The sequence below is a fragment of the Buteo buteo genome, chromosome 17 (assembly GCF_964188355.1).
Source record: "Buteo buteo chromosome 17, bButBut1.hap1.1, whole genome shotgun sequence".
NCBI lineage: Eukaryota > Metazoa > Chordata > Aves > Accipitriformes > Accipitridae > Buteo > Buteo buteo.
In genome coordinates, this window is record NC_134187.1 from 9,742,289 (window position 1) to 9,814,377 (window position 72,089).

Consider the following 72,089-nt stretch of genomic DNA (forward strand, 5'->3'; position numbering starts at 1 on the left):
GTTCTTTCAAAGAACTAAAGAGAGTTCATTATTTCCCTAAAAAAATGCAACTATTGAAGCATAAAAAGTTCCTAAACATAGCCACTTTTTTCTACAGTAGATTCACACAGAAGCTAGGGGGTTTGGGTTCCAGGCCTGCAACACACAACTGTACAGTTGTTTTTCTACTAGTATATGAAAGGACTTCTAATGTCTTTGATACCATTATACAAGAATGACAGAGATTCTCCTTGTGCAACCTCAACCAATAACTGCAGTTGTGCCTTTTCTGGCCAGTGCCATGTCACATTCCCTTGTGTGATTTCTGGTATGTGCCATTGCATCGGCAGGTGCATTTTTTTCACTTACCATCAAGTGGTCACCAGTTTTAATATGCAACTTGAAAAACTGAATACATAAACAGCCTTTCTGCTAACATACTTGTCTTATTATGGGAGATGACAGACAGCACAATATGGAAGATTGAGATTCAGAAACATGAATTTGGTAGAAAAAAAGAATTTTTCTTAGCTGATTGCAATCTGATTCATATCATAGCTTTTTTTTTTTCTTTCCTAGCTTGCTATCTTGTCCTGATCTGTTTTTCTTCCTTGTCTTTCCATTTATATACTGCTGTCTTGAAGACATTCTGGAGAACAAGGACACAAATGCAGCTCATCAGGTTGAATACAGTGTAAAAATATATTTTTTTTTTCCTCCAATCTTTTGAACTTTTAAACTTTCTTTTCTTATGGGGAAAAAAAAAAATCCTCCCCCTGGCTCTGTTCCTGAAGTCTGTGGAACATATTAGTAGCAAAGAACATAACCTTCCCTTGTACTCTGTGAATAAGACTACTGAGCTGAAGTGGGCGCAGTAGTTTACCACACTAATCAATTTTCAGTAAGTGTGAAGGCAAAGGGGGCATTTGTAAATATGCTGGCAGAACATAACCTTTCCACAAAGACACCCATCAGTGAAATAGAGCACAGATCCAGAACATGTCAAGGAGATGAGCTGTGGAGCAAATAATGCCATCTGTACTGCTCATGATGTTCTTGGACCAAAGTATCAGAAAGATGTAAATGAATGCCACATTTATGTTCCCAGAATACAGCCATGACTGATAATAAGCTACCAATATCAGTGGGATTTTTTTTTAATACAGTGGAAAATAAACAGTTTTGGATGAGAAACTTTCATGTGCGTTACCAGAAAATGAATAGTAGTCTGCAGAATCACTCAACATATAACCTTTCATTATGCAACATATCACCAATGGAAAAGAAAATAAATGTTTATAGATTACTTCAGTAAATTCCTTTATTTAGAAATTTGTTGTATTCACCATTTGCATATGAAGATTTTTCAGGAAATATGTTATGAGAGGCCAATTTTAATATCATCAGGAGGATTTGGGATATCTGACAAGTATCTCTCAGATATTCCAATTGCTGAAAGAACCCAATTCCAGATTTTCAGAAGCAAAGCCACTACAACTTAAAGCATGTCCATTGCACAATTTATTCTGGATTAAGGGTATGGAAGATTAATTGGCATGACTGTGAGCACACTTGTTGCATTGATAGGGAAAACCTAACAAAGTCTGCCTGGATCTCCATCCCACGGCCACTCAAGGCATGAGGTTCACTTTGAATTTCTATGGTGATATAATTTGAAGCATTATAATAAAATAGAACATTACTAATTTCAGAAGATGATAATTTACTTAGAAGCTACTCAGTACTTCAGTGTTTTCATTTCAAAATACATTGTCCATTTTTTTGACCTCTATAAAGGCATTGAGATAAACTTAATGCAGACCATGTTACTCATACATAGTCATAGCCACCTCCTACTTAAATTATTAGGAATCTTTCTATTGACCTGGAAGTGAAAAAGGTTAGCCCTGTAGTCCAGGCAATTATTATCCTGAACAATTACCAGAATAAATCCTAGTAGTCATTGCTTCAAAATTAAATTAATCAATTGTTTCTGATAATCTCAGAATTGGAACTCTCCATTTTTTTCCATAGATTCAGCAATACCATAAAATAAAGTTTCTTTGCCTTGATTTTACTGGGGATCAACAAAGTTCTATGTAAATGAACGTTTTCCACTGAATTTTATGTCTCTTTTTTAAAAGCTGATCCAGACTCTTATTATTGAGAAGAGCTAGAAAAGAAGAGTGAAGTCAAAGGGGAGAAATAAGACAAAGACCAAATAATTAAAATAGGCAGTCCAGGATTTTTCACATGAATGTGCCCATCTATAAATGTACTCATCATCACCAGACAGACACTATATGAAGCATATTTTTAAGTATCTGCACTGTTGGGTTTAGTCTGTTACAATTGTTTACTTTGCTGTTCATAATGTGCTTCTCCAAATTATCTTCCTCCTTCTGTTTCTCCTTGTTCTTCCCTCCTTAAACTTCTTCATCTTAAAAATGGTGGGAAAAAGTAAGGATCCCCAGGAAAGTAGCAAAAAAAAAAAGAGATATTTCTGCAAATAAATTTCTCCATATATATCTGTATGAAGTACCTTTTTAATAAGCATTCATAAGCATCAAAATCTGAAATGAATGGTTATAGATCAGCAAACAAAGGAGATGTTAACACAGCTAAACTTAAAAACAAAGGAATTCAGCAAAATATTTGCATATAACATTTCCAGTTCTAATATGGACTAAATCTTTGGTCTAATACTTATACTTCTGTGGGACACAAAAAAATATTTCATGCTTTACAGACCCAACAGATAGCTTCTGACTGGAAAAAGACTTCAGTAAAAGGGACAACTTTCTTAGTAAACTTGTACTCCAACTTGCAATATGAAGGACTCGCCATCAAGAAAAAGAAAATGTGCATTCAGTATATAAAAGCTTTCAAAAGCAAGAGGTGAAGTTCAAAGACATTTCAGCTCAGGGTTTTTTATTTCATAAAAACATGAAAACATGGGAATTCCTTAAAAACCCTGCCACCAAATTAGATGAAAATTAATAATTTGATTTAAAATCTTTTTTATAGTGGTGTGCCTAAAATCTTAAAAATTAAGGAAGACAACTTACTGCTTACTGGAAATAATCAAGTACATTTTCAATTAAGAACACAGTCATACAAAAAATAACAAGGCTAATTTTGGTTTTGCAGATTACCCACAAGGAAAGTTTTCACAGCATTTGTGAAAACTAGAATAAAGGTCTCTGTGATGTAGACAGCACTCTCATATTCTTTTAAAATTAGATCATGGAAACCTGCTCAGGCAGGAGGAATATTGGTTGAGGCAGAAGAACCAAAGAGCAAAGATGTCCATTCACATGTCTGCACCTTTGTGAAGGCTGCTTGTATCTGCTGTGGAAGACACAGGCGCTGGCTGTTGGAGATTTTTTTCCCAGCCCCATTCCATTTAGAGAGAAATCAGAAGAAACCCAGTAGTAATTATTCTGAGTCTTGCTAAGTACTTTTTCAAACTAATAAGTACTTTAACAACACAATGAAATGAAGCAGCAGTGGGTATGTCTGTATCTATGCTCTTTGCATCGCTGGGGAAAAGCTACCCAGGGTGGTCTGCCTGGATGTACAAGCCACTGTTATTGACCCTGAGCCTGCTTATTTCTCAACCTTGACTGCAGTGACAGCTAAAATGAGTAGGCTATGTCGATGCCTAACTAGTAGACAACTGAAACTAGAAAAATTCAGTCCCAGCTTGTGCCTACAGCTCACCAATGCAGCATTCTTCCTGTTGGTATATCCACCCAATTCAATTCTGTTTTGATAAGCTCAAGGTATAAAAGGTATTATTAACAAGCAAAGATTCCTGTTCTGTTTGTTTTTTCTGGATACTGTGAAACAAGTATACATTATCTCAATGAATAGTGTTTTCAAGGGTGCTGATTCATTAGCATTCAATAGTGATGCTATGGAATTACAAACAGAGATCACAGAAATACAGAAAAATAAAAAAAGTGTCTGGAACATTAACTACGGAAGGAAATTCTTCTTCTTTTTTGGTTTTAAAAGATTGATGTCTTGTCCTGACAATTCTGATTACAGTCTTCTACCAACAGGCACTAATTAATCATAGTGTCTTTTAAAGGAATCACTCATTTCAGAGTCAGATGTGTAGATGATGAGGCCAAAAGATACTTTTTTGGTCACCTAGAAGAAGCTTCTCACAGAAGTCAGACTTTATTTCCATCTGAATTCTTGATATGGATTAAAAGCTATATCTCATCAGGAAGATAGCTTTTAGAAAACAAAACCCAATCCTGATTTTAAATTTGCCACTGATGAAGAATCCCTTGGTAAACTGCATCAAAGGCAAACAATTCTTGTTTCAAAGACCTGTTCATGTTTCCAGTCTTAGTTTGTCTAACTTCAAGTCCTAGATGAAGATTCAAGTTATATTTTGCTCATTAGAATGAAGAATGCACTACTGCAGCTTGCTCACCAAACAGACATTGACTCCCTAATCTCCTCTTTGATAAACTAAGTACATGGAACTAATTTAGTGCTTCAGTATAACATGTTTTCCAGTTCATTAATCATTCTCATAGCTCTTCTCTAAATCTGTTCCCATTTTAGAACACTCTTCACTGGATATCAGAAATGATCCTAATATAGAGGGGTCAGTGCAGAACCCAACCATACAGTAATTTAATCTCTCTATAACTTCTCATACCCTCTTGTGAATTCATGTAGTGGTCTCATTAACCTTTTTGCCACAGTGTTATCTTTAGCAGCTCATTTTCATCAGATTAACTCCCATGACCTATAAGTCTTTTTCACACTCCCTGCTCCCAAGAATATATTTCCAATCCTGTGTGTATAGCTGACATTTTTTTTTTCTACCCCTGTGACTATGTATTGGACAACACTGGGAAATAACTTGCCTGTGCCACAGTTCCAAGCAATCAAGGTGTCTGCATTTTAGTAACCCATTTTCTTCATTATTTACCTCTTCCCCTACATCTTTCTCAATCACGAGCTTTAGCAGTACAATTCTGTATTTTCCAAATTGTGATAATGCATGTGTAGTGAAAAATGGATCCTACTTGGGCTTTCCTGAGAGGATGGCTGCTTCCTAATAATCCCCATTTACGACTTGTGGTGGTTTGACCTTGGCTGGTGACAGGTGCCCACCAAGCCATGCTCACTCCCCCTCCTCAGCAGGACAGAGGGAGAAAATAAGATTAAAAACTCGTGAGTTGACATAAAGGCAGTTTAATGAAAGAAAGCAAAAGCTGTGTGTGGAAGCAAAGCAAAAAAAAAAAAGATTTATTTTCTACTTCCCATCAGCAGACAATGTTCAGCCACCTCCTGGGAAGCAGGACCTTGGTACATATAGTGTTGCTTCAGAAGACAAAAGGCTTAATAATGAATGCTCCCTACCTCCTTTCTCTTAGCTTTTATTGCTGAGCGTGACATCATATGATATAGAATACCCCTTTGGTCAGTTTGGGTCAGCCTGTCCCAGCTGTGGACCCTCCAACCTCTCGCCCACCCCCAGCCTATTGGCCTTTGCTGAGGGATGCTGGAGAGACAGCCTTGATGCTGTGGGACCACTGCTCTGCAGCAGCCAAAACACTGGTGTGTTATCAACACCTTTCTGGCTACAAATACAAAGCACAGGACTGTGAGGGCTGCTATGGGGAAAGTTAACTCCAGCCCAGCCAGACTCAATACACAACTGTATTTTGAAGGTCATGAATTACTTTTTTTTTCCATACTTATTAATCCATTGAATGATTTTGCACCATTCTTCCTACTTAATGAAATATTGTTCTGTACCAAATCAAATGCCTTGGAGATGTCTAACTATATTAAATAGATTTATCAATCAAACTTGTAATCTTATAAAAATGTAGCAAGTTAGATTAACAAATCCTATTAGCATACACTGATGTTGATTGGCAATAATTAAAGTAACCTCTTTTAACTCTTTATTAATTTGAACTGCATCAACCATTTCACTATTGTTCCTGAGATCAATGTCAGGCAAACAGGCTCATAATTATCAGTTGTCCTCTGTAACTTTCCCAAACATTGGTTCATTTATTTTCTTCCAAAGCTCTTTTGGTTTTTTTTCAGGCTAAGGTTTCCAAGACTAGTAGAAAACAAGTAAAAGTATTCCAGAGAGAGATCCAGCCAGCTCTTTCAAAACCCTTCAGTGGGAACAGTTAAATCCAGCTGAATAAAAAGTATGTAACTTATGTCTTGTATACATCAGCTTTCCTGTTGAAAAACAAAATATGTTGGTACAGAATAATATATTAATATGGTATGATATGAATGAGCCATCCCACTTTTTCCCAGAGAGAGCAGAAATATTTATATAACTCATCATAACCAATGTCCTGCGTTCAGCCAGGATTATATGTCAAGGGAGAAAAAGAAGCACATTTTTGTCTTAATCTGTGTGAGGATCTAGCAGTAAGAATTGTTTTCCACCTCAGCCTAACAAGGATGGAAAGATGAGAAAAGTTTTTGACTCTGTGTCTACCTTACATGTCCATATAGTGGTATATTTCCCATTAAAGTCAATGAGAATTACAAAAACATATGTGGGGGTGACTATGTCAGTAAGTAAAGAAATTGTCATTTGACTGTGCATAAATTTCAGAACATAGGTGATTCAGCTTGCATTAGTTATCCAGCCTGCAACTCAGGATACTTGCACTTATTTTCTGAAAGAAACAGAAAATTATTAGCTGGCACAAATCCTTCTCCATTAGGGCTGGAGCTAGGCTATCTATTCTCGCTTACTGCTTCTGAGTCACTATCAGATTCTGTTACTGCAGAAGAATTTTAATGATTGTTTATTTGCTCTTGAGTTATAGACACCACTAGTAGCATTACTTTCTGCAAGTTTTCTAATTGCTGAAAGCTTTGGGTATTTGTATGTTGATTAATAGAACTGAATTGGCAGCTATATGTTCTGCAATCTAGTCCTAATATATGTTCACTCTAGGTTTACTAGAAGGGTGTAATCCGCCAAATGTGCATTTACCTTCCCAATTCCCACAATACCATGCCGATAAGCATGGGGATAAGCACTGCCAGATTGCCTGACAACACCACGTATCCGTTCCACTTAGATTGGGGCTACAACTATTCTTGGCAATACCATGAACCTGTCTCAGCTGCCCAGTCTACAGAAGGGATATAAAACTATTTCTCTTTTGGCTACAGACACTTTCTTTTCAGCTCAAGCTGCAGAGACTTCTGGTTTTAAGTTCAAAACGTTCCTGGGCTAAATCTCAAACGACAACTAAAATGGCAGCTGTCACCCTGTTACCATGCCAGCAGAGTCTGAGGCAGTGATTCTCGCACTAACAACGGGGGAGAACAACATGATTAAGCCACACCGAGCTTCCACTGACATCAAGTCCTCCTTAGTAGAAGTATGGACCATCGGTGTCTGCCACCACCTCTGCCTCTGAGCACGGACACTGCCCATCACCTCTTCCAACAAGGGATAATTTCTACACTGGGGAAGGGATCAGTATATATCTAGACAAGGTGACGGGTTGTATCTGAGAACTAATGAATTAAGGCAGGTGCACGTTGGTATAAAACATGCAGCATGTTCCAGGGCTTTGCCATGTATCTATGCTTTGTCTAATAAATGTAGCAAAATTGTGAGTTATTCTGCAAGGAAACCCTCTGACCCCATAGAACTGAGCCAAAAAGCAATTTGTGTTTAAAGGTAGCCTCGATTGCTGTGAGAGGGACCAGTGAATTTATTCCAGTTTTGTAAATGGACTTATCTTACTCAGAGCATGTAGGAAACCACCCATCACCATGCTTGAAACAGGCCTTATAGTAACAGAACATGTGGTAGGAAGCAGAGCATTTTTTTAGCTCTGTCCCCACAGTTGCAGCAAAACTAAACTTAAATCTGTCCTACAAGGTGCTTCTTCCAGCTTGCTCTTCAAACCTCCAAAGATAAAGATATTGGACACATTGCACTAACATAATGCCATATGCAAATTCACAACTATGTCAAATTACAATCTGAGGGGGGGACTTTCTTCCTGTGTTGATAAGGATTCCAGTTGAAATACAATCAGAAAAATAAATATAATTCAATATAACCTTGAAAGCTGACACCCAAGTAGTTACTTAGCAAATTGAAATAAATTATATGAAAAAAGAAAGAAGAAAATCAACAGAAAAAAACTCTAAAGATATCCTATATCTCAGTCATAGAAATGTAGTCTCGTTTAAGTCATTCACCAAGGACTACCACTCAGCTACTGTCCCCATTTCAGAGATCAGAAAATTGCTGCAGAGCAGTTATTTGCACTAAGCTTTAGAGAAAAGAAATTTCAAGCAATGTTTTTCTGGCTTCTATTCCTGTGCTTTGGCAAAATCTTTCTAATCTACTTCATCTGCATTATCAATATAAAGATATTACATCATCCTTATATGCGGTATGTTATTACTGGCAGGTAAAGTAAAAACTGTATACATATGGTCATTTTATATCAGTAACATCAATGATATTTATATGATGTCATCAATAATATAAAAGATTAACTTAAACTATGATTATGTATGTCTGCTTAACAAAGGTGTCTGTTCACTACAAGAACATTTTAAGTATCTTTACAATTATGTGAACCAAAACAAGGAAATGCTGTGCAGTTCCTTTTTGCTTTGGTTTTTTTATTCTTCTGTTCAGTCACTGCTATTCCACTGCCTTCTTTGTAGGGACAGGCTGAAATAGATGGAATTTATCAGGAATCACATAAAAAAAAAAAGAAATGTGCTCACCAGCCCAGAAGGAAATCTGTGGCTAAGGCCCCTCCCTTATAGACAGTCCAGAAACTAGTTCAGCCAATTCTTACTGTCATGTCAGAGGAAAAGTGTCCTCCTCTGAAACACTGATAAGGAACTACACAGAACTGAACAGATAACAGCCTTGTTATTATACTATATCATGTTCAAAATAACCCCCAAATATTTAAATTCATAAGCCTCCACAATAAGGCTGCACAAGTTGCATGTGAGATACATCAGTTGATGACATGAGATAAGCAGAAACATATAAATAGGTATTGTGCAAATTGAGAGTGGGGAGAGACAGAGCGAGTACAACACAAAGAGACTTTTCAACACTATCAAGAACCTCACCCTAAACCCCTTCTCCGCATAACAGTGGCATCAGGGGAGCAGATGACAAAGCGCTAATGGAATAAGGAGACATGGCACAAACCTCAGGAAGCTGGGGCAGGAATCTGCATTATAGTCAGGTTATTGTGACAGTTCATATGAAACACCAAGGTATGTGCCAGACTTTATCAAGTGAAAGGTAATCATTCAAACTGGCATAAAAGGCAAACCTCCTTTGTTTTTATTTTTTCAGGAACCTATCACACATGTGTGTGTCTGTGCATATACACACACACACACAGACAGGTACACACAGTCATATTATATTGTAACCAACCTAAGCAGAGATTTGCATAATGCACCATGCATACATCAAATTCTAGTCAGGTGCAGGAAAAGAAAGGAAAGGAAGATGTAGATTCTACAAATAAAAAAAAGTTCATGATGTCACATCAAAAAAAAAGACCTGAAGAAAACTCAAGCAATACTAAACATTTTAAAGATGACTGAAGTGTTACTGTATGCTTTGACCAACATACAATATGACTGGTTTTCTTGACCTCCACCATGAAACAAATATATGACAGTGATTCACAGCTCTATGTGCATCATGCCTCTAGGGACATGTAGGGGAAGACATGGTCTTTAAGGGGATGGAGATGGAATGAGTGCCAGAATAAACAAGCCCCCCAAAGTGGGGAAACTGAGGCAGTAATTTCGAACTGTTTGACTACAGTGGTGATACAAAAAAGATTTAGCCCTGTAAAACAGACTTGGGCTTCAGCTAGGTCACCACACTGGTTACATGATAGTAAGTCAAACTGCCTTAAATTGATACCATGCTATAAGCCAAACTATTTAAAAAAAACTTGTTTTGGAAGCCATTTTAAAATTGGCTAAAATACAACCTTTTCCTAGACTTGAAAGTTATTTTGGAAGACAGAAGATGAAGTGTACTGTAGCCCACTTCTGGCTGCTGGTAACTTCCTTTCTTGCACAGAAACAGATTATTTTGACCAATATACATACATACACTCATGAATAATTCCTGCATAATTCAGATTTCCAACAAAAAAAACCAGTGAAAACAGTGGTGTATCAAGCACAATGATGGGCACAAAATTAAATATCTTGAGAATCAGAATGTAAATTGTGATTAACTTTTGTAAAAGACGGGGCTAAGGCAACGTAGTCTTAAAGCTTAAGATGTAAGCAGAACAAAACCTGGCCATTTGCTCATGGTGATGTGCTTGCCATCAAATATAATAAAGACTTTCAAGCACCAAGCCCTCACCAAATTACAATGTCAGCTTGCATTGGTATCATCATCATGTGTTCTTGTCAGGTTGGGTTTCATCTAACACAGGTATCTGGAAAGACAGCAGAAACCCTGATCCTTGAAGTGACTTTCTATCTTCCATTGAGTATAGAGGGATGCTTGAAGAGCATGCTTGAACTAGATATCAAAATGTTTTATTGATCAAAATGAGTGTGATGAATCTCACATATGTGTCTGGCCCAAATTAGACTCTTCACTTCCTTCTGAGGTCAAAAATTAGTTTTAATATGAACAGTGCTTTATTTTTCTTTCCTTTTCTGCCACTACACAAAATAGAGATTATCAAAACATTTCATAAGTTCCTGAGTACGAAAGGGCTCAGTGGTGCACAGATGGCCAAGAGTAGAATGTAGGTTTTCTCTTTCAGTCTTCACTTGATACAGTGGCTGTGATTAGATGTCTAACACAATTAGCATCAACAACAAAAAGGTAAGAACTCAGGATGGAAAAGGTAAAGTACAGGTTTAATTCTACTTCGAGAAGCTGGATGTTTTTAAACTGGCTGGTCCTGATGAAATTCACCTGAGAGTACTTAGAGAACTGGCTGAAGTGATCTCAGAGCCCTTAGCAATTATTTTGAGAATGGAGTGAGGACAGGTAAAGTTTCAGAAAACAGAAAAAGGCACTCATAGTTCTTGTCTTCAAAAAACTGAAAAGAAGTGTAGATCAGTCAATCTAATTTCAATTACCAAGAAAAAAAAAATACTGGTTCAAATATTCAAACATCTGGACGGTAACAAGGGGATATGAATCAGCCAATGTGGATTTCTCAAGAACAAATCATGTCAAGGCAACCTAGTTTTCTCCTATGACATGGTGACAGACCTGTGTATTGAAAAGAAAAATATCTTTACTGTAGTAAAGCTCTTGACAGTGTCTTTTATGACATTTTTCTATGCAATCGAGGGTCTTCCTGAAACCGCCATAAGGTAGGACACAACTGATTGGGATACTACGCATAAAGAGGAACTGTTCAGCTGGAAGGATGTAACAGTAAGGTCCACTGGGGACTGATTTGAAGTCTAGGTCTATGGAATGCATCCAATAATAAAAACTGCATGATGGAGTAGGGAATATACTTGCTATATTTGCAGATGATTTAAAGCTGGGAGAGGCTGGAAAACCAAGTGGATGATGAGGTTAGAATTCAAACTGATTATTACAAATAGGAGAAATGGTCTGAAGTGACTGGAATGCAATTTAATAAGGGCAAAAAATCAAAAGTTCTCCACTTAGGTAAGAGTAACCATCTGCACAATTACAGGATGAGGAATAACACTTCTGAAAAAGGATGCATGGGTTATAGTGCATCATAAATTGAGCATGAGTCAGCAATGCTAAGCTATTTCAAAGACAAAAGAGAAGTTTTATCCTGGAAGGTATAAACAAGAGAATCATATAGAAGACAAACAAAATAAACTTCCTGTTTATTTCACTCAAGTGCTTTGTCTAGATTTAGGATATCTTCAGGAAAGATGCTGACCAACTAAAGAGACAAGAATAACCAAAGAGTTATAAAACACGACCTTTGAGGACAAACTAAATGAGTCAGGTTGTTTAGTGTAGATAAGCGGCATTTGAAAAGCATTTGATGGTCTTCAAGTACTTTAACAGATTACTGCATGGAGGACAGGAGCAAATGCAAATAGGAAAGGAACAAATCAACTAGCCTAAAATGCAGCAATGGAGATCTAAGTTAGATATTAGAGGAAAGAATGGTAAATATTGTTAAACACTTGAATAAATTGCCTAGAGAAAATATGGACTTTTCAGTATTGGAGATTTTTAAGAATCGGTAAGCTGAACATCTGTCAGGCATGGTTTAGGAAGAGTTGAACATGCCTTGGGGCAAGAGTATGTACTGGATAACCACTCAAGATCTCTTCCAGAGATGTGATTTCTCTACGTTTTTTAATGTTTTACTCCTGTGATAACACAGACATGTGGAACACAAGAAGGGAATTTTTCTAGTAATATGTATGGCAGATCTAGTTTACTTATATGAATGTAGTACCTTTGGAAAATATTTATTGACGTGACTGTCTACACTTCTTTGTCTTTTACAGCATCTCCAAAACAGTCTCCATTTAAGTCAAGAAAGAGTGCACTGGAATTCCTGAAATGAAGTGACAAAACTTGCCACAAGCACATGTAAAAGAGAAAACAACACCATGGAAGACCTGGAAGAGTGCTCTAAATTGCCTTAACGCGTGGACATAGACAAATATCTCAAATCAAACTGGTAGCATGCATGCATGCATTTGCCAGTAGCTGTCAGTATCTCAAAAAAAAAAAAGAGGAAGGGGGAAGTAACAGCTCTAGTTGCTCTTGACATGATTTCATTTAACTCACTAGGTCTCTGACCTTTCAGCATTGGTGTAAATAGAACTGGAAATGTAACACTGAGGGGGAAAAATTCATGCAAACAATAACCTTTAAAACCACCAAGTGACTATTTTTTTTTTAAAGGAGAGAGATCTGATGATCCAATTATACAAGCCATTAGGAAAACAATGCTGAAATTTTGTGGCTAATGGGATTTTAAGTTATATTGACAATGAAAACTAATTATACTTTCAAAACTTTTTTTCTCTATCTGCAGTTGCATTATTTTAATGAACTGGCACGCTAAACTTCAAGTAGCCAAATGAATGTTAATTATGGAAATAGTTGAGTTAACAAGAGAACCCCTCTCTTTTCATGACCTCATAATTTCACAAGTCTGAATAGAAGCATAAAGTCATTCATTTTGCCTCTAAATTGTTTGATGTTGTAAATATAGCAATCTTCAAACTCTTCAGAACTCCTACTTTAGAAAAAAATTAGATTAATTTTCTTAAGAAGTACAGTGGAACCAGAACTCAACCACAGGATGAAAGCAATTCCAAGACTTGGGAATATTTAGATAATGACCCAATTCTTCCAGGTCAGAACCAATTCTAGTTTAACACACTAAAACTTTTCTGCTTTAATTGATTTTTCCACTATCTATTTATCTTTCTAATTGGATAGTAAGGTACAAGGTAATAAAAAAATCTGAAAAATCCAACCAGTTCATGTAAGCAATTTCAGTAAGTGAAAGGGCCGATGGGAAATTTTACAAGGTTACTGAATAATTAATAGAAGTCACAAATTTAAAACAAGTTTTTGTCACTTGCTAGTGTCATCAAGCTAATGGCAGAATAAATCTGTGATTCCCTAAAAGATACTCACAGAATCATAGAATGGTTTGGGTAGGAAGGGACCTTAAAGATCATCTAGTTCCAACCCCCCCTGCCATGGGCAGGGACACCTTCCACTAGACCAGGTTGCTCAAAGCCCCATCCAACCTGGCCTTGGACACTGCCAGGGATGGGGCAGCCACAACTTCTCTGGGCAACCTGTTCCAGTGCCTCACCACCCTCACAGTGAAGAAATTTACATTTAATCTGAATTTACCCTCTTTCAGTTTAAAGCTAACAACCCTTGTCCTATCACTACACGCCCTTGTAAAAAGTCCCTCTCCAGCTTTCTTGTAGCCCCTCTTTAGGTACTGGATGGCTGCTATAAGGTCTCCCCAGAACCTTCTCTTCTCCAGGCTGAACCACCCCAAGTGTCTCAGCCTGTCTTCGTAGGAGAGGTGCTCCAGCCCTCTGATCATCTTCATGGCCCTCCTCTGGACTCGCTCCAACAGACCCATGTCCTTCTTATGCTGGGGGCCCCAGAGCTGAACGCAGTACTCCAGGTGGGGTCTCACAAGAGCAGAGTAGAGGGGGAGAATCGCCTCCCTCCACCTGCTGGTCACAATTCCTTTGATGCAGCCCAGGATACAGTTGGCTTTCTGAGCTGCAAGTGCACATCGCCAGGTCATGTTGAGCTCCTCATCAACCAACACCCCCAAGTCTTTCTCCACAGTATTGCTCTCAATCCATTCTCCACCAGCCTGTATGTGGGCTTGGGATGGCCCCGATCCATGTGCAAGACCTTGCACTTGGCCTTGTTGAACTTCATGAGGTTCACACAGGCCCACCTCTGAAGCCTGTCAAGGTCCCTCTAGATGGCATCCCTTCCCTCCAGCGTGTCAACCGCACCACACAGCTTTGTGTCGTTGGCAAACTTGCTGAAGGTGCACTCAACCCCACTCTCCATATCGCTGACAAAGATGTTAAACAGCACCAGTCCCACTACTGACCCCTGAGGAATGCCACTCGTCACTGGTCTCCACTTGGATATCAGGCTGTTGACCACAGCACTTTGAGTGTGACCATCCAGCCAATTCCTTATCCACCAAGTGGTCCATCCGTCAAATCCACGTCTCCAATTTGAGACAAGGATGTTGTGCGGGACAGTGTCAAATGCTTTGCAGAAGTCCAGGTAGATGACGTCAGTTGCTCTTTCCTTATCCACCAATGCTGTAACCCCATTGTAGAAGGCCACCAAATTCGTCAGGCACGATTTGTCCTTAGTGAAGCCATGTTGGCTGTCACCAATCACCTCCTTATTTTCCATGTGCCCTAGCATAGTTTCCAGGAGGATCTGCTCCATGATCTTGCTGGGCACAGAGGTAAGACTGACTGGCCTGTAGTTCCTCAGCTCTTCCTTTTTTCCTTTTTTAAAAATGGGTGTTATGTTTCCCCTTCTCCAGTCACTGGACTACCACAACTTCTCAAATATGATGGATAGTGCCTTAGCCACTTCATCTGCCCATTCCCTTGGGACCCGTGGATGCATCTCATCAGGTTCCATGGACTTGTGCACCTTCAGGTTTCTTAGATGGTCTTGAACCTGATCTTCTCCTACAGTGCGCGGTTCTTCATTCTCCCGGTCCCTCCTTTTGTCTTCTGTGACTTGGGCGGTGTGGCTGGCACACTTGCCGGTGAAGACTGAGGCAAGAAAGTCGTTGAGTACCTAAGCCTTCTCCATGTCCTGGATAACCAGGTCTCCCGTTTCCTTCCAAAAAGGGCCCACATTTTTTCCCTAATCTTCCTTTCATCACCGACATACCTATAGAAGCTTTTCTTGTTGCCCTTGACATCCCTGGCCAGATTTATTCTATCAGCTTTCTTAACCCGATCCCTGGCTGCTCGAACAATTTCTCTGTATTCCTCCCACACTACCTGTCCCTGCTTCCACCCTCTGTAGGCTTCCTTTCTTTGTATGACTTTGTGCAGGAGCACCTTACTTATCCATGCAGGCCTCCTGGCATTTTTGCCTGACTTCCTCTTTGCTGGGATGCATCACTCCTGAGCTTGGACAAGGTGATCCTTGAATATTAACCAGCTTTCTTGGACCCTTCTTCCCTCCAGGGCTTTATTCCATGGTACTCCACCAAGCAGATCCCTGAAGAGGCCAAAGTCTGCTCTCCTCAAGTCCAGGGTAGCGAGCTTGCTGTGCGCCCTCCTCGCTGCCCTAAGGGTCTTGCACTCCACCATTTCACGGTCACTGCAGCCAAGGCTGCCCTTGAGCTTCACATTCCCCACCAGCCCCTCCTTGTTGGTGAGAACAAGGTCCAGCATAGCACCTCTCTTTGTTGGCTCCTCTACCACTTGGAGAAGAAAGTTATCATCATGAACGCATTCCAGGAACCTCCTGGATTGCTTATGCCCTGCTGTGTTGTCCCTCCAACAGATATCAGGGTGGTTGAAGTCTCCCATGAGGCCCAGGGCTTGTGAACATGAGGCTGCTCCTCTCTGTCTATAGAGGGCTTCACCCGCTCGGTCTTCCTGGCCAGGTGGCCTGTAGCAGACCCCCACTATAATGTCACCTGTCCCTGCCCTCCCTTTAATCCTGACCCATAAGCTCTCATTTGGCTCCTCATCCATCCCCAGGCTCCATGCGCTCCACCTGATCATTGACATAGAGGGTGACACCCCCTCCTTGTCTCCCCTGCCTGTCCTTCCTAAAGAGCCTGTATCCTTCCATTCCAACACTCAGTCATAGGAGCCATCCCACCACGTCTCTGTGATGCTAATGAGATCATAGCCATGCAGGCATGCAACAGGCAATTTTAGGTTTTATTGAGTTGAATATGCAGAGAATAAAAGAATCATAGAATAGTAGAAGTGTCTGATGGGAAGGAACCTTCAGAGTGATCTGGTCCAACCTTCTGTTGAAAGCAGGCCTTAGCCTGCTTTATCGAGGGCTCTGTCAAGCCAAGTCTTGAATATTTCAGCAAGAGAGATTCCATCACTTTTCTGGGCAAACTACTCCAATATTAAATTTTTCCCATGATGAAGAATTTGCTTCTTACCCCCTTACAGAATTTCCCCTAAAGCAACTTGTGCCCGTTGCTTCCTGTCCTGTCACCGTGTATCCTTGTGAAGTGAGTGCCTCCAACTTCCACATAACTACATTTCAGGTATTGGGAGACTATGGTTAGATTCCTCTGGGGCCTCCTATTCGCTGTGCTGAACCCTATTCCTTCAGACTTTCTTCATATGTCAGGTTCACCAGCCCTCTAATCCTCTTGCTGACCCTTTAGTAGATCTGCTTTAATTTTTTGGAGTCTCTCTTGAACTGGGGAAACTCCAACTAGACATGATAGGTCAGGTATGGCCTAACAAGTGCCAAATGGGATAATCACATCCCTTGATCTTCAGGATATACTCTTGCTAATGCAGCCCAGGACACAGTTTGCCTTCATAGTTGCAAGGGAATGTGTCATGGGAGCATTACAACCTCGCCTTGATCAAGCGCTCAGTACCTGAATATAATGAGCTGCAGAGAGCAGGGCAGTGCAAACAAGACCTGAATGTGATGAGGCTCGATACAGGCATGGATCAGCAAGTGACAGGAGAATAATACAATATCTGAAACTGCTGGAAAGGTATACCATGATATCAACATGGGCTGACTTGATGGGCAGCCTGTGCCAACATCTGGCTATAGACACACACACACACACACAAACCCTCCCTTCCAGGCAACAGAGATCATGGAGAAACTTTTTTATGAGGACGTCTGACACCTCATAGAAGCAGGGGATGCCAGGTGGGACCATTACAGATCAGTGCTGAAACACCTGCCAGTCAGTCTCCCACCTGTACTGCTGCTCCTGCCTCAGGTGCCGGACTTCCATTTCTTTATATATAGGTTATGTCAGGAAGGAGATGGGTTTAAGTGGTCTGACTGCTCTTTTCTTAACCTAACAATGTGCAAGAATCTAAAAATCTTGCCAATTTGCCTTCAGCAGTTGTATCACACATGAGTGAAAGAAGAGGTGTAGGCTTCCCTTCAGTGAAATTGCAATTCATTTCTTTTGCCAAACAAAAACTTTCCTCTTAAAATGTGCCTAGGTTTGCAACAGTAACAGATAGCTTACAGTCTACTGTTTGGCATATGATCTTGGCTGTGAAATTAGTCATTTGGCTTCAAAAATATTTTTAGGGCTAAATTTATTTGGAGGCAAAATAGTCATGAGTAAACATAGATTACAGAACAGTATCCATGCATTAGAAAAAAATATGTTTCCACCTCGGCCATAGAGCTTTTCTATGAATGTGGACAAATTATTCATAGTTTTGTATGGCTGTTCTCCCCATCACCCTTGAGCTGTTTACTATACTGAAGAGCTTTGGAGCTGGCATTATCTTTTAACAAAAGTAAGAGACAGTGCTGCTGCAGTGATCATAACTTGGTTCTGAAATATGGATGACAAAGTGTAAATGGACCCAGATCTCTCACAGAGGTCAGAAAATATTTTTCCTTATTTTTAAGAAAAGTATACAGAGAAACAAGTACTCTGCCAACCCACTGATACTGAAAAAATTATAGGCTCATAGATAATTTATGTTGGAAGTGTCTTCCAGAGGTCATCTGATCCAACTCTCCCTCTTTCCTTATTGCACCTTTTGTGGCAAACTTCTCTCCTGTGTTAATAGACAAGTTCTTCACTGTACCATTTAATTTTTGCTCTTGTTCTGAAAGTTGCGACTTAGAAGATCTAAAAATGAATGAGGACTTATTAGATCCCTGTGCCCAAGCCTGTTTGCAATGTGCTTCCTCCAGTAGCTGTTAAGATGCTAAAGATGGTTTGCCTTTGACATGAGAAAAGGCACTTCTAACAGTGTCTGGAGAGAACTCCACTTGCAGAGCCAGATTTTGAGACACTTGGTAGATCACATGCATTTTAGATTTTTGTACTAATCAATCAGCCTCCAATATTTACCATAATCATCTTGCATGCTAAATACTGTTGTCCCCATGTGCAGATAAGACACCCCATTTATGATGCGAGAAAGAGACAGCCAGGAGAACACACAAAAAGTGAGGCTTCCTGAAAGTGGAGGGATTTGCTGAAATAAGGACTTGCCACCTGCAACAACCCAAGGGAAGACTAAGAAGAAAACCAAACCGAACTATACGTAACAGATATTAGTCATGTCTCGTAATGCACAACTGGAAGGTGGTCAGGAATTATGGTGATCAGGACAGGATCTGAAGCAGTATTGAGGGTAATGGGAACAAAGCCCAAACACACTCAGAAAAGCTGGTAAACAGCTCGCTTGAAATAGAATAAAAGCCAGAGGACTGACTAAACATCCAAGATTAACAGGGCAACCTGTCTGCTGTCCGTGCTTGGGAAGGCTTCACTGAATGCTGATGTGCTGATGTACTAAATCTAGGACTAATCAGATTTTTCTGAAAGTGGGGTTTCCCGGTGTAGTAGGAAAGGAGATATGTGTCTTCAACAACGTCTGCAATTCATCACAAAGAAATGCCTTGTTATTGATATGTTTTATATATAGATTGCTCACTGGATGCAACACATCAGGGATCCTCCTTTCTGCCAGACTCTACCTCCCTCCCATTTCTTATTAGCAGACAAATAAAATACATACTAAAATATTTTTTTTCTAGTTGAAACACATATTTAAATTATCCTTATTATCCTTTGCTTTACACATACAAAGACTTATTTCTTCATTCCAGCCTAGAATATTGACCTAGCTTTCATAGCAAGAGCTACTTAAAATTCGTACATTTTGATGGAAAAAAATAGGTGACAGTTGCTTTTAATATTCTTTTTAAGAGCATCTATAACAACAGCTAGAGAATCAAGGTAATTCTGTTAGCCAAGAGAAGTAGATCGAGTTGCTTATTTCAGTCTCATCAGTTTCATCTTCGATTTTAGTAAGATCTTTTGAAATGGTTGATTTTCCCTGGAGACCTTGCAGTAACTCAACTTGGTCTAGGTGTCCTCAATTCCTACTGAAATCCAAAGAATCCAAACATCTTCTAGAAAGTTTCAGTGCTCAAGACTCCAAACAGATATTTTTTGCATTATGTATTTACTGAGATCCAGACCCTAGACTCCTTGCACAAGAGCATAGTCCAGGAAAAGCATAACATGAGCAAAGCATGCAAGATCTGAGATGTAAGCAATATTGTCTTTTTCCAACAGCAAAGCCAATTTCAATTTCCATTTTATGCTAAAAAGTCAAATCAATTTAATATTGCCTTAAAAATTAATTTTTTCCAGGACACTTAAAAACCTCATTAAGAAAATTTAAAGGAAACAAACAAACAAAACCAAACAAGCCCAGAATTTCTAAATCTGCCTGCAGTTTTACATCAAGCAGCATGACAGGATATATAAGTTTAGTGCTACTAACATCAACTCAGTTGCTCCCAATTTGTGTTAATTTAACTGCACAGTGAATTTAAGCCCCACTGCCCAGCCAATGGCAGAACGAACCCTTAACAGAAATGCGTGTGACTGTAGAAGAGGACAATATCTGTCCAGAGCAGCAATAAGCACTGATCAAGTTGAAGCTGCAAGGGGAGAAAAGATTAGCAAGGGGGGAAATTTTCTACCAATTAGTTTCCATGCTTTGTGCCTGCCTTTACACATGAAAAATAGAAGCAGCTTTGCCCCCAAAGAGCAGAATTTAACAAAGAGGGCAGATGTATTTATTCTTTCACCTGTTACAGTATCCTGCCAACAGATTAAAGAGGTCTGTAGCTGGCTTTTTTCAGCACATCCATCGACAGGCAATAGCTGTGCTTCCACATTCAGGAACGCTGCTGCTTGTGCAGAACCTGTCTTTGGCAGCTCAACCCAACCCCTCGGGAAAGCAATCCAAATCATGTTTTTTAGTAACCTGTGTCAGTTTCCCAAAACAGCATTGCAGAGAACACAGTGCAGATGCAGGCGTGAGCCAGAAAAGAAAGGGTCAGGAGTGGCTACCCTGGCATTGCCAGAGCAACCCCTGCCTGCATCTCTCCTTCCAGCTACTCCTCCTCAGGTTTTCCTGTGCTACAGAACAATAACACCAATGTCATCAGGAGCATAAGAAAGGGATGTATAAGTAGTGTTGTGTAATAAATAACAACTTACTTCACTACTCTTTTTCTTCCGAACTTTCTTTTAACTCTCTTCTGAAGATCGAGACCTGATCTGTGTTTCCATAAAATATTATTAACCTTAGACCATGTATGTAAAAACTCATAAGCAGTTATCAGTAACTCCAGCAAGCTTTCAAAGAAAGTAGCTTTTAGTCTCCTAGTGAAACTCATTTCTATTCCCAAAACACAGGAGGACATAGAGTATTCAGAAGAACACTATTAGCAGACAAATTTAAAGATGCTGTTCAAGCAATAGTCAGTATTTATTGCTACTACATAGCTATCCTCAAATGAAGGACTTCAGCACAATCACTGCAGGTCAGTGCCCCTCTTCCCTTACCTCTGCCTAGTCGCGTTTGAACAGCACCTCTGGTCGGTGTTTAAAGCTTGGCAGTTAATTTACAGAAAACATTCTGTGGCCACTTAAGGCCACAGGACCACCTCCCTCTAAAACTCCTGTATTTGACCTTCACTCCAAAGCCTGGTCAATATCTGAATCTTTCATGGTATCAACAGCACAGACAGTTACTCTGGCGGCAGGCGCAGTTACACAAGCTCAGCCCAGGGATCACTGGGTTTTCAGGGATGATGGGTTGCGATGGCTCTCTCTTTCTCCTCAATAACTCCTTCTTCCTCTAACCTAATGGAGACCCAGTTTGGTGCTGTTAGGGGAACTATTCCTTGCTCCTGGAGAATGTCACTGGACTGTTTCACCACAAGGTGACATGAAGATCTTGTCTCCTTTTCCACCACTGGGGCAGAGGATGCAGGTGGGGACTTGGCTTATCTACAGTCACTTCTTCTTCCCAGTGCTGAAGCAGAGAGACTGTGCCATAGCTTGAACTCCACGGAAAGAGGTATAAAGCAGAAGGTAGAGAAGGAGGCATAGAGGATTTGCACAGCAGAAAGAAGGTCCTGCTTCAGTAGGATGGGACATAACAGAGTATGATCAGAACACGAGTGGCGTTCGACACTAGCCCTGGTAGATCTCAGTACTTCCAGATCTTTAGGCTGAAAGTCCTCATCTCCCGTACAAGAAACACAGACTACCCCAGGGAATACCACAACTCCCTCCTCTCTGCTGCTTCCTCCTTCTCCAGGCTAAAAAACAGCCTAACGTTCACGGAAAATGTACGTGGGTTTCATATACATGTTCAATTTGTGGCATATATATAATACTCCACGTATAAAACGCAGCTTTTCCCCAAAAATAAACCACGAAGAGTTATCGTTTTGTTTGTCGATACAAAGAACTAAAAGTCTGCGTGTAGGCGAGGCTGGTTTCTTGCCGAAAGAGGAGGGCAGGCTGCCCGCAGCCCCGGGGGGAGGCAGAGCCCGGCGCTGGGCGGCAGGGATGGGAACCAGGGATGGGAATTCGGAATCCTGCGACGCCATCTAGCCCCAGGAAAGAAAACTCCGGACAACGGCTGCTGAAGGACACCCGCTAGTGCTAAATGTGAAGTTCATAAATAATTTCTGACCCTGGATGAAACTTAGCTTTTGGCTTATTGTATGACATTTTAATCTTTTTTTTTTTCCCTATGCCATAAATGCAGCTGAGCGATATATAAGCTCCTGTGAGAGCTATCTGCTACAGGAAATAACCGACATATGCTATTTTCATTATTTCTCATCCAAACTGAAACTTGAGAGAACCTGAAATAATGAAATAAATTAAAAGCCAGGGCGTGTACATTTTTGTGGGTGTTTTGGTAGAAAACTGAGAACTTCAATAACAGAAGAAAGGAAAATTTTTAAAAATCTAATAATGAAAGAAAGTTCTTGCCAGTTTTGCTAGTGCGGAATTTTCTTATAAGGGGAAAAAATCTATAGTGTATTATATTATTTCTTTTTTATTTCTAGAAATGTCAAATGAATTCCTTAGCTATTCCATACAAAGTTCAATTCACTTGTACCAGTTTGAAGTTTATCTAAATTAAATATCTGGGTTTGGATACAAGTGAGTTTAAATCCACCAGGGAAAAAAGAAAGGCTTTCAAAAGTCTAGATAGCTTCTTCATGATGATGTTCAGTTTAGTCAATTCAAAATGTGATCACAGGTCTTCTAAAATGTAAGTTTTCAAAGACAGCATTGCTGATATTGTTCCACTGGTTTTCCTTCACAGTCCATATTCTGTAATTTTTTGAGGATTTCTAGTTATGTTCATAGCAAGTAAGAATTAATTTTAATATGAAGTAAGGGCACATCTACCTTTGAAATTTATCACAGTATGAATCATCCTCTCCATTGATTATGAGGGAGCCTACATAACTAGATCAGCTTCCACTGTGTACATCTTGGCTTTATTAGGAGAGACCTGTTTCTTTAAAGAGTGTACTTGAGCCTCAAGATTACTGGAGGTATTTTATTTTTTCCATTTCTATGAGAAAAAAAAATCCATAATTAATTTTTTTTAGCTTCAGGCATGTTTTCCACACAAAGGATAACCTAAATCCAAACGCTAGATGCATACCATAGCAGTGTTACAAAGTGGTACTCAGCCAGCTCTAAGAGCCAGCTCGGGAGTCAGAAACCATCTAGATCCACTAAAAAGGGTTCTTTGAGAGTCTAATACACACTGTTCCCCAGCTAATTACGCAGCTAATTCAGAGCTTGTGTATCACCACAAAGCACTGTACTGTGACACAAAGACATACTCTAACTCTTAAGTTAATGGATAAAAGCTTCTCCTCCAAAAAAAATACCTGTGTTGCTGCTAAATGAGAAGTTGACAATAACCACACCCACATGATTTTTAAATAGCACATTTCTAGTTTTTTCATAATAATACTAAAAACACGCTGGTGCACAAGTGGCCCAGCACTTTTTAAAAAGACTGGTCAGAAGGGGAGAAAACGTTAGGAAGTCTTGCAGCCACAAAGAAAGCCAAACGTGTCAACAGAGGATCAAGATTTCCTTGATGGTCTACAAGCCCATACCAACTGGAGACTGTGCTAACCCACAAGAGCTTTTCACAAATGGAGCTTCCCTGGGCATGAATTCTGATCCAGGAACCCACCACGGATCAACAGCACCATGGTGTTCCACAACTACCCAAATATGTTTGTAAGCTTTTTTCCCACAGTGCACATACTATCCTAGTTGAGGACCTTTATCACATACATCTAGCAATCCACAGGTTACTTCTCCCTTTTTGTGATACAATCATTACTAAATAATTTCAGTTAATTAAAAGATAATGATCAAATTTACTCACAGGCAATCTTTATTTGATGGTCAACTTCTCTCCCTTTCAAGCTAGAAGCTGTTAAGATGTGTGTGTGTATGCACGCATATACGTGTGCATGTTTGTTTGCATTGACTTGCAGAGCAAACCCATGGTCAAAACAAGTCATATAAATCTTCTCATATAATGTGCTATATTCCTGTGCCTTTGCTTCCATCCAGCAAAAGAGGGATTTTATTATAAATCATCGTATATGTACCAGTTAAGAGGTGCAACTTAACCTTCTTAATATTTTTTGCTATTGTTACTTACAATGATGTCAAATAATTACATTGAAATAGGGTAATAGTTTTCCACCAAAAGTTATCAATTTTAAATAGAAAGTCTTTATACTATCACTTATTAATTAGAAGTGCTGCATTCACACATACTACCACTGTACCCTTAACTGTGTATATAATGTTATGTTGGATAGGAAAGGAAGGAGGAGCTCTATTTTGCATATATTCAATGTCTAATTAGGTTTCATATTTGGGCTTTTGACCCTGCTTTCAGCTGGGAGCCTGAATTAGCAATTGAATTTCTGTTGGGCTAGTGACCCTATTTGCAGTGTCACAGCCTGAGCGAGGAGAAACAGTTCTTTGGGAACCCTTGGCTCGCAGTTAACATGTTCTCCTTGTACTCACTACGACTCCCTGGGAGACTCAATTAGGGTAGGATCAAGTTCATCTTTCTTGCACCAAACTCGCTCCTAAATTTCAGAGGCCTAATAAGTTTCTTAATATCAGTGAGGAGAAGTAGGTGATTGTAAAGGCTTTCCAGGGAGAGAAGTCATCTATGAATTCAGTACCTAACGCAAGTGGCAGATCCTCCCTCTGGAGTCCTTCAGAAGCATCTCCTCTGTCTACTGACCACACAAGCAATTTAGACATTTACCTTAGGAAGACTTACTGGTAAGGCACATAAAACTTATTAGCAAGTCAGCTGCCTATATGTGGTGGGCTTGAGCCTAGCTTTGTTATCATCATATTTTAACTCGTATCTCTATAAGCTACCAGCATATACATTTCACCCATTTTTACATACTTAGTCATTGAAGAAACAGGCATAAATAGGTGGAAAAGAAAGAAGAGATAAGATGAGGCCTGAATTTAAATGACTGTCATGTATGAAAAATCGAACTTACATTCCCAGTGGCATCACCTCTGAATTTTGCCCTTAGAATTTACATTTTATCATCCTCATCAAGATCCAAAAAATGCTTCCTTTCTCTTCCCTTCCAAAACAACTCTAAACCTTGCAGCATAAAATATAGTATAGCCACCCAGGCACCAAGCATAATAAAATCTAGGAACAATAACTCAAATATGTGTCTCCTTGTCTGAGTCACTTTAGAGACATCCAGAAACATAAATATATGTTTTCTCTGAAAGGTAACAGTTTTCTTCCTTTTAATCTGAAATAAAATTCTGTCCCCATCTCCCAGGGAACTAAAGGTGACGATAAGAGCTTGACAATGTTCAGGAGATGTGCTTTTCACATTAACATTGCCAACAGCTGCACCATAAATACTGGGTACACGGAAAGTGCATTCAATCATTATAGGAGGTGCAATTTAAAATCTGAAATTCACTCAAATAAATCAGTAGAAAAGAGTTAAGGGATCAAAGTCTCCAAAACCTAAAATGCACTGCCTCTGTGTTCCAGCTTTATTTGCAAGGAATTCTAAAATCTACTGGAACAAAATATTCCCCTTAATGTTCTGTAAACCGCTTACGAACTATCAAGCTTTGTTCCGTTCATCTTTCCTTTTTCTGTGCTACCCCCTTGCCAGACGTCAAGGAGCTCATGCCAGATGTCTGCAAATTCATGGCTTATGAAGGGCAGGATTGGATGAGTGAAGGAAAATCATCCACAAAGACAAATATATTACCCTCCCCCAACCTTCTCTCCTTTATCATCACCAACACACAGTTAAACATGTTTCACACAGAGAACTGGGAGCCAATATGAGCATCTTGTAATTATTTGAGATATAGCACATGCTGTCAGACCTCCTGCATTCAGCCCTGAAGGTCCTCCGTTCTGTTCCTGAGGATATTTGATATGATGGCATTGACTGCATGCTCTCTGCTAGGTTTGCTCTGCACATTAGAGACCCTGAAGAAGGGGCTACAAGGATGCTGATAGTAGCCCTTGCCAAAGACACACTGCCAGTGAAACAATGCTTGTGCTCTGCTGGCATACACAGAAAGTGCCCAATAATCTGGAGGGGTGTGTGGTGGTGCATTTGCCCCCCCCTCCTGGGCTGCTCTACGATCTCAGGAAGTCCTGTCAGCCCTTGGCCATTGTGTAATGAGTTGGGTGGTTAAGCATCCCTTGACCATACCAGGAACTCTTGCATGGCTAAGGTGGGGAGCGGCACTGACTGTACCAAGTATTCCTGTTGCCTGGCTGAGGCAAGGAATGAGAGCGGGAGTAGTTAGTCATCCCTTGACAGCCTTAGAACATCCCTTTCCTGGATCATAACTCAAGTGGAATGGTACCAGTGTTACTGGAATTCCAGTAATTTGCTGATGACTAAAGCCAATCATCTCGTGAACCTATAAGCAGCGGTCCTAAGTGAGAGCCTTTGAGCTCTCCTGGACCGCAGCGGGCTGCGATCAGCCCTCTGAGGGGGACACCTCTCAGAGCTCACGAACTCCCCAGTTTGCGAAAATCAGAGGAATGCCATTGAAAGCTGACGATGGGACCTGGGCTGATACCCTTCACTCCTTGAGGCTCAACGCGTTGTCCGTTGAGAAAATGCCAAGACATTTGACATGAATATTTCACTGAACTTGAGGGGAATTTTTAACCGGTATACCTTTGTTTATATATATATATCTTAGTGATACTGATTTCATAATAATTTCATAATTTCATAAGAACTTCATAATTCCATACGTGCGTGAATTGACCCGGACATCCACTAGCAAGTATAGTATAGATATTGCCCTTTCGAATCTCTAATAAAGTCACTGTTGCAACTGTAGTAATTTCTACTGAATTGCTTTGCAAATGTTAAAATGATCAAGTTCTGCTAAATCTTGTGATTCACCTCAAACTGTGAATGAACTGCAGACTGCTGCTACACACATAATCCCTTCAGACATAAACCATTGCCCAAGTCTGGGACTAGGAGCGGATCCAGCTGCACCTAAGCTCCATCAGGAGTTTAGAAAGCAAGAGGGTCTTCTCTGAACCGCGTGACTCATCAGGCGGCTCTTCCTAACCCTTTTGTATTCCTTCCATTAGACATAAACCGTTACCCAAGTCTGGGACTAGGAGTGGATTCAGCCACACCTAAGCTCCATCAGGAGTTTAGAAAGCAAGGGGGTCTCCTCTGAACCTTGTGACTCAACAGGAGCATCTTCCCTACCTTTTTACACCTCCAATCTCTATGCAAATCATGAAAAATCAATTCTAACTTGATTTTCCTTTGTATATTTCTCCCTTATCCTTTTGCGTCTTTGGTCTCTGTATAAATCATTCTAGTTTGATTCTAACTTGATTTTCCTTTGTACGCTTCATCCGTGTATTAAGTAATAGAGTGGACCTTGCCATCAAACTTTGTGAAGTCACTCTTTTATAAACTCCTGTTGAATCAGTTTTGCTAATACTTTTGACGGTGATTCCTTAAGCGGTCCAAACCACTCATTCGTGACGGGGTGTCATGAACTGCAGTAGTGATTTGGGTCAATATTCCTTCTACCCTTACAGCCTCAGATACTTGGTGAAAGAATATATGGAGCAGAGCAAGTATAGGATGCAAAACCTTTCAAAAAACATAGGAGAGTCCTGAGCCAGTTTGTATCCAGGACACACATTTAACAGAGCACAGTGAGCCAGCTGACATTTCTGAAGTAGACCTGGTGACTATTTCATGACCAAATGGGAAATGCCATATTCCTTAGCGGACTGTTAACAAGGAAACAGCCTGAGACAACACTAAAATTATTATTCACTCTCTAAATTTCATAAAAGGAGTTTGATTTGTACCACAGATATTACAACTTCTTCTATCAATTTATCAGTTCTACATATAAGACTTTTTGCTTTAGCATCCCCATTCTTGAATGTCTCATGCAAGATAATTGAGGTAATTTCCTAATATCTTCTTTTAACAAAATTAGCTCCATTAAAAAGTGAAGATAAAAATGGGGGGAACAGAGGAAGATATAGAAACTGCTATAAAACATAACTGATTGATTTATAGTCTCTTTAATAGACTGATCTAATGTGTCTAATATGTCTATGTCTAATTCCAGTCTCATTTGAAAGGAAAAAAAAATGCATTGCCAAAGGATAGCCCATTTTTATAAGCCAGAAATTTCAGGAATAATAACAGTTTCCCCAAACAGATCTTATAGGCTGCCCTTATCAATAACTACCACGGAAAGTTAAAAAAAAAGTACAAGAACCAGGTGAAGTACAGAATAAAACCCCCAACCTCCAGTAGTCCCACAGCATCAGGAAAATCTCTCCTGCAGTCATCGCTCCATTCTCTTCACACTTGTAAAAGACATCATTAAGTTACATATTTACAAATCTAGAACAAGCCCTAGTTCTTCAAAAACCAGTCCCAGGCTTTTAAAGTCACCCTGATGACTCTCCTGGATCACTGCAAACAGGGGTCAGGATTAAAGCAGGATGAAAACATATTACAGATTGCCTCAGAAAGCAGTCCTTGGGGAAGTACATTTGTAAATAAAAGCAAAGTATGAGGAATTTCTAATTCTGAATCTCCCATTCAGTCTTTTCTTTTATTGAAAATAGTGTATCAAAACACACAAACTGCCTCTGCAGCCTGACATTCTCTTTTAGTCTCTCGGTGCTACTGGAAAGGAACAGTCTTTTGATTTATTTTGCCCTTTGGAGCCTATTACTCTTATCCATCTAAAGTACAAGTGTTCCTTCTTTCCAGTATACAGAAATGTATCGTTTCCAAAAAATATGCATTTTTTTAATGACACCCTACTTTTCACAATATTTTCTATTTCTTAAGCAATTCTAAATGAATGAAATGAAAAACAGGCATATTTAGGGTACTTTCAACATAGCATACAAGCTACTGTATTGTAAATGACCATCTTATAAAATGATGCAGTCCTGTTTGATTTCAATTGCAGTTAAAAGTAAAATAAAGCCATTTCCTGGTTGATTTCAGTTGGAATTGGAGATAGTTTTTCAATACGACCCTTGGCAGTGCTTAAAAAAGTGGGGGAAAGAGGAAGATAAGGCCCTGAATGAAATAAATGGATCCAATCTGAACCCAGTTACTTCAGAAGTTGATAGCATATTGGAAAGGCAATGCGCAACCAGAAACCTCAGCCATAAGAAACTTAATGATGGATGAAAATGAAAAATGTCAGGATGCCTATTTATCTATGAGAATTAGAATCCTTTAAACAAGTTATGAGTGAAAAAGCTGTAGCTAAACCGGATTTTAAGCCAATTAGAAATGAATGAAAAATCTAATTTAAATGGACATCATCTTTCACTAATATTAGAAAAACAATACTTTCTGCATTTTATTTGAGGTGATAAATTTATTGTGGCACCTGAACAGGACAGCTATTTCATACTACAAGACAGTTTCTTCTGCTTAACAAATAGCCAAAACTAACCCTCATTTTTGAATTTTATTTCCTGGTAGTGAATCATTCATAATTGTAAATTATTTCCATTACTTTTTCCTATAATGGATGGGTTAAAACAAGCTTTTATTGGCATAATCAACAAAACCAGTTCGAACTTTACTGCATCATTATATAATTATATCTAGGACAATTCTGTCTAATAATCCAAAAATTAAGCTGTTAATCTGCACGATGCACATTAGTTTTAAGGTGCTGGATTCTGCTGTCCTCTATACCTCTGAAAAGTTACGTAGCTTTACATTCATAGCAATGTAACTGAGATCAGATCTGGTCTACTACATCTAACTTCCCAACATGTTTTTGGCCATTATATTGTGCATGGCAGTCTTATGAGTTACATTGCCATCTATTATCCTCTAAGACGCCACAGGTGAGACAAAATTCAGGTTATGAACTCCCTTTTCTCCCTTCCTACACATAACACACAGAGTACAGTAGAGAGAAGCAGAAGAACCTGTAAGGTCAAAGACTTTCTCATCTCCTGGCTTGTCCGCAGAGGTGGGTGCCCCCTTCAAGGGCTGGCAAGAAGATGTATGGTGAGGAAATGTGCATGGGTTTGAACCAGGAGAGGAGGAAACCTTACGGCTTTATACTTTATACTGCAGCCACCATGGACACCGCTGAAGAAACAAGATCTTAAAGTTTTGCTGATCCAAAGGTTGGAGCTCAGTGCAGAACATCAAATAGAGAGGTAAGAGGCAATCTTCTCTCTTATTCTCTCTGCAGATAATAGATGAACTACATGTGGAAGATATCAGACAAGAAGCAGCAACACGATTGCAGAGACATAATTTCCTATCATCTAATGCAGTTCAAGCCTATGGATTTCATGGGGGGTTCTGTGACATAAATGAGAGTAGAGAAATGCCCTTCTGTATCAGAATTAATATGCTGCTTTCCTTGGAAGTTGTTATTGTACATCGCAAGCAAAAATGGTGCCAAATGATGAGCAATGATACTTCTAATCCACAAATAAATAGGGTATTTAGTACTGCTGTGGTCTATGGTATATCATTACACTGAATTGTTTTAAGGTCAAACAGATACTGTAAGATTATTTTAAAAATGGATACATATGAATTGGATCTGACCATAGGTTGGGTTTTTTTCCAAAAAGCTATTATAAGAAACATAATCTTTCTTTCCTCCATTGGCTCTGATCTGATACAATTTTAATATACATAGAAAGGCTTAGATTATGCTATCCTCAGTATCTGTGATATCACTTAACAGAAAAAGAGGTGAATCTGCTTGACAGTAAGGAAATTCATGATTTTTCTTAAATATGCATTCCAAAGCATAGCCATTAAACTGATAAAATTAAAATTTTTAGCTTGAAAAATTTACGCTGTCACCCAAAGCAAAATTTCATATTTCCAACTCTCAGTCACTACCAAACTTTTCCTTAGAAAATTAAAAAGTATGTATTTTCCTTCTGAAAGGAAGTACAAAAGCAAAAGCTTACAAGAATCCTGCCATTTGCGTAATTGTACAAAAATTGCTTTTCCTATCCATAATAGAAGCTTACTTTAGCACTGAATGGAAATCTTCAATTGGAATGCCACAGTGTGTTACTTTAATTCCAGATACGTAGCTCTTCACTATTGTCACTTTGCTAGTATGGCATTTTCTTATTTTCTGCTGAGGACATCTAACCCAGTGCTAGGAGCACTTGCCTGGAATAATTACAAAGACTTCTAGTCCTTGAAGAAACTCTACTGGAGGAAAAAAAGAGACTATAAAAAAAAATCTAAATAAACTGAACATCTCCCAGAAAGTTATTATTCTCTAAAAGTTAGTCATTGTTTCCATACTCCAGATTTTTGGAATAATGTTGCATGAACAGATGTTCCCCTATACAGTCCCTTACTATGCTGAACATTCATAACTTTTTAAGAAGTCCTTCGAAAGATTGCTGCTTATACAACTTTCATTACCAGCATCCAAGTCTCACAGTTTTCAGTACATTCCTCCCCACAAGAAGGGGTGAGCAGGGCTGGTCTGTGGGACGCGGACAACTGCTGGAGGTCCAGGCTACAGAGCACCCCTGAGCTTAGAGGTGCTGCTGGGTGGTAAGGGGGTGCAAGATGGGAAAAGGACAGGCCAAAATCTAGCTTTTCTTGATGGCCTTCGAGACCATAATGGCAGCTCTGACAAATAGTAGGAAAAACTGCATGAAAAACTTTGTTCTTTGGAGCTCTGTGAAGATAACGGAAGGAAGGAAACAGCTCAGGGGTACAGAGACCAAGATCCTCACAGCAGAGAAAGGGGACATTTTTCAACCCATCTAAATGTTCAGGCTCCTATCAGCATTTGAAAACAATAAAAAAAAAATCAAGAGACAAAAAGCAAAAAGCCTGGGAGGTATGAAGAAGGTCCTCTGATATGTTACTCAGATTCATGCTTAGTGCTATGTCATGTACCATAGACTGGCTGCTGGCAACCTCTGAAAAAAAATCCTTCTAATTACTGTTACATGCAGGACCATAATACAGGTGTGTTTAGATGAGCTTATGCAAGCAGGCAAGCAGGCATTCAGCTGATACAAAATTTCTTTATAGAGAATGTCACTGTCTACCAGTTGCAAACTCACAGAATGGAACATACAGAAGCTCCTGCAATGTCTTGCAAGTGGTAGATTAAGTCATGGCTGGATGAAAAGGTACTTGCTTTCCTTGGCAGGTGAAGACCACTGCAGTAACATCTCCACTCCTGAACCTCTTTACTAATTTGAAACTGCTCTAGGACCAGAGTTTGGACATAGTACACTGCACAACCAGGAAAAGGACTATGGAAAAATGGCTCTGCAATTTTCCTTCTTGAGCAGCACTGATACCACCTATGTTACTACTGAGCTGTATTTCTAACCCCATCAGCAGTTTTGAACCATCCTCCTGATCACCAGTTCTGTTGCACTGAGCACTGTAGAATACACTTAGCATATGCAAGGCTAATTAAAACAAAATTCTAATTAGTAACTTTCTGGGTTTGAATCCATACAGCATCATATATTGAGAATTAATTAAAAAATAAAATTAATTATGCATTGGTATTTATCTCGGGTTATCAGCAGACAATCTATGTAAAATATGATATCTGGTTAAAGATAGGTCACCTATTAATTAAGAACATTGTGACCAAACTAACGGATGGAGGGCTTAGTAAATCATAATAATGGCATTAATGAGAGCCATGACTTGCATTTAAAAGATATCAGTGTGTACTTTGAAGAAATAATGGTATTAGAGCAGCATCCATTTACTCTCATCAAGCCCAAGCCTTGTCATAAACACAGGTTATTCTCTTTTGAAGACAATATATTACCTGCTACATTCTCTTCTTGATGTATAAAGATCTACACTCTCAACCTGGCACCTTTCGAGGAGAGACCATGCCCTGTTTTATTTCTCAAGTTCTATTAATTATGTTTATTTGTAGAGGATGGGACAAAAGTATTTAAAGAGCAGTGAGTGCACTCCTGTTCACATTTTTCAGTGTTGAGAATGATGTCAATGTAATCAGCATTCTTAATTATGTCCTTGAAATGCGAGAAGTCTGCAAATCACTTAGATGTTAAAAACAGAAGAAGGAAAAGAAAAAGAGGCAAGGGGTTATTTGAAATAAGAATCCACTCCTTAGAAAGAAACCCTAATTTACAGAAGGTCCTGATTACTGTTGCTTTACCAAGACCTTGCTGAAAACAGAGAAATGATTTATTTGTGGCATGACCTTGACAAAGCTACTCCCTTCTGCAAGGAGAAAATTGAAAAGTAATAGCTGGCAATGACACATTAACACTGAAACTCAAATCCGTGTATTTTGATTCCTGTCATTGTTTTTTATTTTTCTTTTTTTTCTGGAGCAGGAAGAAAATGTCTCTTGAATTTCATTCATTTAAGATTCAAACTTCTCAGATACAGAGCAGTGCTGGAAGATGGTGGGTACAATGAATTTTTCCCACCATCACCACAACCATCCCCTTTGGGAGATGAAGAAGCATTGGCCCAGCTTCCCAAAGGATCACATCTTTAATAATTAGTTACTTGATCCAGCTATCTCTGAAGTCAATGGGAATCTTTCTCTTGATTTCAGTAGAACTGTACTGAGCCCTCAGTATGTTGAGTGTGAGTTTCCCCTGCATAAAGACTGCGGGGTTTGCCATTAGATTGCTATCGTTTGAGGGGCCAGGTTTTGCAAATTGAAGAATTCTCTCAGCTCTTGCTGAAATCAATAGGATTCACAGGAGGTGCTAAGCTGCAAGTTCAACACCCCATCTGTATCCTGCCTTTTGCAGCAGCCATAAAATTATGCTAGGAGACTGGATTATGACAGTCTTGTGCAAGCAGATATGCTTAATGACTCTTTTAGCTAATCTGTGCAATTGCCTCAGTACATAGGACATCGTTGTTCAAAATACTTGCCAGTGTGCACAGCAAATGCTTTAAAAGTTAAAAATCTCTAATTAAATATATGAAACAGGGCTTTGGGGGAAACAAAAAGCCCAGCATACAATTAGCATCCTCTAAAACTCTGAGGTAGAGCAAGATCATCATATTCTGCCCCAAGGTAGCTCACATATTTCTACCATTTTACACATCTCTTATTAATAGGCTAACTGAGTGAGAAATAGAGTAACAGTGGCCAAATCACAGATAAAACTCCAGGAGAATTTCTGACAGATTGCAACATAATTCCACTCTTTTCATTATTTGTTTGTTTGTATTTTAGTTGCCAGACACTTTCACAGATCCATTTTTTATGCAGAAATTTATTATTTGTTCCTTTAATGGTTTCATAAAATATTTACCACGGTCTGTTTAAATAAAGGAATGACATCATGCATAAAAAATGAAAAATAATGTGTCTGTAATAAGCTAGAGGTTACATTTAATGAAACAATGCCCATAAATGAAATTTCATTGTGAGTGCTGATAATGCTCATTTCAGATGAATGCACTTTGTATTTATTAGTTTTAAGCGTGTTCATCCTCAGCTTCTGTAATCAGAATTACAATATCCACTCAGATGAGAAAAGTAATTAAATCATTAAGACATACTTTCTTAGGGCTGGGTGATTCTATGGATATGCAACAGTTGGCTGGCTCATGCCCTAAGCCCCTAGTGCAATAGATTAATTGTTTTCTCATTATTTTCCAGGGGGTATCTATCCTCATAACAATATGCAAGCACAGTCTAAGTAAAGGCTATGTGCCTCATGCACACTCCAGCAACATGTGTGTATAACGTTGGGCTACCGGCACAAAAGGCAGCAGATTCCTTGTATGAATAGCTATAGAGAATTACTTGCCACATCATGCTTGAGGCAAGATGCATGAATGGCAGAGAGATTGCTATTGAACATTGTCAAGGTTTGGTAGACATTGGACTCTGACTGTATTTGTTTAACCTATATTCAGTGGATTAAATACAAAGCTGTATATTTAGAAGTCACTTTACATACACAATCTCAGTAGAACCCACGCCACAGAAGGATAAATTATGAAGCCCGCATTCATATATTCAATTACTCTGTCCTCATGCGTTGCAAGTTTTCCAGAAAATGCCATGGAAAAGTTCAGGAGGTTCACAGTCCTTTAAGGTTTGCACAAATACTATAAATGAGTCTAAGGCCTTCTGCCCAGGATGGACCACTCCTGTTGAGAATATTATCATGTGGTTCCCTCACAGCATCAGCCCTGTGCCACAAGAGAAGAAAGTTTCAATACCCCCCACCTTGTTCCCATCTCCTACATTTCGGTCCCATTCTGTTTGCATTGCCAGTGTACAGATTACGAAAAACAACGCTGTCGAGCTAGGAATCAGATAATGTCACCATCATAGTTGGGTAACAGGAACTGATGGAAGAGTTAAAATCTTTCTAGCATTCCTTATAAATACACTCTTATTTTGGTGCTTCAATCAGTCCTTAGAGGGGGAATTTCCAGAGGTCACCTTCCCACAGTTAACCTCCTAAGTGTTCTTTGTATCCATCCCTGATTCACATATGCACCTGTAAAGTACTGGTGCCTGAAGTCATCTAATTTTAGATGTATACAGTCAAGGTGTATACAATTCATATTCTCTTTATAGTCAATGAAAAGAAATGACACAGAGCTGTGGTTCGTATATGCAGGGAGAAGACATGAATGGCCAAAGCTCAATTAGAGTGGAAACTGGCCAGTGTTGTGTCAGATAACAAGGTGGCCTTTTTTTAAGTACATTAATAGCAAGAGGAGAGCGAAAGAAAACATTGTACGGATACTCATTGAAGATGGTCATCTGACTACTAAGGATGAAGAAAAAGTGAAGGCATTCAATGCATTTTTTGTCTCAGTCTTTAATACTGATAGACCTTGGGCTGCCCGGTCCCCTGAGTTGGAGGGCTATGAGTGTGGGCAGAGGGACTTTCCATTTGTGGGTGCTGAAATTGTAAGGGACCAGCTGTATCAGTGGAATGTTCACAAGTCAATGGGGCCCAACTGGATTCATCCCAGAGTTCTGAAGGAGCTAGTGGATGTTATGGCAGGACACCTCTCAATCATCTACCAAAGGTCTTGGGAGTCTGGGGATGTCCCTGCTGAGTGGAAGCTAGCCAATGTTACTCCAATTTACAAGAAGGGCGTGAGGGAAGACCCTGGAAACTACAGACCTGTTAGTCTAATCTCAGTTCCTGGAAAAATTATGGAGGAGATCATACTGGGTACTATTGAAAGGCATTTAAAGAATAATGCAATCATCAGGCACAGTCATCATGGCTTCACAAAGGGAAACTCCCGTCTAAATAATCTGATATCCTTCGATGATAAGGTCACCCACCTAGTGGATGAAGGGAAGGCGGTGGATGTAGTTTTTCTGGATTTTAGTAAGGCTCTTGATACTGTCCTTCACAGCACCCTTCTGGACAAGTGGTCCAGCTGTGAGATGAGCGGGCTGATGGCACGCTGGCTGAAGGGAAGAGCTCAAAGAGTTGCAGTGAATGGGGCTACTTCTGGCTGGCAACCGGTCACCAGCGGTGTTCCTCTGGGCTCAGTTGTAGGGCCAGTCCTGTTCAATATATTTAGCAATGATCTGGATGCAGGAATCGAATGCATCATTAGCAAGTTTGCTGATGATACCTAACTGGGAGGTGCTGTTGACTCTCTTGAGGGACAAGAGAGAAGCCTTGCAGAGGGATCTGGATAGACTGGAGCATCGGGCTATGATTAGTGGGATGAAATTTAACAAGTCAAAATGCCAGATTTTGCACCTAGGACAGAGTAACGCCGGGCACAAGTATAAATTGGGAGAAGAGTGGCTGGAGAGCAGCCCTGCAGAAAGGGATCTGGGGGTGCTGGCTGACAGCAGGCTCAGTACGAGCCAGCAGTGAGCCCTGGCAGCCAAGAGGGCAAACCCCATCCTGGGGGGCATCAAACACAGCATGACCAGCCGGTCAAAAGAGGGGATGGATGATCGCCCTGTACTCACCATTGGTGCGGCCTCACCTTGAATTAGTGCAAAAAAAGGTGCAGTTCTGGGCCCGACCATTTAAGAATGATGTGAAGGTCCTTGAATGCGTTCAGAGGAGGGCAACAAAGCTGGTGAAAGGACTGGAAGGAGTGTCCTCTAAGGAGAGGCTAAGGACTCTGGGTTTGTCTAGTTTGGAGAAAAGAAGGCTGAGGGGAAGCCTCATTGCTCTCTCCAGCTTCCTGAGGAGGGGACGTGGAGAGGGAGGTGCTGAGCTCTTCTCCCTGGTACCCAGTGATAGGACATGTGGGAATGGTTCAAAGCTGCATCAGGAGAGGTTCAGACTAGACATCAGGAAGCATTTCTTTACCAAGAGGGTGGTCAAACACTGGAACAGGCTTCCTACAGAGGTGGCCGATGCCCCAAGCCTGTCAGTGTTTGAGGCATTTGGGCAATGCCCTTAATAACGTGCTTTAGCTTTTGGTCAGCCCTGGAGTGGTCAGGCAGTTGGACTGGATGATTGTTGTAGGTCCCTTCCAACTGAAATATTCTATTCTATTCTATTCTATTCTATTCTATTCTATTCTATTCTATTCTATTCTATTCCATTCTATTCTATATAACACAGGAAGTGATTCATCTGATCCTAAAGCACATCTCTAAAATGGGTCAATGCTCTATAGATGTCCACCTTATCATATTAATCCTGTTCTCGAGTATTACCATCTTCTCCTAAATGTAAACCTACCCTCTACAGCATAAAAATAATTTTTCCAGAGGTGATTAATTTCTATTGAAAATTTTTGAGATTTATAACGCTAGAGGTGCTTTAAAATTTACTATTCTGTATGACCATGGAGAGTGAAAAAACAAAAAAAGATGGTGTTAGCATGATGTTAAGGTGCCAAAAGTAATAGTAATGCAGACACCATGCACATTCTGTAATTTTTTCTTTTAAGTTCTGCGCTGGAAACTGTTTTCCTGTCCAACAGAATATTTCCACATTTTTAAATATTCCAACTCCATATGAGTACAAGATAAAATTATGTGAGGAAGACAGAGGAAAGAGAAAGAACTAGCAGACACCCACTCAAGCAAGGTAGTAAGACCAATGATTAGGCCTTTATCTTAGATGAACATGCTCCCATCCACACCAGTAGCTTGAACCAAGCATGGTGAAAACTTGAAAGTGCATATTCTTCAGTTGTCCAGGCTATTGGCTATTCTGTGCAGTCAGTCTCTCCTTTTGATGAGAGACTCCCTTCTGAGCCTAAGAAACCATTTTCCAATAAAAGATTAATCAAAATTTTATTTGATTCCCAAAACAGCTCTACTTGCTACGTTTTCCAACTTAAAGCAGTAATAATCTACATACTTCACTAGGGAAAAAAAAAAAAAACCAACAGAAGTTGGAACAGTTACTAGAAACTTTCTTTTGTATTATATTTTGACATTTCAGTGCTGAGGAACTTAAAAGTTAATAGCAGCAGATTACGAAGTATTTTGTTCCTCTGCTAAGAAAAAGAAAGGAGAGGGGGAAGAGCCCTTGCATAATAAGTTGATTTTTAAATGTTCCAGTTAGACTTTGAAGTTCTTCATTCACTGAGTTGAATGTTAGTGAGTAAATTTACATTTTCTGTGAGCTTTGTGTTAAGCTAGGCAAGTAAAAAATGCTTTTTCTAATCATGTATGACTCTCTATTTTTATTTTTCCCTCAAACCAAGAAAAGCACTGATTCCTTATATAAAAGAATCTATGTGTGAAGATCTGAGTTTCAACCTTCAAACATTTTGCTGCAGCTCTGTTCAAAATAAAAAAAATGTAGTTATATATATTTTTAAACAATAGGAAAAGTGTTCTTTCAACACAAACCTGTAACTCAAAAATAGCTGAAGGGATTGTATCTCAACAATTGTATCAACTTCTCAAATATACTATTTTCTCAGATACAGACAAGCATGAAAAACGTCAAGCTCCTAAATGACTGTTTCAGAAAGACATCCAATTTTTTAGGCCCTCATTTACTACATATATGACCAGTGGTTGCTATTAAAGAGCAAGAGTAAGCTGCTGGTCAAAATAATTGCATTATAGAATACACCATACTTATAGCCATCATTTTGACATCTGATAGATACAAGACATTGATTTGACAGTGAAACTATAAATTCAGACCATTAGAACTTCATTTCTGACATTAAAACAAGAAAATCACTTTGTTATGAGGACATAATAAGTCCTGTGATCAATAGGCACCTGAAGGATGTTCTTCCAGAGATGAAGAATAATTTAAAAGCAATTTTGCTAAGATATCTGTATGCTACTTTGTCTTTATTAACTCACATGTTTAAATCTCTTAATATGGAGATTAACCTTAAGCATTTTGTAAGATGCAAGTAGTTTGTTTCTGAGTTTTTAAAAACTGCTAACTAAACAATACCACCTTTTGTCAGGCATAGATATAACTGACTGTTTTGATAATTTTGAAATTTGGCAAGAATATTTTTACATTTTGGGAAAGAGTTAATAACTTATATTGCACAGACAAACACTTTTAAGATTGGCCACTATTTAAAATGCTGTGAAATTCTTCATGATTCATGACAGTGAAAATTCATGATCTTTTGCAATATTTTTGAGCTGCTGTGGTGAAGTTGTTAGCCTTGCAAGGTAAGAAAAGCTGCAACGGGAACAAAGGAACACACAAGAATTGAAATATCTACAAAGGTTGAGCTACAAAAATGTGGTGATCAAAAACAATAACATAAACATGGGTGGATAAAAGGTTAAAAAGGAAAAGAACACAAGCAAAATTGCATGTTGAAGGCTTGCACAATAAAGAACTTATTACAGCAAGAAAGTCAAATTGCTATTAGAAAAACAAACCTGCATTCATCCTTTAGCATGACTGAGGAATTCTGAGAGTGGACAGCCGTGACTGCAAGAATAACAAATAAAGCAGGTTTGGAACTTGTCATTGGAAAAATTTTCTAACACTTTTCCTTTAGAAAAATCAAAATGATGGCTCCCCAGATGCTGCTTTGGGAGGTTCCCCCCCATTTCCCTTTCTCCCAACTGACAAAATGCTTCCATGGCCATAGCTAGAAAACTGAAAAATTCCACTGCAGTTGTCTGAAATGGATTTTTCCATCAATTCTTAACCACAAAAATTTTGGGGACTTGCCTTCTCATCTTGATTAAGGGTTATTTTTTTAACAATTTTTTCAACAGAAATAATTTCCATTTTCTCATCAGTCTTAATAATAAACATCCTGTCGCTTAAAGAATGTTTTTTGTTTCTCATTAATCTCTAAAACATGAAAGTAAGCATTTTCAATAGTTCTTGGATCTTTCTGCTAATATAAGTCCAGACAGAAACAGGGGAAAACTGAAAATACTGAGACTTTAAGCAAAGGAGAAACTGCTATGTTTGGTGTGAAAATACCATTTTAGATAATAATGGTAGGAGTTTCTCCAGAGTTTGTGGGAACTATTTGCTGAGTGTCCGTATAAGGCTATACTTATACAGCTATGTCAAGATTCCACTTACGTGTAATCTGAACTGCATCCAGACATCCATGATAGGTAACACAATATTTCTGTATTTCTCTTTAAATTTTAAAGAGAAACATTACATTCATGTTGAAGAAGCAATAACTGAAATATTTGCTCAACAAATTATTAATTCAATAAATTTTGCCTTTATGCCCACTTATGAAGTGGTCAGAAAAATTACAGATTACTTTATTCATACTTACTCAATACAACGGCTGAATGAGACCAAGCCCTAATAACTCTATTTTAATTATTTTATTTATGATTTAGTACCATTTTGGTACAGGAAAAATAGAAGGATTCTCCAGAATTTGAGAAGTAATTTACCTGAAAATGAGAGAAATTACTTCCAAAAGGTGTTTGAGCTGTACCTATTTGCAATTATTGGCTATATCAGCTGAAAGCTAAGACTTCACTACTGCAGCTTCATGAATAGTTATCCAAATCATGCAATAAATAGCATTACTGTTTCCTGACTATGTGACCTAATTGTGCTAAACTACTTTCCACGTTGACACAAATACAGCACTGATTAAATAAACCTTTTGTGAAGGTTTACAACTCACCAGCTCCAAAGAAAGTTTTACTTGTACAAATGTGCACAGACAATAATGGGAGAACATGCTGAACTGAAATCTATTTGGACAATTTTTCAGCAGCAGATTTCCATACTAGCCAGTCATCCCTGTTAGTTTGTGGCGCACAGTGTCTGACAACTGAAAAATATGTAAATTGCTCTATACTTGTTATGAACACTCCTCCAGATTTTGTTCAAAAGCTGTAACAGACTGGGCTGCTCAGCATAATTTTTTGAAGCATTTGCAAAGCTGGTACCAGATCCTGCCCTCTTTCCATATGTATACCCCTCATTTGATTTCCATGGCAGAAACACCCATTTAGCTACATGAAGAAAGTCATTTAGCCTCAACTCCATTTCCCTCAACTCTATTTTCCCCCCATTATACACACACACTACACAGAAATTTTCAGTCTTGGTTATTATTTATGGAGAGCTTTCAGGATTACCTTTTACAGCTGATTTATAAAAGTAATCACCTGCCTCAGACCAAAATGTAGCACTTGAACTTAAAATGCTGCTTCTGATTTGAAAGATGTCATCTGATTGAGTAAAATCCTTCATTTGAAGAACAGAGAATCTTTTTGTTGTAGAAAAAAACCCCAAATTAATTTAAAATTCAGAATAATCTTTTTACTGAAACCAATTGAATATGTATGCAGTTTGCATTGGATAAATATTGTATTTTTAATTAATTGTATAATGAGATGTGTGCATTGTGAAAACATATATGCACATATTATTTCATTAACAGCCATTTGAACCAGTAATACTCAGGGCTCAAAGCAGATTCTGTTCTTTATGTGCATCCTTATGAGAAGCCTAGATTCCACTTTAAAGGGAAACACTGCACTAAACAAAATTGATTCAAGCAATGTCAAAAACACGCCCAAAATCTGTCTCTCAGATATACAGGGCAGCTTTCAGATCTTGCACAGAGTTCTGCTCTAATGCTCTCTGCTCTACATAGGACCCTCTACAGCCCCCGTCAGCAGTATAAACTGACTGCCTGGTAGAAGGCAGAAAGAACTCCTGGTAGAAGGAATAAAACATGCCACCTCTGAAAGAGGCAACTTTTGATGTTCACTCCCAGCTTTTTAGTCACTCCCAGTTTTTCAGTTGGTACCTTGACCTGCTAAACCTCTGAGAATGTTCCAGTGGCCACACCATAATTTTTACTTTATTGGTGTCTGTCCTGGTTTTGGCTAGGATAGAGTTAATTTTCTTTCTAGTAGCTGGTATAGTGTTATGGTTTGGATTTAGTATGAGAATGTTCATAACACACTGATGTTTTCAGTTGTTGCTAAGTCATGTTTATACCAAGCCAAGGATTTTCCAGCTTCTGATGCCCAGCCAGCAAGAAGGCTGGAGGGGCACAAGAAGTTGGCACAGGACACAGCCAGGGCAGCTGACCCAAAGTGGCCAAAGGGATATTCCATACCATGTGATGTCATGCCCAGTATATAAACTGGAGGGAGTTGGCCTGGGGGGAGCGGAGCTCGGGAACTAACTGGGCATTGGTCGGTGAGTGGTGAGCAACTGCATTGTGCATGACTTGTATTGTATATTCCAATCCTTTTATTATTATTGTCATTTTATTATTGTTGTTATTATCATTATTATTTTCTTCCTTTCTGTTCTACTAAACTGTTCTTATCTCAACCCATGAGTTTTACCTTTTTTTTCCTGATTCTCTCTCCCATCCCACTGGGTGAGGAGGAAGTGAGCGAGCAGCTGCGTGGTGCTTAGTTACCAGTTGGGGTTAAACCACAACAGTGTCCAATGCTTTGGGATCTGAAGAACCATCCAAATGGTAGAACAGACCCTTTCATCTTAAATTAAATAGCCGGTTCAACTGTACGAACTTTACATGTGGTTTATTTTTCTTCTCTATAGACAAGCCTGCGATTATTATATAACAGAAGGTGGCATTCCAGATTGTTTGCATGATGTAGACACAAGGGTTTCATTTTTAGCACACTTGGTAACTATTTTGCATAGACAGATGAAGATGCACAGCACACTGTAAGCAAAAGCAACATTTCATGCCTTCATTTCATAATTAGGCTTAGCTCTTAACAAGTCACATTCTAATTCCCACCAAGCAAGTATGAAGAGGGCATCTGATCTCAAATACCTTATTCATGCAAAGAATAGGTTCAGCTAAAGTGCAACAATGAATAAAATATGGGAAACGTATTTCTGAAAGGTTATTTTACTGTGTCACCAAGTTAATTCTGGCACAAGATGACTCAAACCATCTGCAGCTTGAACAAGAAGAATTAAACATTTTGACAGGCCTGAAACCTCATACTTTGATTTTCCATTTTTTAAAATCCCAGTTTAATTCCACCCCACTCCTCCCTTTTTCTAATGCACTCCTTGCCATTATCTCTCCATTAAATCCAAGTAGTGAAAACCCCCCACTGTTTGACACTCTTAACCATAGGTTGCTAAGGTTGAAATGAAGTACATGTTAGTTGTTTGAAAACAGTCACCTTGCTCAGAACGCAGAATCCAGAACTTTTTGCAAGGCTGACTTACAGCAACCTTAACATATTACCCACAGTTTGTGTGGGTTTGAAATGCAAATGTTTACTTTCTACTGTAACATAAACATGGTTTGTTATGCAGGGCACTGACACTTCTTATCATACCTCTAAGAAATGGTATAACTGCCACACTTAAACACATTTCTTAACACCAGGATGCTTGAAATTCATACTTTGGATAACAACAATGTATAACAGTGAATGCATAAACCAATATACACTGACCCTCATTTTAAAATTTAGGCTCTAATTCAGGAAAAAATCTGTGGCATATTCTTCTGTTTAAGAAAGCATTTAAATATTGTTCTCTATGAGGATAGAATTCTTAATGTACTTATGTTGGAGAATGTCACTGCATCCCATCCTTACATATTTTTTTCTTCTCCTGCCCCTTTTCCTTGCCATCTGCCTTTCACTGTTAATTACATTTATCTGTCTAAAATTTTGCCACATGCCACATTTTTTATTGAGCCAAATGCTATAGTGCACATGCATTTTACTGGCGAATTTACGGCTAGAAGGCCCTCTTTTTCTGTCCTTTATGGAGAAGAACAGTTCTAGTTTTAATGCTTTGGCACATAAGCTTTAATAGCATCCATGCATCTGCTCCTGAACTCCTCACTTAAGCTCCCTGTGTATCATCCAAGACGGAAGCTGTAATGCAGATAGAACATTTCTCATCACTCCATTTCCACACTTCCTTCTCAGTACTTTTAATTACTGCTGAACACCTAGTCCTAAAACCTGAAAGATAAGTGAAGACACAGAAAAGGTAAACACAGGCCAGTCAGTCTCACCTCTGTGCCCAGCAAGATCATGGAGCAGATCCTCCTGGAAACTATGCTAGGGCACACGGAAAATAAGGAGGTGATTGGTGACAGCCAACATGGCTTCACTAAGGACAAATCGTGCCTGACGAATTTGGTGGCCTTCTACAATGGGGTTACAGCATTGGTGGATAAGGAAAGAGCAACTGACGTCATCTACCTGGACTTCTGCAAAGCATTTGACACTGTCCCGCACAACATCCTTGTCTCAAATTGGAGAGACGTGGATTTGATGGATGGACCACTTGGTGGATAAGGAATTGGCTGGATGGTCACACTCAAAGTGCTGTGGTCAACAGCCTGATATCCAAGTGAAGACCAGTGATGAGTGGCGTTCCTCAGGGGTCAGTAGTGGGACTGGTGCTGTTTAACATCTTTGTCAGCGATATGGAGAGTGGGGTTGAGTGCACCCTCAGCAAGTTTGCCAACGACACAAAGCTGTGTGGTGCGGTCGACACGCTGGAGGGAAGGGATACCATCTAGAGGGACCTTGACAGGCTTCAGAGGTGGGCCTGTGTGAACCTCATGAAGTTCAACAAGGCCAAGTGCAAGGTCTTGCACATGGGTCGGGGCCATCCCAAGCCCAAATACAGGCTGGTGGAGAATGGATTGAGAATAATCCTGTGGAGAAAGACTTATGGGTGTTGGTTGATGAGGAGCTCAACATGACCTGGCGATGTGCACTTGCAGCTCAGAAAGCCAACTGTATCCTGGGCTGCATCAAAGGAATTGTGACCAGCAGGTGGAGGGAGGCGATTCTCCCCCTCTACTCTGCTCTTGTGAGACCCCACCTGGAGTACTGTGTTCAGCTCTGGGGCCCCCAGCATAAGAAGGACATGGGTCTGTTGGAGCGAGTCCAGAGGAGGGCCATGAAGATGATCAGAGGGCTGGAGCACCTCTCCTACGAAGACAGGCTGAGACACTTGGGGTGGTTCAGCCTGGAGAAGAGAAGGTTCTGGGGAGACCTTAAAGCAGCCATCCAGTACCTAAAGAGGGGCTACAAGAAAGCTGGAGAGGGACTTTTTACAAGTGTGTGTAGTGATAGGACAAGGGTTATTGGCTTTAAACTGAAAGAGGGTAAATTCAGATTAAATGTAAATTTCTTCACTGTGAGGGTGGTGAGGCACTGGAACAAGCTGCCCAGAGACGTTGTGGCTGCCCCATCCCTGGCAGTGTTCAAGGCCAGGTTGGATGGGGCTTTGAGCAACCTGGTCTAGTGGAAGGTGTCCCTGCCCATGGCGGGGGGTTGGAACTAAATGATCTTTAAGGTCCCTTTGTTAAGGGAGAAGCTGCTGCCTGAGCATTCACATGCCAATCAAGGAGTGGCACACACTCCACCCAAGACTTTAACTGCTAGGACCGGAGTCCCTTCACAGTGTGCAACTCCAGTGAGCTGACGGGTGTGCCTTTTGACTCTTCACGCACTCTTCACGCACACACACTCACCCTCAGGCGCTGCTTCTTCCCTCGGGCTCAACCCTAGCTTCCCCAAAGAAGAACCTCTAATGAAGGCCTTCAAAATAAAAAGCGTAATTTAGTCTGTCTATGAGGCACAAATTTAGACAGCTCGAGCTGGGTGCCTCTGGAGAGGCACCCCAAAATCTAAAATCCCTGGGCCATTATACCGTTACAATCTAAGTTCCTGCCCCTCATACCGTAGTCTGGTCCAATAGTAATATTCAGGTCTGGGGTCTTCTTCTTCTCTCTCATTGGGTCCTTTTATCTTGTCCTTAGGCAGGTTCTTTCTCTTTCCTGTTTTTTAGGCTTGTTGTTACATCCCCTCTTCCTGGCTTAAACTGGTTCTGGGGCTTTCCAAATCTTCTTACTCCTCCAGAGAAAAGGTCTACATTAAGCAAAAGCATTAAGCAAGCTACGACTTCTGTTTTATCATGAATGACTACTTTTAAGCAGCTAAACAAAGTCCTTAAAGCCCTCCAAAACATATTAACAGCCTCTACAATAGATATACATTCCTGTGTTATTATAGCCTCACTATCTTATCCCATTATTGCCATGTGCTGTTTACGTGTCGTTCGGGTCCACATGCTCATGTAGCTCAGCTTCGCCACCTTCCACAACACCCTTCCAACCCAAACCATTCTATGATTCTATGAAAAGAAGGCTTCTCCCTCAACAAAAAGCCTCAAGCTTTCAGATTATGAGATGAAGCTAAGCTCCCAGAGACTGTCCCGCCCAAACTTCATGTCTGCTTTAGAAGTCTTAGCCTTTCCTACCACTGAGTTTCTGGATTTCGCATGCGTAAAATGATTTCTTTCTGCTAGTCTACTTCAACGTTTGAATGCCAAAATTATACATATGAAGGGAAAATAGGAACAGCCGTAGACAAACAATTATGGGCACATAATTTTGTTTTTCCATTAAAATCTGAATTACATTCTTCTAGGATTTATTTTGGGTTTTATAATTTTTGCGATTGTTGCTTAATTTGTAGCTGATAGATCCAAAATGCTTTTCCAATTGGATGCAATTCCTACACTAAATAAAAATGTTTCAAGAACATTCCTTGAATGTATGGGCCGATTCAATAATAAGTTTTAAGGAATAAAGCCATTAACATTTTGTAACGTCAACCAATTCTTTTTTTGTAAACACATTATATACTTCTGTTTGAATTTAATCACTTACTAAGCAGCTAAATAATTATTTCAAGCTAATGAGAATTAGTTTTGAAGTTGTTAGTATTAATGAGAAACCACCATATCCATATTAGTATTGCATAGTACTAAATAATTGATACCTCAGTTCACATTACTGCTTGGAGGATACTAGCAGCAAACAAAATTATTAGTTTCATTTTGTCAGATAAAGCACAATTTTTTTATGGTTTTTAAAAGCAAGTATCTTGAAATGAAAATAAAACTATAGCTCATTATGACAAAAAAATAACAGCCTCCAGATTTAGAAGCACAATGTTGCATACTTGTTTTAAAGACATAGGAAAAGGAAGGACAGAATCCTAAGAATTTAGTGGGAATCTGGAGCAGTCAACACTTTCTAAGAGATTTTCAGCTCCTTTTAGGAATAAGCCCTAGAGAACCTGTCTTTTGTTGAAAATCTGCCCTATTCTCTTCCAATGAAAGCAACGTGTGTTTAGCACCTCTCAAGATTGGGCTTATCGTTCCTGCCCTGTTCACTGGAATTTTAAATCAGTTTCTATTTTGTTGTTTTTGTGAAGTATTCTGTGTGGTCAAACAGCTTTTCCATTAAGCTAACAGAGTGATAGATGGCACTTCCGAGGCTGCCAACTATTTCACAATCCATAGTATCTTAAAATTCAGGAAAATATGAGTATGAATGTTTCTGGTCCAAACAGTGTTACAAGGACAGCATGGGAACACAAACAGCGAGCCAAGTTCTCCTCGGTTTATAAACCACCAGAATTCTCACTGCAAAAGAAATCTGCTGATTTACACCAGGTGAGAATATCTGTAGAAGGAATATAATTACCTTCTGATAACATACTACCATTTTTCTTTTAATGTTCTATGACTTAATGGTGAATACACTCTCACCTCTTCATCTTTCTATGCAATCTGCAGTAGTTTATCCCTCAGTATCAAATGTCTCTCTATATACATTCCTGTGTATATATGTCAATGATATCAATGATTTTTTTTTTTCTTGTGATCCAGACAACATGCTTGGTAGTACTACTACTCTAGGTTTTGTAACTTTCTGAGGTTCACCTTACTCACCTCTTTCTCACATCTTCTACCATACTAATGGTCTCTGGCAGTTCTAGACAAGCTTCTCAGGGCAGAATTTTCCACGCAGTCTAGTTTTCAGTCCTTTTTCAGTTTAGTTGTTGTTGTGGGCTATCCCTGGCCAGCAGCGAAGCACCACACAGCTGCTCCCTCACTCCACCATAGTGGGATGGGGGAGAGAATCAGAAGAGTAAAAGTGAGAAAACTTGTGGGTTGAGGTAAAGACAGTTGAAAAAGAAAAGAAGGAAAAAAAAAGGCAAAAAGAAGCAAAGAAAAACAAAACCAAGAAAAACAAGTGATTCAAAATCGCCAGTTGCTCACCACCAGTTGACCGATGCTCAGCCAGTTCCCAAGCAAAGGCAGCCCTGACAAAATCACTCCCCTTTGGTTTTATTGCTGAGCATGACATCATATGGTATGGAATATCCCTTTGGTCAGTTGGGGTCAGCTGTCCCAGCTGTGTCCCCTCCCAGCTTCTTGTGCCCCCCCAGCCCACTCGCTGGGGGAGCACAGTGAGAAGCAGAAAACGCCTTGATCCTGTGTAAGTGCTGTTCACTAATAACTAAAACATCCCTGTGTTACCGGTGCTGTTTTCATCAGAAATTGAAAACATAGCACCATTCAAGCTACTACGAAGAAAATTAACTCAATCCCAGCCAAAATCAGTACAGTTGTACAATCTGTAGTTGGCATAGCTTTCTCCACTTTCCCTGAAAAACTATTTCATGGTCTATTCAAACTCATTGTAAGGAAGCTTTTCTTTGCTGTATTTTTCCTCTAGTAATTCTATTGCCTTTGGAAAAAAAGTCTATTCTTTAAAATTCTTGACGTCTTTCCATCCATCAGTCTATCAGCCCTACTCCTACATAACCAAAACTTTACGTAGTTGGCACTTTTATCTGCAATCACACTTCGTGTAGCCCCACAACTATTTTGTTCTTTTGACAGGAACACTTTCTACTGTGACATTCTTTGTGAAGCTCATTGTTTTACCTGACCTGGTTATGTTTTCTACACCACCCTTAGCTACCCAGTCATTTTACACTTACTTGTTTCTATGGGTAGGCATGCAATGATTGATCTGAGACAAACTCCCTGTCTTCTGGCTTTTGAGCACAGGATACTATGGCTCTTTCTATATGAACGAACTAACCCATGACAATCCTCTCCATGCCCACACTAGAAACGCCCCTTTCTCTCCAACACAAGGGCCACATTTAAACCACCAACAAGGAATGCTCCCTGGCACAAGTTTACTCCTGGACCATGCCTAGGAATAGTGTGGAAGAGCACTGGTTAGCTCAGATCAGAAGCACGACAAGAATCCTTGTAAACATACAACAGTACAGACAGTCACGTTACAATGCCTGGGCCCTTGACCTTGATTTGTTCAAGTACTTGGATAGACTTGCCATAAATCCCACAGACCAAAATTACTTCTTTGGAGTCAAAAGGTGTCTCCTCTTTTCTGCTTTCACGGGTCTCAAAAATTACAGGCTTTCACAAAGAAAAATATTTATTAGGAAATGTTTATTCATACAAGATGTACCTGGACAAGGAGTACCAATCATGGGAATTAGAGTTAGCAGGCATTGGTTTTCTTCACATAAAACGAGAGAGGGTAACATTCAGAATCGTATCACTAGACTGGGGCTTGGAAACAAATTTTTTAGAAAATTTTTGCAATACGTGACACTAAACTCCCAAAATCCTGTCTAAAAGGAAACAACTTAAATCACCTGAGTTCCTTAGACCATGGTGAACTTATTATGTCTATACTTAAGAAGGTCTTTCAAGAACACTTGGTTATGATCCTAAGAGTTGCTGAATTAGATGAAGGGAATGGCCTCTGTGGTTCAATAAACAGATGCCAGCACAGATTAGCTTTAAAAATACCTAAGAAAAAAACAAAAGAAGGCAATCGTGATATACTTTCTCTTTTGAAATAGTGTAACCTCCTTGGGCTATGCTTTGAAATGCATCTCCTAGATCACTTTAATCACTGATATACTGAACGCTCTCATTACCCATTTCCATGTCTGGTCTGTGTCGGAATCAAACAAAATTTGAGGAGGTTTTAATACTAAATAAAGATAATTACAGGTTGTCAAAAAAAATCCCAGTGAAAAATATGTTTCTTTAGAAACATTTTTCAATAGTAAATTTTCAGTTCTTTCAAAATATTGCTTTTTAGACAAAACTAAAATATTTCTTTTTACTTTGAACAGTAATATTTCATTCTGTCCTTCTTATCATTTCTACTTTTTTATTTCTCATTCAATCTTTTTTGAAGTAAAATACATATTAACAAAATAAATTTTGGTGGAGATTTTGAAAAAAGAAGTTATTTATTGCTCTTTGATAAAAGGAATGGAAAATTTTCAATTCCTATCTCTTAATGTTGTTCTTTATCATTATCCTTCCTTACCATTATTTGAGATGTGTTTTGCTGGGAAAATTTTTAGAGACTATGTAGAGTACTGCCACACTGTGATGTTTTTTATGACAACGGATTGCAATCTACAGAAAAGAAATGTTTGAGAGAGCAGGGAGCCTTCACAGAGAAGAAATATTAAGGGGAACTAACATTTCAGTGCAGTTCTAAGAAAAGTTTTGCCTGATTAAAGACTTCATGTTTCAGCCAGTTTTTAACATGAACATAGGACTGGAAGGAATCACCTGTGCTACTGCATTTAGCTTCTGCAACAGGGCGCTAGATGAAAGATCAGTTGCACATTTAATTTAGTTGTCCCCACACAAAGGGTCACCAATTCCTTTCCTACAACCTGAAAGAACCTCATGACTTGCAGTAGAAAACTGACAGCTACAGCTACAGTGTAGGGAACTCCTCTGAAGGGAATGTGAAGAGACTGAGGGTCTTACAAATGTCCTACAGCACTATTGTTATTTAGCATTTATTAAATAAAGATTTACTGTGACTCAGGCTCAATCTTTGCTGTCTACCTACTCTCACATTAACTCATCTTGCGCTAGCACAGATGAACCATATGAATCAAGAAAGCAGACTACATCCTACAATGTGAAAGAGTGGGTCAGAAGTAGTACCTGCCAGTCTGAGCCATAGATTCGTGTTGTAGTCTCTTGAATGTGCAACGGCTCCAGGAAAACTGAGCGCGGCTATTTCTTCTTTTGTGCAAAGGTCAGGGGAAGGAAACTCTCCTTACACAATCTCCAGTAGCCATCCATAGATCAGCAGGGAAAAATCCACCCTCCCTCCCACAAGCAACCACAAGCCCAGAAAGATGTTATTAATATACAGTGTGATCAAGTGACTTATTCTTGTTTCAAAGACATCAAATGTCCAAGGACTTGTATCGCAAACTTAATTTCCAGTCTCCTTAAATTCCTCTATTTTGATATGCAATCCCTTTCAGTAGCTTACCAAGCATCATCTTAAAACAATTTTGATTCCTTTTGCAGTTGGCTATTTGGAAGACCATTCCAGTAATTAACTTTTTTTTCCCCTAAACTTGCTGAAGACTAATTTTGATCTTTTAACTTCAGAACTTTTTTCTTGTTTAATATTTGTTCACCAAAAGTATTTGCAGAAAGTTATCCCTTTTGACACTCAGTTGATTAGGTTAAAAAGGCAGAATCTTTTAATCTGCCAAAAAAGGCTTTATCAATGCCTTTTACAACGGAAAACACCTGAAGCCAAGTAAAGTCCTTGGCAGTTCATAGCCACCTTCCAGCTAAGGAATGATCTTTTTTGTCTTCCAAATTAGAAATCCTCTATTTATAGCAAAATTTTTTGTTAGTGGTTTCTGAGTACCCAGTATTGTAATTTGAAACTCTCAAGTTTTATCTCATACTTTTCATTTCAGTTGCCTGAGTCATCTGATCCCCTCTGCCTTCTTTTAATGGACGATTCCCTCGCCCCGCCTCGTTTCAGCATTACATCCCAGCTTTATGCCCAGTTCTGAATTTCAGAATCAGATATTTAGTTATCTACATTTCAGTCATTAATGAATACATTAAACAGGATCTGTCACAGGTTGAACCCTTGAGGATACTAGCAGTAGCCTTTCTCCATCCTGGTATCCCCTTCTGCATATCCTCCCCTTTCAACAGCTCTTGAATCCACCCCACATTCTCTATTAATTGCTATCATCTCCACCTACAGCACCAAATTCCTACGCAGAGTTGTAGAAAGTGCTCTTCTGAAATCTAAAGAGCTAAAGCCACTGTATTACCTTCCAAAATAAAAATTAAAACAAAATAAAATAAAGATAATAGGCTAATCTGACAAAGTTTTATCTTTGATAAAACTCTCCAGTAGTTTATCCAATTTTCCTTTTGCCTTCATTCTTTAACTATATTTTCCTCCAAAATCTCTTCTAATACTTTGCCTACTAACAGGGCTGGGTTGACGTATAGACTTGGAAGGCAGTTGCCAAGGCTAGCCACTGTTTTGGTACCCGCTTACCTTGCCCCCACTTTCTCTGTGTCTTGTCTCCACTTCCCTGACAACACTGGGAGCAGGAGCTGAGAAGGGAGAAGAAATATGCGCCACATCCAGTCCTTCACTGTCTGACCAGCTCCTGCTCTCAGTGCCAGTGGATGGGTGGAGGTAGAGTAAAGAAAATGGGAGAATGGGAAGACTGGGAACAGGGTGAAACCTGTGAGGGTTGCAGGGTGCCCAGTGTGGAAACTGGAGCAGATCCTCCTCTTTCCATGAGGGAAAGAGCAAGAAGGCGGTCTCAGAAGCAGAGTAGGAGACTGTGTCCTGTGCTGTTATGGACTGGAGAATGAGGAGCTCAGCCAGAAAAAGGGCACCCTATGGAAAAAAGTCTTATCCTGGAGGAAGGTAAAGGGTTACATGAAGGAAGGAAGGAATACATGAAAGGGTAGAGACACAGGAATAAATCTGTTTTGAATGGGCTCTGTGGAAAAAAGAAGAGGCTTTGGGGAGCTGAGAAGCCTGGGAGCTATAGTCCTTACTTCTCACACCCAGCAAGGTAGGCTCTTTATGGCCTGAGGACATGGTCCATGCTGACCCTGGGACAGCATCCTTTCTATGGTATGAAGGCTGTCTCTGGAAGAGACCAGAGATTTGATTGGCAGTGTAGGGAAAGAGGGGAAGGTACCTCAGACCCGTCTCTTCCAGTTCGTATTTCACCAGAACTTTAAATATTTCTTCAAGCCCCTTATTGCCTACTCTGTCCTCCTGAAATCCTTCTTTGCTCCATCACAAAACTGAAATGTCACCACAAACAGTGAGGACAAAATAAATATCCCTGATGCTCACCCATGCAGTGGCAAAATTCAGTTTTGCTCACACAGTTAAGAAGCCCTGGTGAGAAGTAAGAGAGCAGAAGATTGGGGGGGGAAGAAGAGGAGTTATTCTTAAAAGATTGTTACTGTTTTCAGTATCCTCTAATCATGCAATCCTACTGTACCAAAAATGTTCGTTACAAATCCTTGCTGCCGGACTTGGTATTTCCTGCACTAGTTCCTTCCATAGTCTGGAATGGAGATTATCTGGATTTCTGTCATCATGCTTAGCAATCTAAGCTTTGCTTCTTAGAGCTACGTTTTGCTGCTTCTGCTTTGCTTCGAGATACTGCATGTAGTGCAGTTACAATGACTGATTTGTAATTGTCAGAGATAGTGTACAATATAAAAAACAAAGGGTTAACATGCTAATCTCCTTGCATTCAAACAGAAACACCCCAGTGGAGCCAGTCACTGAGATAATGAAATTATAGCTCAACAGGAAGATCCTGAGAAAGGAGTGTAATGGTTTTAATAAACAAGGATTGCTGATGTTGGGGAAGGAGGCTTTCTAGAGGCTTAATTAATCAAAACAGCTAGGGAACACCTAAGCAACCACTATAAATAGTGCAAGTAATTGTTCTTTAAGCAAGTACTTTACTGAGCCAGGATGTAACTTCCTAATTTAGCTGTGGAATGATATAGAGAGTGCAGACTGTATACAACATCCATACGTTCATAAAATCATAGATATGTTTTAAATCATTTAAGAAAATTATTACTCTGTTGATTGGCTAGGAAATGTGGTTACGAAAGCAGAGTCTATCATCTAAAATGAGATGTCGTATCATTTTCCTGTAAGGGACTTTACAGCAAGAAACTGTATCTGGAGGTTGCATCCAAAGCACCTTGTAATAGCTTGGACAGCGTCTTGGATGATGTCTTTTCTTTCAAGTTTAATAATATGTGATTGTTATATCCTGCAGGAGGAAGGAGTCATTCAGGCGAATACCTGGTTCAGAGCAGCATTTCTTCCATGTACCCATGCACTCTCCATGAGAAATGTATCAATCTAACAACACTTTTTATGACATCCTGGCGTCAGCGGAACCAGCTGTCGAGGCTAATGGAAGTACACAATCTTCCTGATGATTTCTGGAATAAACCAAAGGAGAAGATGATGACAATTACCTTTGAGACACCTGCCTCTAAAATGGCACATGCTCATTTTAAACAGCCTGTAATCTCACCTTGAGTGACTGCCAGGCTTCATTTGGATCCTTCATGTTTAATATATTATTTAGATTGCATGGTTTTAGGCCTGAAAGGAAGCAATTTAGATTGAAATTAGCAATAGAGTGTGGAATTATACTGACAGGCAGTGGAAGTTTAGATAGTTATTTCAAAAATATCACTCTCTGCTCTACATGTGCCTCTATGGCACTAAAAATGTTTAGAGAATGTTAAGACATCCCAGTTAAATGCTCAGAAATAACAATTCTTAAGTTAAGGTGTCAGGGTCTGTTTTTGCTCCTTTCTTTGTTTCCCAGCACATTACCAGCACCGGAATATCACACACACCTCTGGCTGTTGCCCATGATCAAACTGGGTGCCATGGTTTAATCCCAGCCGGCAACTAAGCACCACGCAGCCGCTTGTTCACTCCCCTGCCCTGCAGTGGGATGGGGGAGAGAATCAAAAAAAGTAAAACTCATGGGCTGAGATAAAGACAGTTTAATAGGACAGAAAGGAAGAAAATAATAGTAAAAAGGATTATGATAATAATAAAATAATAATAATAATAATAGAATTGGAATGTACAAACAAGTGATGCACAATGCAGTTGCTCACCACTCACCGACCAATGCCCAGTTAGTTCCCGAGCAGCGATCCACCTGTCCCAGCCAACTCCCCCCAGTTTATATACTGGGCATGATGTCACATGGTATGGAATACCCCTTTGGGGGATCCCAGTTTGGGTCAGCCGCCCTGGCTGTGTCCCCTCCCAGCTTCTTGTGCCCCTCCAGCCTTCTTGCTGGCTGGGCATCAGAAGCTGAAAAATCCTTGACTTAGTATAAACACGACTTAGCAACAACTGAAAACATCAGTATGCTATAAACATTCTTCTCATACTGAATCCAAACCATAACACTATACCAGCTACTAGAAAGAAAATTAACTCTATCCCAGCTGAAACCAGGGCACTGGGAGAAACGCAGGGAAGGCCTGTAAGGCTGATCAAGGGAAAGGAGAACGTACTTTATGAGAGGTAAGCAAAGAAAGGCTTGTTGCCTTGTTTGCTCTAGTCAAATGAAACTTGAGTGGGAAGAGGAAGCTGATTAGAAATATATCAGAGATGATAAAACAACAAAGAAGGAAGACTATTTAAATCTGAATAATAATGTTGGTATGAGAACAAAATAGTATAAATCTGCCACAAATAATTTGAGGCTGGCGACTGGAAGAAATGTCCTCTTAAGAACAGCCTTTTGATGCCAGACATAACAGCAAAAACCTTGCTAAATTTTAACTTTCTAATTGCAGTAGTCTAACACTGTAAAACACTGACCAGCTTCTCATGCAGCCCTATGTCCTTTAAGTCTTGATACGGGAAGAGTTGTGATGATTATCTCCTTTTTATTTTTTCCTGCAGACAAATGGGTCAGAAAACTTTCAGCCAAACTGGTAAAAGTTTCTGAAAGTAGAAGGTAATATCAGAGGCACTTTGACATCCAGAAATATATCTGCTAATGGTGTTCACTATGTGTCATGATATATGGAATTGCCATTCATCTTAAACAGCAGGCAGTTATTCAAGGAAACTACAATTTGCAGACACTGACAAGCTCTCATGCATGAGTTCCAGCTTCATTTCTTTTGCTTGCTGGGGACCACATACCAAAACCAGACCCCTATAAATCAGTTACATTAGTCTAATCTTGAGGTGATACAGGCATGGGCATGCGTGGTAAGATTTCTATAGAAAAGAAGCAGGCAGACTTGCTAATCAAGATTGGGTTTAGTTGCTCGTCTTACTCTAGCAACATTATGTTTGTTTTATCAAAATGCAGCCAAATGACATTTATCATTTAACCATCCATCCGTGCTTTTTAGAATGGTGCTTACATTACTACCTGTGCAGCAAATGTAGTTATACCTCCCATCTGCAACTTTGTATTGTATAGTTAAGTTCTACAGAGACTGGAGAAAAAATTTCACTTACCAACATCTTCTAATTTACTTTTTTTTTTTTTTAACATACAGCAGCTTCTACAGCTTTTTTATTTTAGACAACGTATCTTTTCTTTTCAAACCAGTCAGCCTTCAGTGGCAGTGTATATTTTTATGAAGCTGTACAGCCATCTGGAAAGGTTTTATTTTTTTGTTATGTTTATCCTTTGCACTTTTCAGATTTCTGTCAACGTCCATAGTAACAGCTGCTATAATACTCTCCATTCTTGTGTGGTTTGAGAGTTGCACAATCCAATGTGGTTTGAAGTCTAAACTTCGAGCAACCACCAATTTGTAAGACCAATAGTTGGGGGTTTTTGCCTTTGGAGACTATTATATAGGTGTCATAGATGTCATTTCTGTGTCCTTTTTGCTCATGGTTTATTTCAAGGATGGTTGATCAGAAGACTATGCATTAGTTTTTCATACATGTATATGCGCATATATAAATAAAAAAAAAATCCTGAAAATGTTGACTTTTGCATTACAGGTTTTGTGTTTGGTTTTGGGTTTTTTTTCTCTCTACTCCTATCATTCACCCTGTAAATTAAATTATTTTCCTTGTTTGGGAGAGCAGAAACTCTGAAGTGTTGCAGTTCATGTAGGGCTGTATTTTATTTTTCATGAACAGTAATAACTTGCATAGGCATAACTTTATACAACCTACAGAATTAAAAAAAGTGGTATCACCTCCAGGTACAGACATGATAACTGCTTCAACAGGTGAAAGCAGTAAATAGAGCAAAATTTTTAAAAAGTAGCTGAAACCGAGGGAGATGTTTGTGAAGGTGAATTGTATTAATCTGAGCTGAAATTTGAGATGCCTTGACTGTTTAAAGTAAATGATTACAAAATATTTTGAAACAAGCTCCATAAACATTTATGATAATTACTGGAAGAGAAAATATTCCAATAATTTGCTAACCTGGATTCAGGAGTCTTATGGTATGTGATCTATATTCACAGATTAATTTACTTGCCTAACTTTTAGGGGCCTACATCCCAGAGAGTATCAGTAGCTCTGAGAAGGTTGTCCGAGTATTCACAGCAGCCAGCAAGCTGAAGAAAGACCCACCTGCATAACCAGCAGCAAATACCAAGGTGGGATTTGTGCCCGAAAACATGTCTCCTGGGAGCTCAGGTGTTTAGACCTAAATTTATCTCGTGCATCTTTAGAGGCATGCAAGGCAGGTGCCTAGTCTAATCTGGGAGGTGATGCTCCCTTTGTAGTCAGTGGATAATACGCGGAGAGTGGTTCATCCCACCCAAAGACCTGAACAAGCATTTAAGGAAACTTCACTGCCAAAAATCTGTATACCTGGGGTATTATATAAAGATTTTAATGACTGTGGACTTGGAATTCAGTGTTTAATTTCAATCTCCTAAAGTTCAACTTTTGCACAAAGGTCTGCGGACTGGGACATTAGTCTCAGAGCCCTACCTCTCCAGCAGGGATACCAGTATCTCCCTTTCTTTCACACAGCAGGTTTAGGAGAAGAAATATATTTCTATGAGTTACTCAGATTTTGAAGCAATGGGCCATGTGGGTACCTAAGAGAGATACTTTACATCAAAGGAAAACTGAGATTCTTACTTGGAACCTGCCTTCCAGCTAACCAGCTCTTCAGGTCACCAGTGAGGACTTTACCCTTCCTTTACACAAGCTAAACAGAGAAGCCAAATTGCGGCTAGCAAATTTTCATGACCTTATTCTACCTCTGTATCACACAATCATGGCAGTGCCTCTGAAAAACAGCACGGATCTACTAAGCCAGATCCTCCTTAAAACATTTAACTTCCTATAAAGTTTGACCAGCCTTAAGGAATAACAGAGGGAGAGAAAAAGCCCCATGAATTGCTACCCAGTACAGTGTGTTGAACTGCAGGCCCAGCAACGTCAGCATATCAAGGAAAAAAGCTCTAGGGAACTCTGAACATCATCCAGCAGAGAGAAATTTTGTATATGATGTAAATATTGGACTGCCTGTCTTTCTATATTGTTATTGCTAAACTCTTTACTGTTTAACCTGTATGGTACAGTACCTGTCAGTCTCTGTTGTACCTGAAAGTTCCTGTAAACAAACAGCATTATGATAAATCTCTTGAGTTTCCCTGAGGCATTTTAGCTGCTGCTGGAAGCCTGAGGTCACTGTGCAGTCAGTCCTGCAAATATCCCCCTTGACTATCAACTAAGAGGGCACAAGTCTGGATGTTGTGACGCTGGAATGCTTTAATAAAAAACTCACAATACTGAGCTTCAGGAATCAGCATCTTTAGCAAGTTTGAGAAGTCTTTTCATTTCTTCTAAGGATCAGGAAAAAAATCCTGTCTGTCAAACTGTCAATGTGCAGAAGAAGTTGTCCCTGAGCATACACTGTTAGTGAGCAGACAGATCTAGCAGTGAGAGTCCTGTTACTTTATTGTGATCCACTGGCAATTCACATGAAGGTGCTTGCCTCCTCCAAGGCTCAAGCTACAAGGAAACTAATTACCAGTTTGTATTAAAAAGATAAATAAATAAAATTGGACATCATTTTTTCACTGATAGAGGCTGGAGGTCAGACTCAAACAACCTAAGGCATGCTAACACCTAAAAAGGAGATGCTTATATTTAGCGTGATGATTCAGAAAATCTGAGTTAGTCATCTTAGGCTCTTAATGCAGAACTACTTCTGAAGAGCAGCCCTTGTAGCCTGTACACTGACTGTGGAGCCTTCTAGAGCTGGACAGGGACTAAATAATTGTCCTGTCTAACTCAGGGCTATATGCTAGAGATAGGATACAACTACCCTAACTTTAGGCATCTAAAAGTTAGTTTTCTGTCTCTAGGTTACCTCTGCAGTCCACACAGAAAAGCAGGATGGTTAAATCACCTTCCAAGAGACTTGTTCCATGAGATGAAGTATTTCCCTAATGTGTCTCTGTCTCCACTGACTTTGCCTTGCACAGATAACTTTTAAATGTGCACTTTTCAGAGAGATGAAAGTCATCATAGCTGGCTTAACCCATTTCCCATCCAGTTACATAAGTGCATATATACACATAGTACTATGAGAAAGATGTCACTTATTTGCACTGACTGGACCATTACGGGTATTACTAGTGTTCCCTATTTGTCTATTTATTTATCTGTGTCTCTCTTTTTTTTTTTAATAACATAAACCAAAAGACACAACCTGTGGTTTGCTCAGTTGTCAATTAAGTTCGTCTGTATTTCTCAAAGTATGTCACCCTAGGAGAAATCCTGACATTCCTGAGATCACAACTCATGAGAGATTTCTAACTTGAGCAGGCAAAAAATAAGTATTCACTCACGTGAAGCACATGACTTTATCCCAGTGGCAAGTTTAAATCAACTCTTGAATGGCTATGCTGTGGCTCTATTCCCTTCTTCCCCTCCACCTCACCCAATTCAAGATCTCTGTCAGAGTGACAGAACACTGTCTTGCAGCTTAGTTTTCAAAACTATCTTATGTTACAGAATGACTCACCTTTCCTATTTTACAATTGATGTGTATGACAAGTAATATTATATCATACATCATTACACACATGAAAACATGAATACGTTCTACTTACAAATCTTAACCATGAAATGTGAAAACACCATTATCCCAGTTTTCATTTCTGAGACAGGCAATAGAGAAAAACTTATTCCATGTGGACTACTTGGACATGTATGTAAAGAAAATAACACTGTTTTATTTGCAGAAAACTCCTGAAAAGCTTCCAAGGACCTTAAAAAAAGTCCTCCTTCTAGTTACATTAGATCTTACAGGAACAGGAAGAAGAGAAGACTGCTTTTGCCGTTATGAGGACATCAGCAAGATCAATGTAAAAAAAATGTTCCCATTTCTTTGGATGACTTAAACCAGCCAGAAGATGAATTTGATGATCAAGGAAGACTCATTCAGTCCATGTTTGCAGGCTAGCCTGGCATAGAATGAAATATCGAATCTGCTCTGTAACTCTGAAATCTCCCAGAGTAAATCTGGGAGGATTTGCAATGCTCTATCACCCATCTATCTCTGTGTCCTTGCCCCCATCAGTAAGGCCTTCTCAGGCAGCTACCTGGGAAGCAACGTAGAGACCTATATAAACTAGTTATATAGCAAATATTTTTTATTACCTCTGCTAACAGAAATTTACAAAGACCCAAGCCCTTCTATCCTCACATTCTTCCATGACTGCTCACTGCAGACCACGTGGGATGCTTTTACACTGAATGCAATCACAAGCTCTATGAAATCTGGAGACGTCTCAGATCTATCCCAAAATGTCCACAGCGTCTGTATAAACAGTATACATTCGCAGTCACTCCGGAAGCCCAAACAGGCGGCTGAAGATCTCCTAGATGCTTGCAAGAACCCCTGGCCACCTTTGCGGCTACAAGATGGAACAACCAAAAGCTTTGTAACATGCTGTAGCTACCCCTGACACAGACACGTGCACAACCTTAAGCGTCTGCCATTGTCCCCCTCTCTGCAACTCCATTACCCAAAGGCACTTCTATCAACAACAAACATAGATGGGCAATTCTTACCACCCAGAAGCTGCCTACTCAGCCAAGTATGATGCAGCCAAGCATACCCTTTATGTGAGTCAAGTTTTGTCCTGTAATATAGGAAATAAGAGCCTTCCCAGAAAACGGTGTCACGCAGATTTCTAATATTTATTATCCCAAGTGAGATGATGAAATTACTTTTGTTCTCCACACAAAAGTGGGTGCAGCGAAAATTGTGTGTGAGTTGCCAGCACATTTGTGTTTTGAAGGGTTATTGATGTGAATAGCAGGTGAAGTGTAAAGAAAAGGCTCCAGCTGTTTCTTGTTTTGAATTCTTCCTTGGTGCAAGCACCGAGAGTAAATAGTGGAATAGGAAAAGTTAAACTCATGAGTGTCCCAGTTACACTCAAAGAGAAAAGAATTAAAACCCTTTTTTGTTGGTGTGCTATGCGGTTCTGCAACATTGATTTTATTCACACATAGTGCACAGCTGTTTATTGAGTCTGACCCTTGAGGGGACGCCAAAGAAACACTGGAAATGAAACCACTCAGAAAAAAGACAGTTTTCCTTTCCTGTTTACTTGATAGATGTTTCATATTAAAAAAAAAAAAATCAGAAAATGAAGGAAGCATTTTTTATATAACAGTGACTTGCAAATCATTGTTTCAAATATTAGCATAATTATTTCAATACTTCTGATGTTTTCCCCATCTTATTCTCCAGAACAGTTGCTTTCACTAAAAATGAAAATAGTGGAGAAGCTACTGTTGTTATTGTTCAGGAGACTGTAAAATAAAACTAAGCAATGTTGTCCTTTATTGGAATGATTTAGTAACCAGACCATCTCACTTTTTTATACTGCCTTAAACGCTACTATAACCAGCCTTAAATATGTCATTCCTATTCTGTTTGATTGTTTTGTCAGAATAAGAAATATAAAATACATAATGGATTCAAATAAAGAGAGATTGAAATGCGGTGAGCACATTCAAATCCCTGCAGATCCAATTTTGTGGTAGGGAGGATAACTGGGAAGCTGTTGCCTGAGTACTTTTAGCTAGACTCCTGCAGAACCTCCCTTACTTAATACAGTTCTTCTTGAATTGAACAGTACCATTATTAGAATACAAAAATACAAATAAAAATGTGAGCCATCATTTTGGAACTGAAACTTTTCTTTAAATTAATAATACTGAAAACAATAAACATACAAAAAATGAATACTTCAACCCCCCTTTCTCTGTAGGTGCCTCTAACCTGCCAGTGGCAAGACCTGCACAGCTGAAAGCCATTTCCACAGCCACCAATTCTGTATTCAGTGCTGGGCAATTCATCACAACAAGAGAAAGGTAAATTCTATCAACTTGAAATGGCAGATGTCTATACTTTGAGACTTTTGGAGAGATGCAGATTTAAGAATTTCTTTTCCTTTATATTGCTAAAGACTCAGTTCTAGTATATGTGTCAAAAATTGAAATTCTAAGTCTTTGGGTAAAGAGACATGAGTGATCTAGTGAATGGAGAAAAGAGAACGTTCTTCTCCTGAAGGATGGCATGATAAAATCATGAACTACTGTGAGGATGCTACCAGCAAAACTAGTGTTTGAACCTCTGGAAGGTTTAAATAGCCAGGTCAAGGGGACTTGACAGAACACAGAATCCAAGATACAACCAGAGACAGAGCTGTCAAGAGCTCTGAAGACAGTTCAAACTCACTGTAGCTTAAAGAGTCAGTCAGTGGAAGTGAATGATGAAACAACTGATAGATCAGAAAAGCAATTTCTAAATCTTTGGATTAAGAATGCTGAGTAAATGCGAGACATCATTATTTTCCAAAAGGACAGTCAGTTGGCCATCACAGGAGTGGTATGAAAAACGCAGATTGTAATTAAAAAAAAATATAAAATTGGCATATCCAGCTCAGAGTTAGTGAGAAACGTTTCCTAATGTGTTAACTTTCAGATTACTGCACCAAGACAAATGGGTACAGGTTTTTCTTCCTCCTTTTTAAGCCATCTAAGCTGGAGGTCAAGTGTTTGGATAAAAGTAAGTCTATGCAAATTTGCCTTTTGTTGCACGTAGAATATCTTTTCCTATTATATTATTTCTGAGTTTTATGTTAAAGTTATAATGCTCTTAATCTTCTCCTCTGTGATATCTACAGGAACACGGACAATGGTGGAAACCTTCAGCTTGAATAGTTCAGCAGCTTAGGCCAGCACATGCATTGATCAAATGCAAATAATGTCCATGACAGTCTATGTTATTCTGATTTATTTCAACAAATCTCTAAAGCTCTATTTAAAAAAAAAATAATCTCAATAAGGGGTTTAATATTTTGCTGCAATTAATGCTCTTCTTTAGCTTAAGCATACTGTCCAATCATTAAATAAGCTCTACCAACCTCACTGCCCTTTAAAGAGTCTGTTGAAAGTCTTTTCCTCTGAAATACACAGAAGAAAATAGTGTAAATTTAAAATGAAAGGAAAAGAGTAAGCTACCCATTTAAACCTGCAGATTATGTAACCGTCCCCTTTTATATATCAAATCTCGGTATTATAGTCGAAATCTCACCTTGAAGAACTGTGGATTGCATAATCATAGGTCTACTGTAGATAAGAGGATGAACCCTACAGATGTGAGCACACGCTTTCCCCCACTTAATATTTCACACTAACACTGGCACCAAAGGAACTGCTTTTCACATACTATAGTATGAGGGATGTCAGGCAATTTTCAGATCTTATTTTAAGGGCTAGATTCTCTTCCTTCTAACCATGTTGAACTATGTTTTACTGCACAAGTGGTCCATGCTAAGATATCGATAAAGAATACTAAAAGCAGGAGAACCTACCCTTAGAGTGTTACATATCGCTGATGTACAAGCAGCACTAAACCACATGGTTTTATCATTAACTATGTAGCTCTGTTTTTATTTCAGAAGTCTTTGGTTATTTTTCTAATGATTCATAACCAACTCCATAGAAAGCCAAACTGCCAAGCACCGAAGACCACTAATGGCTGGAAGTTAAAAAAGGAAAAGGCATAATAAAAATAAAGATGCACATTTCTAATGACAAACGGTCAATTGGCCATACTGAATGATGTCATGTGATAACTTCAAATTACGAAGGAATACCTTTCCAAAATTTCTTCTGTATCTCAAGCGAAAATCAGAAGATTTATGTGGATAATATAGAAAAAAGTCCTTAATCCTGTACTGAAAACTCATCCAGACCTAGCTGGCCTAAGGCACTCCAGCTCTTTTCAACAGCACACAAGGGATGAATGTGACGTATCATCATATTTAGATGCAGCAGTAACCCCAACAGAACTCACTGCGTACCTATTCAGAGCTTTATAAGTAACTGTAGGTTTCATACCAAATCTAGACCAAATCAAAATCTGTAGCAAATTCCTTAACTGCCCAGCTACCATGCACTAGAAATCTAACTACTGGATCATGAAAGTCCTTTGGGATCTTTAAAACTGATTTGCTAGTGTTTATTTACTTAACTTTCATTTTCCTTCCTTTTGAAACACTGCCCATTACCATTTTTCTACCAGAGCATCTCCTTCCATTCACAACTCCCTCTCACTGCTACAGACAAATATTGTGTTTGTCCCCAGGCCCAAAGTGGATGTCACTGGCCCTGGCTTGAGCCTAAACTCCACTTACTCTTTCTTTCAAATGAACAGTTTTTAAATGTATCTGCTGATGGGAGATGCCAGAATAAGCAATAGGGTTGGCATCCCTTCTTTTGCCCTTCAGGACAAAAACCAGGGAATAAACTAAGCAGTTAAAGTGCAGAATAGCACAATACTGCTGCAACCCCTATGAGACCCCTCTGCTCCCCATTCCCACTACAGCCTCATTCCTTACCTGCCTGCAGCATTTATTGCTCTGTCACCCAATACTATCACATGCACTCTTTTAAGCCATGTCTATACGGGGTTTTTTACCTAACCAAGATCACCTCATCCTCATTTTTTCAGCTAAGCTTCTGCACAAACTAAATCATCTGATTCCCAGTTTCAGCCTTTTGTTCCCTTTATTCACTTACAACTCAGCACCCACATTTACTTACTTATCATCCCTTTCCAACTAAACAGTCTGTAGCTGAAAAATGGTATTTTTGCTGATCAAAGAGGAACAGAACAGTTTTATGTTCCTGCCCCATTACTGATAATCGGCAGCCAGATTAGTTACAGAGCAATGGGTCCTCACCTCTTTCTGTGTCCTCTTCATTGCATAAAAATGGAAAGAAAGATGGTGGAGCGCCAATTTAATATTATTCTCCTCCATATTAATAAATAGCTAGCCTGGAAAACCAATTTCCTCCATAAATTTGCAGATTGTTATAGATGACACTGCCTATTAGTATTTGCATTTAGGGACTTCCACTTACAGAAAAGCATGCAATTATGTCTTTGCTATTAACCATGCTACACAAAGATAAATGTTATTTAAACCTGCTGCAAATTCTAAAGGCCAAAGAGTTTTTATAACTAGGTCATTTATAATGACAATAATTTGAGATTGGTCAATTCCCTGCCACTTAAAAAGAGGAATCAGGCAGATACAACATCTTTAACCAGCAAATTCCATCATTTCATGAAACAATTCAGCATTATGTTGCTAAATCTTATACTATATGCTTCTCTTTTTTCAAAGAATTAAGACTTAGCCTCCTCAGATCAGCCTGGGAAACTTTTCATTGCAAGAATTATCTACAAGAAGACCTGAAAAATAAATGGGATTATTTTATTTTTGTGCAAATGGCTTCTTATGCTGATATCTTCTTTTGTCTTTTTTAGCTTCGGTTTAAGAAAAGTTAATGCAAAGTCTCCACCTGGTGGCCAACTGTATTTTGGTGAAATCATTTCGCTAACTGGTCAACATATTTTCATCTCTCTCCTACTTAGTCAAGCCACTGCTTCAAATTGGTTGTTATCGTTAAACAGGTGAAAAAAAAGGGGGGTGCAGAAACAATATCCCTAATCTACTGAGTATACAAAGCTATTCATAGGTACCTTCCAGGTTTGTAATTTTGCACAGATTAGCACACTATTTTTGTCAGTGTTTTGTTATTCAGTTTTGATACACACAATCCCCAAGGAGCCCAAGCAGGTGGGGAAAAATATGGGGAAAGGTTTGACAGGGTAGTATATAATACAAACTGAAAAACTCCACAAGTATCTTCTGTCAGAAATTTAAAATTTCATAGCATATTTGGAGATAAGCAATGGGACACGGTCTGAGCTAATGGAAAACAAACAAACAAAAAAGGTAATTAGAGGAAGACAACAGTTGGTCAAAGAACAAAGCTCACTGTGGTGGGTTGACCCTAGCTGGACGCCAGGTGCCCACCAAAGCCGTTCTATCACTCCCCTCCTCAACTGGACACGGGAGAGAAAATATAACAAAAGGCTCATAGGTTGAGATAAGGACAGGGAGATCACTCACCAATTACTGTCACAGGCAAAATGGACTTGACTTCGGGAAATCAGTTTAATTTATTACCAATCAAATCAGAGTAGGAAAATGACAAATAAAACCAAATCTTAAAACACCTGCCCCCCACCCCCCTTCTTCCTGGGCTCAGCTTCACTCCCAGTTCTCTCTCCCTCCTCCCCCCGGCAGTGCAGGGGGACGGGGAATGGGGGTTGGGGTCAGTTCCTCACACGTTGTCTCTGCCGCTCCTTCCTCCTCAGGGGGAGGACTCCTCACTCCTCCCCTGCTCCAGTGTGGGGTCCCTCCCACGGGAGACAGTCCTCCATGAACTTCTCCAGCGTGAGTCCTTCCCACAGGCTGCAGTCCCTCAGGCACAGACTGCTCCAGCGTGGGTCCCCCGCAGGGTCACCAGTCCTGCCAGAAAACCTGCTCCAGCGTGGGCTCCTCTCTTCACGGGGCCACAGGTCCTGCCAGGAGCCTGCTCCAGCATGGGCTTCCCACGGGGTCACAGCCTCCTTTGGGAACCCACCTGCTCCGGCGTGGGGTCCTCCCTGGGCTGCAGGTGGAGATCTGCTCCCCCATGGACCTCCCTGGGCTGCAGGGGGACAGCCTGCCTCACCAGGGTCTTCCCCATGGGCTGTAGGAGAATCTCTGCTCCAGCGCCTGGAGCATCTCCTCCCCTCCTTCTGCACTGACCTGGGGGTATGCAGGGCTGGGGGTCTCACATGTTCTCACTCCTCATGCTGGCTGGAATTACGCAGTTCTGGGGGTTTTTTTCCCCTTTTTAAATACATTATCCCAGAGGCACTAACACCATCGCTGATGGGCTCAGCCCTGGCCAGCGGCGGATCCCTCTTGGAGCCGGCTGGCATTGGCTCTATCAGACACAGCAGAAGCTTCTAGCAGCTTCTCACAGAAGCCACGCCTACAGCCCCCCCACTACCAAACTCTTGCCACACAAACCCAAAACACTCAGAAAATTTATCTAGCATTATCACTAGAAGTGGTGAAATTTAATCACAGTTTTAAAGAAATCTGTTTGTGCACTTGCCATGCATGATGGTTGAATGGTCTTTAGCAGTATTGCAGTGGATGACAATATACTGTCTGGTGATGAAGATATTCTTGTATCACAGGACTGAACTTGCATAATTATTGGCCAAAAAAAATCCATTCCAAGTAAAAATTAAAAAAAATTACAGTAATTGTTTAAATGTATTACAAACTACAGGTTTTTTTCTTGATGAAAGCATTGCAACTATATATATATATGTAAGGTTAATGCAAACACTACATAAATATTTCAAACAACAACTTAATTTCCCATCTCTCTAAATCTTCCTTGAAACATTCTTCTGCATGATCCAGCTCTTCATCATTAATCTTCTGTTTTGAGCCTCTCTGGTCAGCTAAGCCCATCACTAGTCTAACTGTTCATTGGTTTTGACAGGGACAAAAATAATAGCATGCCATAATCACCAGGACAGCTTTGGATCTAATGATCCAAAATTAAATGAATGTCTACACTCCCTTTGGCATCAGCTATCAAATCATAACTTGTTGGAGCAGATACTGTGGATTCATATTGTAGAACTGTAAATTTATAGGCCATTGGTCCTTTAGTAATTTTGAGAGTTTGCACCCTGACTGAATACCTGCAAAAAAAAATCAAATAGTATACCATAAAGACTAGCAAAAATTTTTGTTTAATACAAAATCTTTTCCAAAGCCACTGTAGAAGAAACTGTCTCCTCTCATGGAAGTAAACAATACAAATAAGGAAAGCTCAGATCATATATGCCTTATGAGCTTATAATGGAGACTAAGCTAGGGATCAAAAAAAAAGTGTTGAAGAGTTTCCATTTGAATGGGACAGAGAATTTCTGTGAAACTGTACCACGTCGTTCTTTCTAGAACAGCAGGTGAGAAAACCAAACAGCCATCTCAGATACACAGTCACTAATGCCAATGTAACCATTCTCCTACATACTTTTCTTTTGGGACTATTCCCCTTTGTATGAAATAGCTATATAGTCACTGCGGCAGAGAATAATAAAGTCTCAACAAATATATCTGGACTTCTACAGAGCAGCTTCAAGATTAACCTCCAGGCTCCCTCATGTACCCATTCAAACTCTGGCTCAGCCCCAGGTACAGCCTGAGATCACCTTCCAGCAGGTACAAGTCTGCACTCTGCAGGTACGCTGAGCTCACCACCAGCAGCATTCCTGTGGACAGAAGACAGCATCACGACCACAGCAACTTTCAGGCCACCCATGGATACATAGAATCAAGGTTGTAGAGACAATCACCTTAATGGTAAATTTTTAACTCTAAAACTAAAAAGAAGAATGAAGACATTTGTGGGAATACTTCTACCTTTGACAAGTTATTCCTGATGTTGTATTAAAAAGGCTAGTATTTTTACTCCCATTCAGTGTGATATGCATCAATACAAAGACCTATAAACTCCTATTATGGAAAAAAAAGTTTATTTTAAAAATCACACAGAAGTATTGTAGAAAGAGGAGCACCTACAAAACATTCTCATATAATAATGAACAAGACTTTTCCAGATGCACCACATCACAGAATAAAATAATTCAGAAGCAAAAAAATACCTCTGAGGTCATCTACTTCAGCCTTACAGGAAACAGCCCAAGCTTGCTCCCTTCAGGCACTTCATCTAATCTAGTTTTAAATAAGCCACATAATGAGGCTTCTACAGCTTCCCCTGGGAACTTATTCTACAGTCTAATAGAACTCATTTTCAGGAAGTTTAAATTATTTTTAATTTCCTCCCATTACTTCTAGTTATATATATCATATTATACTTCATACAGTAAAACTTTTTTGAAATACAGTAAACAGTAATTTTTCTTTGTAAAAAAGTAATGCTCACCATCATTAATAAGCTTACTAATTTCAACGAGGTTTTCTTTTTCAAATTAATTTAATTCTGTTGAAAGGTTACGAAGTAAAAACTGAGTAAAACTTTCTCTGTTTATGTATATACATATATCTCTCAGGTATAATAATGTTGCAAAGTATCCTACAAATGTGGCCCGCTCCAAAATTACGGTTATTAGTACCAAGGAGATATGTTAGGTGAGTGACCATTCCTTTAAACTGAAAACCTCCTTGTTGAAAAATACTTGGAGTGTAAGAATAAGAGCGAAGGGGCAAAAACTCAATGTAGATTCTTACTGCCTTACTGATGGAACAAACAGTCACTGACAAAATAAGCTCCCTGTTTATTAAGAAGCCCTTTTAGCTCAGCCAAATTTACACTCCTATGTAAGGCACTTGATGAGAAAAAGCCGTTACACCAGAAGATGTATAAATTCAAAAGAAATACACTAGAAAAGGGGCTTTTTGGTACTGAAGTATATTGTCTGACATCATTAAATCACATAACAATGGTGCCCTACTATTGATAGTGCTGGTAAAGGATATTTGTTCCTGGAGAGTGGCATGGAGGTAATTAGGTGTGTCTATAGTACATCTATGCTGTATTACAGTATATGTATGTGTGTTGCTCTAAAATAGCTACCCTGAATATGATACAAAGTCTAGCATTGAGCACTAATCCAGTTGCCCAGATGGGACCAAGCTCTTAGTTACCACAAAGGAACCATCTGCTCCCAAACTGAATCATCTAAAACTAGTTCAGGTACATCTACAATACACTGTACATAATCCAAGAAAATAAGAGTTATCAAAGAGTAACTAAGGTTGGAACGGACCTCTCAAGGTGGTAACCTGCGAGGGCAGCCTGTGCTCAAAGCAGGGGTAACTTCAAAGCCAGGGCAGGTTGTCCAGGGCCTTGTTCAGCCATGGCTTGTTATCTCCAAGGAATGGAAAATCCAGAGCATCTCCAGGCAAACTGTGCCAGTGCATAGCCAGTGTCACTGGGAATATTTTTTTTTTCTTGTATCTGACTGGAATTTCCCTTGCTGCAGCTTGCGTGCATTGCTGTTCCACCTTCTACTGCACGCCCCTGAGAAGAGTGTGTTTCCTCTGTACCTTCAGTTTTGGTAGTTGAAGACAATGATTAAATCCAGCCCAGCATGTGGGTAGACTTCCTCACCACACAGGCACACTGCTCACTCATATTCAACCCGCCGTCCATCAGAAGCACAAACATCTGATATTGGATACACCCCCCTCTTTCTGCAGAGCTGCCTTCTAGCCAGTCAGTTCCCAGCTTGTACTGTCGTGTGGGGTTGTTTCACTCCAAGTGTCCCTCCCTTGGATTTGTGTGTGTCCAGTTTGCTCAAAAGTGGTCCCTAGCTCAATCTTCCTAATCCATCCTCAAATATGAGATGGAGTCAATTTTTGGTGGAAAACAAAACATCAGCGGTAAGTTTAATTTTAAAAATACATTAAAGTATTTCTGAAGACGACTAACTGCATGAATCAGGGTGCATAGACTAAATTAAAGAAATCTTACAGCAAGCATTAAGCAGAATTGTACTGTCCAGGTTCAAACTTGTTATTTAAAACACCTTGTTCAGCAGCTGCTGTACCTGCAGGCACCTGCAATTACTAGCTGCCTCCCTGTCTGATTTCCTGATTCCCCAGGCACTGGGAACTGCGCTCCCAAGCATGCCCTGAACTACTTCAGTCTCAGCACCTCAGTGCTTATCTCCCACATACACCAAGTTGGAATCCAAGCGTGGGCTTTTTTCAACCTACATCCTTTAGGGGCCAAGAATCCAAAAAGCAGGTGTTCTTATTTTCTAGCCCTTAGGGGTCCCCAATTATGAAACTCTGAGAGACCACTTCGTATAAATCATGGGGCAGTGCTCTTAGCTTTTTTTTTTTTTTTTTTTTAAGACTTGCCAGAGAAGACAGTAGCAAGCACTTACTAATCAACAGCTTAATGGTTAAATCATTCACCTATAAAATGAGAGATGTTTTCAGCTTGAGAGTGTCCAAAAACATACCTTCCATCACCAAGCTATAAATGCATAAGGAACCTTTTCACTCCCTCCTCTTGTAACTGTTCTGTTGTGGACAAAACAGTGAACAGGTCACAGAAGCAAGGTTTAACAGCACATATCTTAATCCCTCTAGTTCTGTAACATGGCAGCTAGGCTACAAAATCAAACCCTTTCTTCTTCCACACAAGGAATCCCAAGTGCCTTGCTGCACAGCTTTGGAAAGAAGGGGAACTGTTCTCTCTCAAAATGCCGTATGGTCTGTAAGCGCTTTCCCTGCATTGTGGCTATGAGTTTAGTAGGAACTTGTTCTTGGAACTCCCAGTGGCTGAGCAAGTGAGGTAAACAGCGCACATTGTATGTGAAATTAGCATTATCTTCTTAACTGGT